Source organism: Siphateles boraxobius, unplaced genomic scaffold (assembly GCF_051911475.1).
Source record: "Siphateles boraxobius isolate OS27281-9 unplaced genomic scaffold, OSU_SipBor_1 5, whole genome shotgun sequence".
In the NCBI taxonomy this organism is placed as follows: domain Eukaryota; kingdom Metazoa; phylum Chordata; class Actinopteri; order Cypriniformes; family Leuciscidae; genus Siphateles; species Siphateles boraxobius.
The window spans coordinates 2,161,473-2,233,561 of record NW_027509141.1 but is presented as its reverse complement, the minus strand read 5'-3'; the positions used below and the strand labels follow the sequence as shown (position 1 = coordinate 2,233,561).

At 40.6% G+C, this 72,089-nt stretch overlaps 1 protein-coding gene across 4 annotated transcripts; it reads left to right on the top strand.

Annotated features, from left to right (window-relative positions):
• The first annotated feature begins 13,563 nt into the window (after positions 1 to 13,563).
• lima1b (LIM domain and actin binding 1b) lies at positions 13,564 to 57,977 on the top strand. 4 transcript variants are annotated; one of them, XM_077204422.1, is made up of 12 exons: positions 19,627 to 19,930; positions 20,029 to 20,060; positions 21,111 to 21,234; positions 21,948 to 21,993; positions 30,760 to 31,131; positions 49,945 to 50,002; positions 50,080 to 50,177; positions 51,188 to 51,271; positions 52,166 to 52,202; positions 53,066 to 53,142; positions 54,799 to 54,932; positions 56,156 to 57,977. In XM_077204422.1, exons 3-12 carry the CDS (start codon positions 21,113 to 21,115, stop codon positions 57,354 to 57,356), a joined length of 2,229 nt encoding a protein of 742 aa, XP_077060537.1. In that variant the 5' UTR covers positions 19,627 to 19,930; positions 20,029 to 20,060; positions 21,111 to 21,112; the 3' UTR covers positions 57,357 to 57,977. The 4 variants fall into 4 exon arrangements, with proteins under 4 accessions (XP_077060535.1, XP_077060537.1, XP_077060536.1 ...); XM_077204420.1 differs by lacking the exons at positions 19,627 to 19,930; positions 20,029 to 20,060 and adding an exon at positions 13,564 to 13,749; XM_077204421.1 differs by lacking the exons at positions 19,627 to 19,930; positions 20,029 to 20,060 and adding an exon at positions 20,259 to 20,396.
• Positions 57,978 to 72,089: the final 14,112 nt, after the last annotated feature.

Here is a 72,089-nt window from a genome sequence, read left to right as displayed (position 1 = left end):
CTATGGCTGAACCTGGTCGGCACCCCTATGTCCCAGGCCGCCTATTCGCCGGTGCGGTTGAGGATTTCGCCCAACAGTTCTCGACCGCCCAGAAACAGACTAAGCATATTCTGCCCCGACGGCCCGCTGCTGCCCCCACCCAGCCAACTGGGCAGAGTACTCAGTCTGTTCGCCGCCGAGAGCGCCCTCCTACGGCCCCCGCCCCTCCCGCCCGGCCCAAGCAGCAGCCTCCAACCAGGCCCGGTCGCGGAGGAAGCCGTAAGAAGGCGCCCCAGCCCCGCTAAACGCCAGGCCAAGCGGTGCTCCTGAGACGGGCTGCTCAGGGATGTTGAGTGTTACTCAGAAGGTGGTAGCAGGACCACTCCTTGCCCCGGTGGAGGGCCGGGGGAGAATCTTTTGTTCTCCTCGCTGCTCACCCCCGGATGGGCAGCACCCTAATGTGGTTAAAGAAAGAAGTAACACATCCATCCCTGAGCACAGAGTTCTCGGACGACACGGTGCCCGTTCTCTGACGACACGGTCATGCACTCCTCGTCCTCCTCTGTCCCAGAGCCGGATGATAGTGCACGTCCACGGGCCGTGCCGCTCTCATCCTCCTCTGTCGCCTCTGTCGTCCTTCCCTAGTCTCCTCTGTCAGGGCGCGGTCAATGACTGTGACCCCACAACGGGCCGCTATGCCGTCCATGTCTGGGCCAGTCATTCTGCCTCGCTGCACCACCGATGGGAAGTCTGTGGTTCGTATGACCCCGTTGGTACAGTCGTTGGGAGCCTGGCTAGAGCTTCCCAACCTGTCCCGCTGGGTCGCTCGGACGATCGAGGCTCGGCTACGCGATTCAGATCGCGCGGTCTCCTCCCTGCTTCAGGGAAGTCCGCTCCACTTTGGTCGGTGGCAATGCCCCTATCATGAGAGCAGAGGTTGCTACCCTACTGACGAAGGGTGCGATCGAGACTGTCCCTCCAGCCGAAATGAGGTCCCGCTGCTGCCTCCCAGCCAACTGGGCAGAGTACTCAGTCTGTTCGCCGCCGAGAGCGCCCTCCTACGGCCCCCGCCCCTCCCGCCCGGCCCAAGCAGCAGCCTCCAACCAGGCCCGGTCGCGGAGGAAGCCGTAAGAAGGCGCCCCAGCCCCGCTAAACGCCAGGCCAAGCGGTGCTCCTGAGACGGGCTGCTCAGGGATGTTGAGTGTTACTCAGAAGGTGGTAGCAGGACCACTCCTTGCCCCGGTGGAGGGCCGGGGGAGAATCTTTTGTTCTCCTCGCTGCTCACCCCCGGATGGGCAGCACCCTAATGTGGTTAAAGAAAGAAGTAACACATCCATCCCTGAGCACAGAGTTCTCGGACGACACGGTGCCCGTTCTCGGACGACACGGTCATGCACTCCTCGTCCTCCTCTGTCCCAGAGCCGGATGATAGTGCACGTCCACGGGCCGTGCCGCTCTCATCCTCCTCTGTCGCCTCTGTCGTCCTTCCCTAGTCTCCTCTGTCAGGGCGCGGTCAATGACTGTGACCCCACAACGGGCCGCTATGCCGTCCATGTCTGGGCCAGTCATTCTGCCTCGCTGCACCACCGATGGGAAGTCTGTGGTTCGTATGACCCCGTTGGTACAGTCGTTGGGAGCCTGGCTAGAGCTTCCCAACCTGTCCCGCTGGGTCGCTCGGACGATCGAGGCTCGGCTACGCGATTCAGATCGCGCGGTCTCCTCCCCGCTTCAGGGAAGTCCGCTCCACTTTGGTCGGTGGCAATGCCCCTATCATGAGAGCAGAGGTTGCTACCCTACTGACGAAGGGTGCGATCGAGACTGTCCCTCCAGCCGAAATGAGGTCCGGCTTCTACAGCCCGTACTTCATTGTCCCGAAGAAAGGCGGTGGGTTACGGCGAATCCTGGACCTGCGCGTTCTGAACCGCTCCCTTCACAGGCTGCCGTTCAAGATGCTCACCGCCGAACGCATTTTCGAATGTGTGCGGCCCCAGGATTGGTTTGCAGCGAACGACCTGAAGGACGCCTACTTCCATGTCTCCATTCTCCCTCGACACAGACCGTTCCTACGGTTTGCTTTCGAGGGGCAGGCATATCAGTACACGGTTCTCCCATTCGGGCTAGCCCTGTCTCCTCGCGTCTTCACGAAGGTCGTTGAGGCAGCCCTTGTTCCCCTACGGGAATACGGGGTTCGCATCCTGAATCATCTCGACGACTGGCTGATCCTAGCTCACTCTCGAGACCAGGTTTGCGAACACAGGGACCTAGTGCTCCGGCACCTAGCTCGTCTGGGCCTTCGGGTCAACTGGGAAAAGAGCAAACTTTGCCCCGTGCAGAGGATCTCTTTCCTTGGTATATCGACTCGGTCGCCATGTCCGCGCAGCTTACAAGCAAGCGCGCGCAGTCACTGCTGACTTGCCTGAGACAGTTCGCGGGCAAGAGTGCGGTTCCACTGAAACTCTTTCAGAGGCTCCTGGGGCATATGGTATATGCAGCCGCGGCGACGCGGCTCGGATTGCTTCATATGAGACCGCTTCATATGCTTTGGCTCCGCGACCGAATCCCGAGGTGGGCATGGCAACACGGCACCCTCCGAGTACCAGTTACTCCTACCTGCCATCAGACCTTCACCCCGTGGTTGAACCTCAGTTTTCTACGGGCCGGAGTGCCCCTGGAACGAGCTTCCCAGCATGTTGTTGTAACGACAGATGCCTCTACCACGGGCTGGGGCACCATGTGCAATGGACGTGCTGCTGCAGGCTCCTGAACAGGACCCCAGCGCCTATGGCATGTCAATTGCCACTAGTCCGACCAGACAGTACCGCCACTGTAGCGCGCATAAACCGTCAAGGTGGTCTACGCTCCCGCCGTATGTCGCAACTCGCCCGCCACCTCATATGGAGTCAGAAGTATCTAAGGTCGCTTCATGCCATTTATATCACCGGAGCCCTTAACGGTGCAGCCGACAAGCTTTCACGGCTTCAGCCCCTCCCAGGAGATTGGCGACTCCATCCCCAGTCCGTTCAGCTGATTTGGGACCAGTTCGGGGGCGCACAGATAGATCTGTTTGCCGCTCACGACTCGACCCATTACGCCCTGTATTATTCCCTGACCAAGGGCACGCTCGGCACGGATGCACTGGCGCACAGCTGGCCGCAGGGCCGCAAATATGTGTTTCCCCCAGTGAGCCTTCTTGCGCAGACCCTGCGCAAGGTCAGGGAGGACGAGGAGCAGGTCATTCTGGTTGCGCCGTACTGGCCCACCCGGACCTGGTTCTCCGAATTTGTACTCCTCGCGACCGCACCTCCTTGGCCGATTCCCCTGAGGAAGGACCTCCTTTATCAGGGACGGGGCACCCTATGGCACCCTCGTCCCGATCTTTGAAACCTCCACGTGTGGCTCCTGGACGGGACGAGGCAGGTTTGAGTACCCTACCACCAGCGGTGGTGGCTACCATCACTTCCGCTAGAGCGTCGTCCACGAGGCACGTCTATGCGTTGAAGTGGAACCTCTTCATCAACTGTTGCTCTTCTCACCGAGAAGAAGAGTTAGAGCGAAGGCTGTCTCCCTCCACCCTGAAAGTCTATGTTGCCGATATTGCCGCACACCATGATCCCATCGAAGGTAAGTCTGTTGGGAAGCACGACCTGATCGTCAGGTTCCTGGGAGGAGCGAGGAGACGAAGTCCTCCTCGCCCTCCTCTCCTTCCCTCTTCTCGTTCCCTCTTGGGACCTCTCAGTGGTTTTAACTGCCTTGCAGAGTGCTCCCTTTGAGCCTTTGCAATCAGTGGAGATTAAGTTCCTGTCAATGAAGACAGCGCTCCTGGTTGCATTTGCCTCCATCAAGAGGGTAGGGGACCTGTACGCATTCTCTGTTGACTAAGCGTGCCTGGAATTCGGGCCGACCTACTCTCACGTGATCCTGAGGCCCCGGCCTGGAGGCCCAAGGTTCCTACCACTCCCTTCCGGGACCAGGTGGTGAACCTGAAAGCGCTGCCCCTGGAGGAGGCAGACCCAGCCTTGGCACTGCTCTGTCCAGTACACGCTCATGTAGACAGAACGCAGTGTTTCAGGACCTCGGACCAGCTCTTTGTCTGTTATGGTGGGAAGCTGAAGGGAAAGGCTCTCTCCAAGCAAAGGTTGTCTCACTGGATAGTGGACGCCATTGCTTTGTCATACCAGCAGCAAGGTCGACCGTGCCCCCTTGGTGTGACTGCCCACTCCACCCGGAGTGTGGCGTCCTCTTGGGCTCTAGCGCATGGTGCCTCGCTAACAGACGTCGCCCCAGTGTTCTCCATATGCATCCCTCCGGGTCATATGTGTACTCTCTAAGCCCCCCCCCCCTCTGGGTTGGCAATAATTGCATATTCCTCTGAGCTATGGGATGTTCCCCAGTGTACCTTGGTATTCCTGTGCTAAATAGGAGTCCTTCGTCTGTGCTAGTCTAACGACAGGGATCTCAGATTTACGCAGGGCACTGGAAGACAGCTGTGAAGGTGGCTTTGATTAGACTGGTAACCCCATTCGTCGTCATCCGATGTAACTCGGAGTGACAACGAAAGGGAACGTCTCGGTTACGTATGTAACCCTCGTTCCCTGAGTAGGGAACGGAGAGTTTACGTCTGCCTGCCACTTTCCCTTGTACCACGGGGATCGCCTGAGCTCAGTCTTGGCTCCTCAGCGAAGAAACATATCTGCATGTTGCCAGCGTCCTCCTTTTATACCCACGAGCTAGGGCTGTGTTACGCTATGCAAATTCCGCAGACCCATGGCATTTCTTTGCCATTGGCTCGTTTTGTAATACTCAAAGTTGATAGGCTTTCTAAGCAAAACCCCATTCGTTGTCATCCGACGTAACGTAACCGAGACGTTTTCGCTGTACTTTTACTTAAAGACCCCCTGTGGTGAAAATCTAATTTTTAATGTTATTTAAATGTTGTGTTTTAAGACAAACCATCTGCAAATTCATTAGTCAACACCTTTGCCGAGTATTTCTCCATAAAACTCCAGTGAACCAAAGACAGTAGCGGGTGAATTATGTATATGATGTATATTACGATGTTATGATGAACTATATGCTTTTCTCCACTGACGCTCTGAGTTTTTTAAAGCGTTTCTAAGGATGCTGACTGTTAGAAAGCAGCTGTCTGACTCTGAGATAGCGAACGGAAACATGGTTTGTGTAACATTAGCAACACATTATTAGCTGTTTGATAACCTAGTCAAGCAAAAGGCTAATCAAAAGCAAGGGTGTGAAGTTACAGCCAAGCTATTTTAAGGCAAGTCATTTTCGTCACAGGCAAAAAAACGTCTAAATGAGTCATTAAGACAAAAGAAAACATGGGTGGCGGGCCTTATTGCACTGATCATGAGTCAGTCATCATTAGTCATCATGAAGCCTCCTTTAGTTTACATATTTCTTCCTGAAGCTCCCCACATTCATATAATATTCATGTCACGGCTTGAAGTTGTCGAAGTTAGGACCCTCTGATGTCACTAAATAAAGCACTTCTCCCGTAGAAAATTACTTATAATTAAAATCTATACTCACACATGATTAAATTGTCACAAATAAACTATTTTGAAAGAATACAACTCTTGTGAAAGTAACAAAAGGATTTAATCAGGATAGGATTAAAGAGTCAAAATAGCTCAAATTGAGTGTTTGTTCATGTGAGAAATTCACAATCACATTGCTTTTAAATCACAAATTTACACATTATCACACCGATAATGCAGTAGCGTGATAAAATTACCGAATTTGTCTCTGTTACAAATACAATTGAACTGAATGGACAAAATAACTCACTTAGAATATCAATGTCACTGAAAAGTCTTTTTACATTTTATACATCAATATATGTAGCTGTATACTCCATTCACATTTTAGCTCTGGGCTAGAGCTTGTGTATTCTACAAGTCAATGGTTCTTTAAATACACAAAGGTGAATGAGAAAAGAGATGAAGGCAATGGCACTGATTTACAAACGAGTACAATGAGGACCTCTAGAGGTGTGTGTGAAAATATTATCTTTGAAAAAAATAATTGAAACTCTCTAATCCAGCCGCTGTTGGAAAGGATTCAAATATGCAGAAAATACCCAAAGAAAAAGGGGAAAAAAGGAATAGAAGTGGACTACTCAGAAACAAACAAGGTCATGGATCATGCAGTTAATGACAAACACTGATTTGTATTTAGTTATTATTTAGGTATCATGAGAACAATATGATTTTAAGATAGTTTCTATCAAATGTACTTAATATGATAGGTGACATTTAAATATAATGAAAACTTTCACAGCAGTACAAAAGCAACATAAGCATGTCGGAAGTGAAGTAATGAAGGGACCCGGGTGAAGGGGGGTTACATTGGTGCCGAAACCCGGGATGGGAGTGAGGTTTAGGGGGGTGAGTGTAACGGAGGCCAACTAGTAGTTGCTGTTGCTGTGCGAGTAAACCTCACTCCTCTGATCTCAATAGACGCTCTGGCAACAGATGCTTGAGGCTGCAGTCTTTAGCCTCCTTGTTAGAGCGCCTGACTCTCATGCCGGAGACCCGGGTTCGAGGCCCGCTCGGAGCGGGTTGAGTGGGACCCGGGTGAAGGGGGGTTACACAGGCCTAATCCAGATTAATGACAGCTAGCCGTGAGCCGTGGCTAACAGCTGGCAAGCTAACAGCTGAGCCACTTAGCTAGCTAACAACTCGCTACCTAGTGTTGTTAACTTTTTCTTCTAAAGTGTTTGAAAACTCAGAAGAGAAGACAAGGAGACTCGGGTTTGTATCTTAAGATGGCTTCTTTATTGAGAGCACGAGCTGTACGTCGCTGTAGTCTTCCAAGCTCGTCTCGAGTCCAACCTCAGGGAAACGTTCCCTTGCAATTATACATTTAGGGGCAGGGCTTAACATTGTGTGAACAAAGCATGTAAATGATGTATACAGGTTTAGGAACCTGCCCTATACTGAGAGTGTTACCAATTCCAATCCAATCAATATAACTATTCAAACAGTGAAACGACCAACGTTTCAGTAATCTGCTTACAATAGAGATAAACAGGAATAGCAGGCTTGATAGAGAGCAGTAATCTGCCAGATACAGAAAACAGGATTTGCCGGACTCTCTTGCTGGAAAACTGTTTCACAGGAAATATCATCACCATCATAACCTTAAATGCTTAATTCAGTATACGAAACTGTCTCCGTTTATATACTATTGTATTGGAACATTTAATAAATTTATAACACAACACTAATCAGAGCAAACTACCACCAAAATCATTCATTTAAAAAAAAAATTATAATACCAACATTTACCATGATTAAATATAAATCCTTGGTGGCCAGGTGCCGCACTTTTATGTCTTTTACCCATCCATCCACAGCATATTGATACGCATCTGTACTCTTGAAAGCCTTCAAGCGATCCCCACTGTATGGGGAAGGGTTATATATATATATATATATATATATATATATATATATATATATATATATATATATATATATATATATATATATATATATATCTCATGGAAGGCAAATTGGGGCAAGTCTGGGGCAGATAATAATGGACAAAAGAAAACTGGGGATAACAAATGAGGATCGGAGCCTAAAATTAAAATTTTCTCCAGGTACCTCTGTCTCTCTCTCTCTTATTCAAATGGGCAGTTTGGGCGGCCATACCGGGCGAGATCGGTCATAAATATGGCGCTGTTCTATTTGGTAGTGACGTAGGTGGCATCTATGAATAAGGGGTGAGCTAAACAAGGTAATGACAGGTGAATGTGATCAGTGATGATGAGTCATGCAGGGAGGATGGGAAATGTAGTGTTGTGAGGGAAAAACAAAAAACTGAAGTGGAGTGCCCTCTGGTGGCTCTAAAGGGCACTCCAGCTGATGACCGTTACTAATGCTTTCCATGTCCAACCTGAATTTAGCCTACATGTTGTCATCAGTTTTTTTAACTAATTTTTTTAACTAAAAGTAAAACATACTAGACTAGCACAGAGTAGTCGAGAGCTCACTAGTCGGCGCTGTTGGAAACAATCGACTACTCGAGCGTCCATTAACCTCTATGCCATAAATGAATTCAAAATGGCGAACGTCACCAAAAGACACCACACATCAGATGTATGGAAGTATTTCATCAAGGATGACAAAAATATCGTAATTTGCCAACCCTGTATTGGGCCGTTCAAATATTGCACCTAAAAACGCTCTCCTTCTTTCCACAAGCCCTCGCGCTCCCATGACGTCTGTCGTTGCTATGCAACCACTAACTGCGCCAGAGGCCTCACTTGATCTAACATAAAATGTAGTTTATGACCACAATCAAATGTCACAGCTACAAAATAAAAAATATATTATATATATATATACTGCGCTCTCCATAATGATGAGGAAGTATCAGCAAAGGATTAATGATTTCTAGCCCTTGCATTAGCTTTACTACTAGATATATTTATGGAGATGAGAAATAAAAACCTGCAGTGAACAGCTATGTTCAGCTGTTCGGCCGAGCTTTCGATGTTGTTACGGAAATGCAAGTTTATGGGTTGTTTTTTGTCTCATGACCTGCGGCACTCTTGTGGCATTCTGAAAAGTTGAGATGTTTTCATCTCGCCGAGGCATAGGCGCGCCTGGAAAAACCTGGGAAAAACGAGCACGCCGCACCACTTGCGAGTCGCGACCGCGTCGCTTCCATTGTGAGCTTCATTTGAAATAACAAACTTGAGCGCGCAAAACCGGTATGTGAAAAAAGCGGACAATGCGTCTGAAAGGCAAGAACGGCTATTTATTTGGCTTTAGCTACTCTGTTACATGGAAATTAAAACATGTAATGTCATAATTATAATGTTTTGACTGTTTACTTATGTAATTGTTGCATTATGAATTAATAAACATTTATTGATCAGAACAACCGCACATCCGCCATATTTTGAGGATCCGTGCACACTCTAATGGCGATTATTGCCCAAAACCCATTGCGAGTTGAATGAGGATTCAATTAGAACTACAAACGCAAATAAAAAGTGTTAAAAAAAAACAAGAATGACAGATGTGCGAGTCCAACGGTTGCGTATTGAGATTTAGATAAAGGGGTAATGAGTAACTAACCTGATGAAAATATATTAATACAATGTTATCCACATTAAAGGTACATTGTGTAGAAATTTCTCCCATCTAGCGGTGAAATTGTATTTTGCATTAAAACGAATTGTGCTCTCCAGCGCCTCGCTTTTTCAAATACGTGTCGCATCTACGGTAGCTGTTATGTTCCGAAAAGTTATGGCAGGATGTCTTCTAATAGCGCTTCGTCGAGTTTTCCTTCGGGTGAACAGGTTTGTCATTTCAAACAAACTGCAACTTGACACAACGAACAAACGAATGTTAAAGTAGGAATTACTGACTGACTTGCCGGGGCCGTGAAGTGCCTCTCACTGCTCTGCTCCTCCGTTTCTGCTGCTTTCAGTCACGTGACGCCGGCTCTGAACGAAAACGCATTGTGGAAACGCGTTGGCCTAGTACTTTTTGACCCTCTCTGCTATTATAGTTTTTCAAGATGGCAGAACGACATGGAAGCCTCCTTGGACCTACCCGTCACATGTATATAAAGATAATAAATTCTTCGTTTACGAGGATAAGTCAGATAATTGGCAGAGGTATTTGTACACCATTGAGGACATATTTATGAATAAAAATATTGATTTTAGATAATAAAATACCTAAAAAACTACACATTGTCCCTTTAATATTTCATCTGCAACAGCTTTCCGAACTTTTGAGAAGATGCGTTTCCTCATTAAAGTCCCCCTGTATTCAATAATTTTATCCCATATGCTGCGTTCACACCAGACGCGAATAGAGCGTCAAATTCGCGCCTGCCGTGTCTAGTTATATGCTTGAACACTTTGAATCCATTGTGACGCGCGTCAAGAGTGAAATTCGTTGGTGGCCATCTTTTAACAAGACGGCTAATGTTGATCGAGCATTCATCGAGAGAGCTAATGTTGATCGAGCATTCATCGAGAGAGCTAATGTTGATCGAGCATTCATCGAGAGAGCTAATGTTGATAGATCATTCATCGAGAGAGCTAATGTTGATCGAGCATTCATCGAGAGAGCTAATGTTGATCGAGCATTCATCGAGAGAGCTAATGTTGATCGAGCATTCATCGAGAGAGCTAATGTTGATCGAGCATTCATCGAGAGAGCTAATGTTGATCGAGCATTCATCGAGAGAGCTAATGTTGATCGAGCATTCATCGAGAGAGCTAATGTTGATTGATCATTCATCGAGAGAGCTAATGTTGATCGAGCATTCATCGAGAGAGCTAATGTTGATTGATCATTCATCGAGAGAGCTAATGTTGATCGAGCATTCATCGAGAGAGCTAATGTTGATCGAGCATTCATCGAGAGAGCTAATGTTGATCGAGCATTCATCGAGAGAGCTAATGTTGATCGAGCATTCATCGAGAGAGCTAATGTTGATCGAGCATTCATCGAGAGAGCTAATGTTGATCGAGCATTCATCGAGAGAGCTAATGTTGATCGAGCATTCATCGAGAGAGCTAATGTTGATCGAGCATTCATCGAGAGAGCTAATGTTGATCGAGCATTCATCGAGAGAGCTAATGTTGATCGAGCATTCATCGAGAGAGCTAATGTTGATCGAGCATTCATCGAGAGAGCTAATGTTGATCGAGCATTCATCGAGAGAGCTAATGTTGATCGAGCATTCATCGAGAGAGCTAATGTTGATTGATCATTCATCGAGAGAGCTAATGTTGATTGATCATTCATCGAGAGAGCTAATGTTGATCGAGCATTCATCGAGAGAGCTAATGTTGATCGAGCATTCATCGAGAGAGCTAATGTTGATCGATCATTCATCGAGAGAGCTAATGTTGATCGAGCATTCATCGAGAGAGCTAATGTTGATCGAGCATTCATCGAGAGAGCTAATGTTGATCGAGCATTCATCGAGAGAGCTAATGTTGATCGAGCATTCATCGAGAGAGCTACTGTTGATCGAGCATTCATCGAGAGAGCTAATGTTGATCGAGCATTCATCGAGAGAGCTAATGTTGATCGAGCATTCATCGAGAGAGCTAATGTTGATTGATCATTCATCGAGAGAGCTAATGTTGATTGATCATTCATCGATAGAGCTAATGTTGATCGAGCATTCATCGAGAGAGCTAATGTTGATCGAGCATTCATCGAGAGAGCTAATGTTGATCGAGCATTCATCGAGAGAGCTTTTACTGTCTATGCAAGAGAGTCACTGCTCTGTATTTGCTCTGGAGAGCAGAACAGTGGCGTAGGGATCATCGTCGCCATATTTGGGTCCACCAGACCCTTTGGAGGCGAACCTAGTTTGTCGAGTTTCACCAGTTGCTGCAGGAGCTGCGCCTGAATGACGGCCGCTTTCAGCGGTACTTCCGCCTGTCCCGCGCCCAATTTGATGACCTGTGGTCCCGCATCGGAGCGAGGATCCGATCACACACCTAATCTGTAATTTATTTTTGTTTTGATTGATAAATGGAGCCAGCCTAGGTTACTACAGAAGAGATTAAACTGTCCTGTGATTTTTTTTTGTTCCTCACACAACACTGTCCAGACACAAACTATGTTCTTGCACTAAAGTATGTTGGTTGTCTTTACATTAGAATAATAATAATGTTTCATATAATCTAGATTAGATATGGAATAAATAGCATTCAATACAAAATTAATGTCTCGTATATTAAAATCAAGTTTTTATGTGATAAAATATTTACTTCACCATGTGACAGCAGCAAGCAGGCTCCTGATTGGTTAACGTGGCGCAAACTGCAGAAGTTCAGATGTTTCGACTAAACGCGTGAACTTGATGCCGCAGGGATTTTTTACGCGCGTAACGCATCTTTGCATTGACTTAACATTGAAATCACTCGTGCCAGACGCTCTATTCGCGTCTGGTGTGAACGCACCATTAAAACTCATCTATGATCACCGAAATTACATATTTAAACGTTTTTTTCTTAAAAAAGATTTTCTTTATGCCTTAAAATAGCTTGAATGTAACTCTACACCCTTGTCTCATTTAGTATATGCGGTTCTATTAACATGTAAATGAGCCCCGCCTCCACTCACTCACTCAGCTCAGAGATCCACTCGTTGACGATCACAAGTTGATCTGATTGGTTACAAGGTAGTTTGTGACGTCAGAAACACCAGCGATTTCAAACCGTGTTTTTGAGACTGTCTTTGGTTCACTGCAGTTTTAAGGAGAAAATACTCAGCAATGCTGTCGACTTATGAATTTACACATGGTTTGTCTAAAAGCATATTAAAAACACCACATAGACATATAAACAATATTAAAAACTTGATTTTCACCACAGTGGGACTTTAAGTTTTAAATGCATCATATTCAAACACATGAGGAGAGTCCACTGGCAGATCAATGTGCTACAACATTTCTCTGTGATATGGTAGGAAATTAAATTAAATTGAATGTAGAGGAATTTAACTGCGATAAGATGATTGACAGGGCAGTTTACACGGTGAGAATGATGAACGAGAGAGGTCCGTTAAAGAAACAATTGTGACAATGTAGTTTGTCCAAAAGCTTGTCTACTCTTCTGCTACAAACTCAAAAGTATGTTCTTTTCTTCACAAAAACAGTACATACTTTTTATGGAATAGTATAAGTAGGTGAATTGGGACGCAGCAATACTCTACAGCAGCAGTATTGGACACCCCTGACTGACATTACCGTGGTATAGCCTTGGCGGCACATCCTGATAGATAACATTACTGTTTATCTTGATCTGATCCATCCAAGACATTTCTGAGCACTGAACTGAATCCATGAAGTCTGAACTTTTGTTGACAGGCGACTGTGTGACGGCTGCAGGGCAGGGTTTGTCCTTAACCAGTTTGGGGGGGACGGGTCATGATGTAACCTGATGTATATTAGACTGAAGAAGTGTTCCTTCCTCAATGTAAGTGTCTGCCAAAACATTAAAAAAAGCAGAGTCAATAATTTAAAGTGTTATTCATGCCCGTAACACAAATGGTACATGACAATTTGCACACTATCGTTACATTGTTTGAATTATGGATTTGAGCAAAACCCGCACTATAGAAGCAATATTAATGGTGATGCCTTATCAAACATCACTTATAATGGGGAGGTGTATTCTTTCATAATCTAAGTAAAGGTTTCTGAGCAATGGATGGTATATTAAAATATGGATCGGTAAATTGCTTTTGGTTTTTGTTTCTTGGTGAGCTTAATACATTGATTTGAAAGCAACAAAAGTCCACTGTGCATTTCAGCCCTTTACTCCCATTGTATAAAATTTTACACTTTATACACAGAAAGAGCTATACTGTTTGACTTGACTTGATCAGTTAACTCATTTGCTAAGAACAACAGGAAAGTAGATACTCAGGAATAGCACAAGTGCACACACACACACACACACACACCTGCCAGGTGACATACAATGCCTGGGTTCACTGGTGCGTATTGTCACATGATGACAGTTCCACCAGTCCTGGTGGACGTTTCTCCAGACTCCACCCTTTGTAAAGTCACATGGGACAAACTCCTGCACAAGCACAAGGAGTGTCAGATATCACAGAGTTCTCTTCAGAATCAGGTGACACATTGAAATTCTGTTGTGATTATTCATAATCGAAACTTGCTGGCTGGATTAAGAAAAAGACCCTGAAGTCCGAAACTCTTGAAGATAGGAGGAGCTCCTTTTGAATTACAGAGGTGGGTCTCTCCTTATTGACCTGTGATGAATGTAGGTGAGCTTCAAAAATGTGTGTATTTCATTTACAAAAGAGGTGGCAACTGCTAAATTTACAAATTTGTCAGATTGTACCTTTGGTTCAAGCATTTAGCATTTAACAAGCAGATGAGGTGTTTGAAGAGGGAGTTTAGCAGCTGTTTTGTCAGCCGGCGCTCACCTAGTCAGGTGAAGATCCAGTTTGGCCACCAGACCTTCTAGGAAGAAGGAAGTCTTTGTGTTCAGAGTGGCATGTCTAGTGTCTAAAAATGTCATAAAACTGAACAGACAATCCTGTACACGTTTTGACAAGACAAAAATGCTATTGGTTTCCAAATATTATCTAGATTTGACTTAATTTTTTTTTAATGAAGCACACTACACAATATAAAGGGGTCATATCAATAATCTTACAAAGGTTATTTCACTTTCACATTCACGTCAAATTCTTTCACTTGCCAAAACACTTGTTTTTTGTTTTATCTCCATCAAATGGTCTAATAAATAATGTAGATTGAGTAACACCTTTCCATTTTTTCCATTTAATTATATTATTATTGGTTTGTAAACCAAAAGTCATAAAGAAATGGTTTAGAATTATGTTTGAAATCACAAAATGGTTTTTGTGTATAGAATATTCTATATTCCCATATAAACGTAAAAGTAATTGACAGTTGTTGCATGTCTGTCTATTTTACCAGCTTTACTATCATCTTTAGAAAAAAAAAGTTAATTAATTAGATATCTTTTACTACTATGGAGGCTACTTGCATTTAATAATCATGTCGTTAAGACAGAAGACTTCTGTGCATCTCCGGAACATAAATTAAGATATTTTCAATATTCTCTCAGAATTTTTGTTCATCCATTGAAAGTCCATTCAACCACAAAGTACAAAAAGACATCTAAACAAATATAAACCAGCGGTTTAATCCAAGTCTTCTGAAGAGACACGATCACTTTATTTGATGAGCAGATTTAAAATAGGATTTTATACACATATAAATAATTTATCAACACACGTTCATACATCAAATATGGACGATCAACGGAGGTCTTGGCTGCTCATTTCGGTTGCGAGAACTTTAATCTGTTGAGGGACAGAAATCTCTTAAAGTCCCCCTGTGGTGATGTTGTTTATATGTCTATGTGGAGTTTTTAATACGCTTTAAAACAAACCATGTGTAAATTCATAAGTCGACAGCATTGCTGAGTAATTTCTCCTTAAAACTGCAGTGAACCAAAGACAGTCTCAAAAACACGGTTTGAAATTGCTGGTGTTTCTGACGTCACAAACTACCTTGTAACCAATCAGATCAACGTGTGAGTGAGTGGAGGCGGGGGTCATTTGCATATTCATAGAATGAGCCAAGGGTGTAGTTACATTTAAGTTAGTTTAAGGAATTAATAATTGTTTTCAAGAAAAAAATGTCTAAATATGTCATTTTGTGATCAAAGATGAGTTTTAAGGGATAAAATGATTGACTACAGGGGGATTTTAAGATTCATTCAAAATATCTTCATTTGTGTTTCGAAGATGCACAGAAGTCTTATGGGTTTGGAACAGCTGTAACACTTTATTTTACAGTGCCCTTGTTACACGTTACATGTGACTATAGTAATAACTTTATGCATAATTACATGCAACTAGCCCTAAACCAAACCCTAATCCTAACCCTAGAGTAAGGACATGTAGTTCATTATTATTACGCATTATTATTGCATGATTACAATGTAACACTGACATCTTAAAATAAAGTGTAACCGGAACAGCATGGCTACACAAGTAGTGTCTGAGAAGTGAATTGAATGTTTTGTTTGTTCCATCCTGGTTACCATTCGATGCACATGACATCATATTGACATCATGTGTGTTCAGGTTGTTGTGTTTTTGATGATTCAGTGTTTAGGTCTTTGCTTTGGTTATGTCAATCATTACTGAAGGTGTTTATCAAAGTGAACGTTCAAAGGTCATCATTTGCAGGAAACTTGACTATCTGATATGCAGTTTGTTTGATCCTACAAGTATCATTTTACTTTTCATTTCAAAAAGTTGTGTATTGGCATTGGTTGTGATGGTTCTCAATCTAATTCTGTTTATAATTATTCATTCGGATTAGTAAATAAAAAAAATATCTTGTTATATACATATCTAAGCATATACATATCTCTGGTATATTGGTGTATTGATAAAATGACTTTGGGTTTTTATATTCACCCTGTTAATGTTTTGCTGGATTGTAGACTTTTATTTAATGCTTTTCTTGGCCATTGTTTGAGACTGAGCAAGTGAGTGAGACTGGAAAGTATTTTCTCTGCTGTGAAGCCAGGAAAGTCAGACATAGAATCACAAAGAAAAAAAGAAATCACACAGAAAAGGTTCAGACTTCAGAAAATCAGGATACTGCAGATATTAACAGCAGGACACAACGCTGCAAGGTAAATTTAGATTAATCACTTTCATGTTGGTAAAAGAAAATCGCATGCACATATTCAGATGCATTTTCTATGCGTTTATCCTGTTCTCTCATAGCTGTTGTTCTGAAACTATATTAATCAACAATTAGCTTATATCTATTTATTATATAATATATATGCATTTTAAATCTGTGCTGAAAGATAAGGTTAGGGTTAGTCTGTCAGTCGCACCTCTCGGCTCAGAGTCTCTGGTAATATCCGCTGCCCATGTTGGTGTGGCTGTGATTATGTAACACTATTCACTTGATGAATGAATCAGTCCATAAGTAGAAACAATACATTGATAACAATAGAGATTGCTTTGCAATTATTCATACAATTTTTAAAGTACACTATGTACCTTTTTTTTTTTTAATGAACAACATTTAAATATTGAATGAGTACATCATAAATCCATCTTCTGAACTTGTGTTCTCGCCTACGTAATTAATTAATATTTAGTAAACTGCGCACTTCGTCCGTGTGTGATTGCATCCTATCAGTAAATAGGAAAGAAGTTCAGTCTGGCTACATGTTAAAGGTATATAGTTTGAAGCCACAACGAATGAACCTCAACCAAATAGAGAAAAGAGAAAGCAACAGTGTTCAGCTCATAATAAAACAAATCAGCATCGGCTTGGTTTTTCATAGTGTCACTAAAAACATTGTTTCTATTTGTAATGGTACCAATGTTAGTCTCTAATCCAGTTACTACTTTGATCCATTATCCTACAAATACAAACTCATTTGCAATGGTTTAGTTTCCACCTGTTATGAATAGCAGTATTTGCACCTTTTGTAAAGATATTTTACAGCAATTGTTTTCAACAAGTTGACAACATAACCTAGGCATCTTTTCAGATATCTGTCGTCTTTTGGAGTGAGGAGTTTTTTTTAAGTTAGATTTTGAGTATATTTTATTTCGAGAGGACAGTAGGAGGACAGACATGAAATCATGGGAGAGGAGAGAAAGAAATCAAGCCAGGAATCCGACTCCCGTCACCTAAAGTGCAAGCGCACCACATGCAACCGGAGCACTTTCACACACAGCTGTGGCTCCGACAGGATTATTGATGTCATTAGTGACATTCGCCCTGATAAGGCGATCACTTGTAACCCGGACACACCGGTGTGCCTCAAGAACACACCGAATAGCGAATCCGAACCCACAAAATTACCAAAACAATGTCCCTCGGCAAGTAATTTGGTAGTTTTATGCTTCAACTGCCATAAGTTACTTATAAAAGCCACTTTAATAATATCAAATGATAAATGACCATGTGACTTTAACTCCTCCTAGAGTTTTCAGCCTAATCTTCCAAATGTTTTTGTTTGTCTGTCTAAGCAATGTAAGCATCATGGATCAAGCATCATTGGAAGAAAACCCTCGCAATAGTAGAGTACACTGGTTTCCTCCAAGAAAACACACTCAAAACTCATTTAACACAGGCTTCTTCATGTTGCCACTTGCCAGTGGCTTTAGTAATTTCAAAAAGTCTCAAACAATAAACATCATAAGTAAATAAAACACCTTGTGCACACAGATGGCTTTGTGGAAATTCATTCAGCAAGATCCTCACAATGCATTATGGGTAGTTTAGTCATTGAGTATGCAGTGTTTTTTACACTTGTTATTACAGTACATTTTGGGATTGAATAAGGGTGCTTTTTGGTGGGCACCACGGGCTCAATTGATGTCAGAGTTCGGTTTGTTTGGATGATGTGAACGTTGTTTTACGAACTCGGGTGCGCACCCATGAACCGTACCTGAGTGCATAAAAAAGGTGGTGAGGTGTACGGTTCATGTGAACTCTAGTACGCTTCACTGCTAAAGTGAACGCGCTCTTTAAATATTTGCAGTACCCACATTCGCAGATGATAGACACAAGTGCAGTTATGTGTTGGCATTTTGGACTCCAAAGGTTAAAAAAAACCAAAAAAACAAAAGTGATGTAAGCTACGATCCATTTTGGGAAAAAATCCATCCGTTAGCAAAATGGGTTTGCGGCTCCAGGTTGATGACGCAAGGATACCACGGTTCGAACACAAATAATATAATGTGAACAGAGACCAACAGAGGATGGGGGAAGAAATCAAACTCTGGTTCAGATCAAGCAAATGAACCAAGTGTGAAAACACCCTCAGTTTACCTGAAATGTCCACTTTAGTTTCGGACACCATGAAGTAATTAAATAGGCTAAGCGTATGTGGACAATTTTTGACAGAGCCAGCATCTGATGCAACCGTAAAAAATGTAATGCTAAACTTTTTTCTTCCTTGTAATCCTTTCGAAGTAGATGCATAAAATGCATAAAATTTGTATTAGTGAAACTTAGGCCTACTCTGTTGGCCTACTTCCTGGAAAAACCAGCTTGACCAGCTCATCCTGGTTTGACTACCCAAAACCTGATGTGACAAAAACAGGAAAGAGATGTGAATGAGGATTTAGTCTGTTGTCTTTTTTCATATTTATATTTCCTGGACTGGAAATAGCTTAACAGATGGACATCGTAATATCAAGCATTACATTATTTTCCTGACAGATAAAGATAGAGAATGATGGGAAATGTAGCCTACTACAACTAATTCACACTCAAAAAAATAATCTGTTGAACCAACTTAATTAAATTAAGGAAAGGTTTTCCACGAAATTGAATTATATTGATCCAACACAATCGAATTTGTTCGAAATGATTTGTTGTAATCTTGTTGTATGAACTTAAATTAATTTGGTCAAGACTACTAAAATAATTGTGTCATTCCTACTAGATAGAATTTTGTCAAGTTACCCAGATTTAATTTTTGTCCTGTCTAAAGTCATCAACATAATTTTAGTTAGTTTGGCTCTATAGTTACTTCCAATGATATTAGGGACCAGCATTCGATTTAATTAGACCAACTTTTCACATAATATTATTAGATATGACTTATGCAGGGATGCAAGTGAGTATTAATGCATATGGAGAGTTTACTGAGTTCCCACAGTCTAAACACAGTCGTCACTCTTCTGCATAATGGTAACCACAAAATTCAAAAACATTACATAAAGTCCTCTAATTTTCTAACATAACTGAACATTAAATACTAACATCAACTAGCAACATCTTTCCATTTACTGAAAAACACATAAAATAACATTTTAATCCCTGAATTTACCCTCCTAATGCAGTCCCTTGCAAAGCATGCTGGGAGCTACAGATCCACTGCCAAGTTAGTTGTCAACAAAAATAATTCATGTAGTTTTCACACAAATTAATTAAGTAAACTTCAGTTTTAAATATATTAGATTGATTGAACACAATTAAATTAAGTTGTGACAAAATATTAAACAATCGTGTTACTTTTGCTTATTTTAATTAATTAAATTTAACAAGAGGCAAAATTTATTTTTTTGAGTGCAGGCAAATTGACAGGATTATTTGTAGCAAAACCACATGACATCACTCAAAATTAAGGGTATGCTTGATTCTGATTGGTCAGTCGCTACATTCGGAGGCGTGTTATTCCCCCGATGACAGCGCTGAATAAAACACCGCCCATCCGGGAACTTTTATCTCGCAAATGCAATCATCATCACACCGCGGATTCGCTCGCTTGTTTCATATACACAACTGCTGCCATCTTGCGTCCTGACTCCTGTTAACGTTATGTTTATCGATTGCACTGAAAATTAAATAGGAGAACTTCTGTTCTGTAGCTACTATTAAGAAAGTTTAGTACAGTACTTAGTAAGTATTAAGTACTAAGTACAGTAATATTGTTGCCGTGTTCATAATTTTTCTAAGAGGATTGTTTTGTACTGTAGGCTAACGTTAATTGATTATGAGACAATAAACAGGTAAGATTTTAAAGCAGCTTTAATCTCAAATCAATATCAATATAGTTGTCCCCATAATTCTGTATGTGGTGAAAAGCCGTTAAATAAGTGATATGCCTGTATTTTATCCTTTAAATGTTCATCTAGTTTGATGAGTAATTTACCAATTTTAGATTAAAAATTTAGCGTAATTGGTAATTTACCAATGATCGAGCGCGCACACTCGACAAAAGGGATTTTTTTCCTTCCTGAAAATCTGAAAGCCAAGGGGAAAAATGATGTGCGTGGATCCAGCAGTGTGGGAGACCCCATTCACATCTAAATGTCGACAGGATTAACAAAAACACCCATTGCTTGGTTAGTTAATTGGAAATAATGACAGTTCTTTGTTCATAATGCATATATTTTGACGTAAAATAAGACGATTAAAGACAAAACGGAGGCTCACTGACATACTTTAAAATATATTTTAGCATTTTGTTAATCGACGGCCTACTACCCCTGACTGAGTAACTTTAACCCAATCCGATCGCGGCTCTCCCGGTGTTAGTGTTATTCCACAAGATTTATGGATAAACTGTTTGATTTATAATTATTAGATTATTTCCACATTTCACTTACCCTGCTGTGCACGAACATAGCTGTTCCTCAATTTGTGTGTTTCCCATTTGAATGGTCAGCGTATGAGGCGCTGCTGCTTGCGCTGGGACTAAATTATAGGCTTTAGCTTCAATTTTTATGAAATGATTCGCTAATCGGCTGCATATTATGTCGTGGATATATCCCTCGAATGCACACTGCAGTCCCTTTTGTCTTGCTCTCTCAGATATTTCACATGTTCGCCAAAAATTACTAATTATCTCATTGGGAATGTCTGACACCGGTGCATGTGCACTGTAATAGACGTGCCAGGCGCGAAAGCTTGTCAGGCGTAGCAACAGTAACTAGGGAGGGCGGGGCTTAGCTAAGGGTCAAATTAACATCACTTTTATTCATATCTTTCACATCTACAAGCTTTTGTTGCATGTTTACTGTCCTATTAATTGTTTTGGGTTTTATACTGTTTTCCAGAGATGGATGCGGGGCCATTTAGCAGGAGACAGTGGGCGACACAGTCTTTACGGATCACAGCCAAAGAGCTCTCATTGGTTGGGAGTCGTGGCAAGAACAATGCCATTACTGAACGCTTTACCAAGTGAGTATTATTCAGCTCAGCTGCTTATGGCCCCCAGGTGAAAGCAAGGAGAACATTAAGGTGATGAATGTTTGCAGATAGTGACTGCCAGTAGGGGGCAACAATTTGCCAACTCTATTTGGATCAACAATCATAATCTTTCCATCTTTCACCTGAGAGCCATAAGCTTTGAACACAACTAAGCAGTGTTGTTGATTAACTGTTTTTCCAGTAATTAACCATATTGGTTTTGATTTGTGTTTTGATTCACACTAAGTTTGTGATATCGATATCACTAAATATTTTGTGAGTTGTAACTAACTACACCAACTAGGCAGTTCCTCGTCTTCCTCTAAAGTGTGTATTTCTTTGCCTTTAATGGCAACAAACACAGTCTGATGAGTCTGAACCACAGAGAAAATAATGGTTTTCAAACAGGTTTCTTGAACACAATCTGCTATTGATAAGACAAATATAGTGCCACACCAAACTCATGTTGTGTTGAATGGGACGGGATGCTCAAAAAAAAAAAATCAGAGCAATGTTTTGAATGAGCCAGTGTTTATACTTTTCAGAGAAATCAAACCACAAAACACTTACATGTTGTCTCTGCTTTTTAAACTGAAAGAGGAAATTGTATTCCAATATTGGAAAATATTTAGTTGGTTATGTGATAATGATACATACCATTTTTAACATTTACTCATACTTTTCTTCCCTCTCGTTCTTTTCAGATATCAGAAAGCCGCTGAGGAGGCGAGCGCAGACAAGAAAAAATTGGTAACTATTATTAATGTAATGTGTTGTGGAAACTTTTATGTATTTTTTCAATTCACTCTTGGACGTCTCCTAAATGAACAATGTTAAATGTAACCTCACTCCTAACCTGTTCGACATTCTTCCATGGAACATTGAATGACAAATGTACTAGGGCGACCAGACGTCCCGTTTTTCCCGGGACAGCCCCGTATTTCCACTCTAATTTTAGTGTCCCGACTTATTCTGAAAAAATCATGTTTTGTCCCTTATTTCATCGTTAGTATATATATATATATATATTTTATATATAATAGGTTTCGTTTCCGAAAGGCTAAGTGAATATATATGTTACGTTCAAACCGTGTAGCGCGCGCATTATATCACTATATCACTATCAGAGAGGGAGAGCCCTTGTGTGTGTGTGCTAGTGTGCCTAATGAAGCGCATGTAAGACGCATTAATAGAGGGAATGCATGAACGTCACTTTCCCGCCGGAACACGCCCCCTCAGCCGGACTGAGTGGCAGAAGAGCAGCTGCGTGACTGGATTTAATAGGGGAAACTGCGAAAACGCAAGTAAAACAAACGATTATCAGTTTAAACTAAAGATTGGACTCAATATAGTGTTCCTTACAACTTACTAAAGATCCAGTGATCCATGGATATTAACATGCAGCCAGGAATCGTGTTTCCTGACATTTATATGTGCCTGATTTCGACACCAGGGAAATACATACAGCAAATTTGCCTGTGAATGATTTATATAAATACAAAATAGGCAGGTCTAAATCCAGGTGATCACTTATCAATGTTATATATATCATCATATCGTCTAGAGACTTAAAACTTGTATAGTTTTTTGTCAGTGTTTATTTAAAAATGTCAAATTATACAGAATATACAGTGGTAAATATTTGATTGATGAGTTGTCACTGCAATATATAACAATACAATATATAGAGAATTATTTTACCACTAAATTCAGCATATTGACACAAAAAGGATAACTGCAAATCCACCTTTCGCTGCCTGGAGTCCAGTTGTTTTTATGAATTGTAGCGATCTATTTGCTTCTCTGTTCTGTAGCTTTAGGTAGTCTGTAAAAATATTCCTCATATTTCTTGTCAAATCTAGTTGTACAGTCAGTCTCAAAGCTCTTTCCCGTTTTAGACGCGTTTTGTGTGTTTTTCCTCAGCATTCACACTGAAAACCAATGCTGCCGCTCAGTCTTTTTGCCACTTGTGGGCGTAACTGCAGTCACTCCGGCCAACGGTGACGTCACGTGCATTCCCTCTATACGCATGCGTTCTGTATCTGTCCCGTATTCCACTCCGAGAAATCTGGTCACCCTAAAATGTACTGATATGTCATTATATGAAAAAATATTCTTTGACATTTTTCCGGCTCCCGAACTCTCTCAATTCAGATAATTTTCCACATTGGCCTATAAAAAAAGTTAGTCATTCACTAGGCCTATATCATAGCTTCTCGTTCTATTGTCTGACAAAACATATATAGGAAATGAGAACAGCTTTATTTTACATTCGGCTATATTATATTATAATATATTAAATACAGTATGTGAGCTGAGCATTAATTTATAGAGAAAACACATTAGACAAGCAGAACGCAAGTACACCGCGATGACGTCACGGATATGCTAATTGACGTAAGACGTCATCTAGCGACATTTAGCGACTTTTAGGTAAGGCGTTTGCTACTTTACTTTGAAAATAGTTGGCAACACTGCTTAGTTGAACACGGACACTCCAATGTTTGGGTAAGATGATGACACACATACAAATCGATGGGTAGCTGGCTGAGCAAGTTCAGTATCACTGAAGATTAAACATAAAAAAATAGCACTCATCCAAGTTTACCTAGCATGATTGCTAATTAATAATTAGCTTTACTAGCGATTAGCAAGCTAATAATATAATACACATTCATTCATGAATATGAGTGCTATTTTTAATGTTTAATCTTCAGTGATGCTGAACTTGCTCAGCCAGCTAACATCCAGTTGTGTTTGTCATCATCTTACCCAAACATTGGAGTGTCCGTGCTCAACTTAGAGCTTAGATCGGGCCCAAAAAATCAAGCCCAACCCTACCCTAGCCCGTGCACGTTGTGTCCGAGCCCGGACCGACACATTAACTATAATTATGAGCCCGAGCCCCATTTAAACCCGACCATTTTAATACGTGGGTCGTTACAACTGACGTTCTCAACTACTTTCTATGTTACTTTCTCCTCCTCCTCTTTTCTGGTTTGGCATGATTGAAAGTGCGCTCCCTTAAAGCTACACTGTGTGATTTTTACCCCCATCTAGCGGTGAAAAGGTATATGACCATCCAGTGAATATTAGTTTCTGTTCCTCTCAATTCCGATTTCGTTTTAACTCCTACGGTGGCCAATGTAGTCCAAGATTGGAATGCAGCATTACAACTGCATTATCACATTAGGCTACGTTAATTGTGTATAAAGTAAAATAAATGAAAAATAACTAAAATTTAAAGTGCCTACATATAACTTATAGCCTACAAATTATAGCGCCATTAAAATATTAATCACATGTTATCCGTCATAGAACACGGATTTATGTTACAAGGTAAACAATACTTTTCATCATTGACGCGAGGAAACCTATCCTAGATGTCGTTCTAGCGTTATGCACAGCACACCATGATATAATTAGCCAAGCAACTTCCAATATACACAAACAGGCTTAATTAACGTTACCTGTCGAGAAGAAAGCAGGCAACGTCGGCATCCTTTTTAAAATCGTTGCTCGTCATGAGCTCTTTCCATCTTGGAAAGGCCACTCCAATATTTACTTTTGTCTTGTTGATTTGCCTGTTGCGTTGCCGTCTTAATTCTCTTTTTCGCTTCCTTGGCGACTCTGATACGTATCCTCGAGAATAAGAGTGATCCTCCATCAGCAACAGACTTTCAAAAAGGCTTTCAGGTTTTTATATATCAGTCTCAAGCAATCCCCCTCTTGAGATTCGACACGGTGCCATCGAGTGTTAAAACGCGAAAGGCGAAGCTTGAATTAACGGGTATGTCCCTCTTTGGCTAATGTACTTTCAAGATGGAGGGGCAACATGGCGACCGACATTAGAACCCCCCACCCGTATGTATTTTCAATGGCATATTATACACTCACGAGAATACTTTATTACTTGAACGAAGTAAATATACATTAATGAGCACATATATTTTTGAAAGAACTAAGTGTTTTTAGCTAAGAATAAACTAAAAAAGTTACACAGTGTAGCTTTAAAAATTCCTAAAGCTGACAGTTCATCGCGATCTCACACATCTCTGTTATTATCAATGAAGCTGACTGCACAATAAATCTTTCATAATATATACACTTTGTTTGTTATAATTAGAGGATTTGCCAGCATACAGAATTCAGCTCTGAACAAAAAGTCAGTTTTGAGCGGTGAGGGATGTCTATCTTAAATGCTTCTGATTGGCCATTGCGTTCAAGAAATCAGCACATATGTCTGTGATTGGCTATATCGCTCATCGCTGCAAACATGTTATAAAACGAAACTCTGGCCTGTAAATCATTTCTATTTTGTTTTAGTTGTTCTTGTTGCTTTTATGCAACGGATGAATGAAAATGTATTCGTTTTTATGTTTTATTCATAGATATTTCTAGTTTGCGGGAGTCCCACGAATCGTTTTATTTTCCCGGACCCCACACATACAGAGTGAGTGCATTACAGCCCGCGCTCTGCCATCAAATCTAGTCCCGCGCCGCACTCTCGCCGCGTTGGGAGTGCACATCTCTAGATCAAAGGCCGGGCCTGGCCCGAGGATAGTGACGGGAAATATCCCCCCGACCTCGGGCAGAGAATCTAAACTCTTATGGCAGAGGCAGAGGAGGCATCTATCTAGGTGAACCGAACGCGAACAATGGTGAAATGATTCAGTTCGACTCCCAAGACAAGACGATGCTCATCCGACTGGCCAATAGGAACTTTCTAATAGGAAAAAAAGAACGTGGCCCCGCCCATGACACAATTTTCACAACTAAAGCAAAATCCTGACACGAGAGCAAAAAATTGCAACGAGAGCAAAGAAAAGCTTTTTTAGAGAAACACTTTTTTTTTAGAGAAAATGTTTTCACACTGATAGCAAAAAATATATATTTGAGATTTTTTTTCAAAGTATTTTGAGAGAGATTTTTTTTCTCAGAAATAATTTTACAAATTTCAAATTTATATTTTTTTTATGTTCTATGAGAAAATACTTTCTATCAAAACTTTTTTTAGTCTCAAATATTATTTTTTGCTATTTGTATGAAAACCCTTTCTCTCAAATATTCTTTTTTCTCTCATGAAATGCTTTTTTGCTATCAGTGTGATAACTTTTTCTCTCAAACTTTTTTCTTCTCTCAGATCATTTATTTTCTCGCATGTAATAAAGACACTTTTCTAGCTCCATAGAGCTGTACGCTTAATCGTTAAAAGATTGCGATCTTGATTCAAACACCTAGGCCATCTTATTCCTAAATGACAATTATTCACTTATTCACTTGTATATTAAACCTTTGACAAGTACGATCTCAGCGAACATTTAGATCTGTGTTTGCACCGCTGCTGATCCAGAGAGAACAGTTGTCATGTTTAGGTATGAAACAGCTTCACAAACAGTCTTTTCAACCACACAGTATCGTTATTTCTGTTCCAATAATGCAAAATATTACAAGTGCTGGGATAAGTTCATAGGTCAGATATAAACACTGATGTCTGCAGTAGCCATCAAAAAGTAAATCACCTTTTGCACGTAACTTGGTGCTTCTAATAAAGACTTTATCAATTACATCATTACACCAGTAGGTGGCGACAAGTGACTGTTAAAAATGGGTTTGTTGTTGAATCATTCAAGAGATTCATTACAAAATGCTGATTCATCTAGTAATGAAACAACTGAAGTCTTTATGAGTGAGTCACTGAATCATTCACTTAAACCCTTTTTTTCAATAATCAATTCAAATCAATTAAATGTTTTAAATTGAGTGCAGCAATTAACATTATGTAAGAATATTTGGTAACACTTTATTTCGATAGTCCACTATAGACATTCTACTAACTATAAGTAACTTTGCAACTACATGCAGAGTTGCCAACTTTTGAGTTTTGATTGGAGTGAGATTTGTTGACGGGGGGGGGGGGTGGGGATAAGGCTACTGTATCATGTGCCGTTTGAACTGACGCGCTACAGCGATCTGTCACATTTTAAAGCGCCAAAACGTTGGAAATATTGACAAAATCTGACAGAATTTGTTACATATCAAAAGTAACCTTCTCTGTCTAGTCTGTCGGTGTCAGTGTCCTCTTTGTCCACGATTTTTCACTGCGTGACAAAATGCAGTGGTCCAATCAGTAGTTAAGAGCCTGAACTTGCTTAGTAATTCGGAAATTAGTGCACATGAGTGGAAAAAAAATACAGCACAGAAGAATGTCTAATTTAGCGTGAGATTTGTTTGTTGAGCGTGAGACCGTGAGATTGAGGCTGAATGCGTGAGTGTCACGCCAGATGCGTGAGAGTTGGCAACCCTGTACATGTCAACTCACTGTCATTAGAGTATTAGTTGACATGTAGTTGAAAAGTTACTTATAGTTAGTAGAATGTCTGAAGTGACTATCGAAATAAAGTGTAACCGAATCTTTAGTAAATTACGTTACATATTTTGTGTAGTTGTCTTCAGGATCGTAGGAGAATCGTGATCTCTATTTTAAACCAAAAAATCATGATTCTTAATTTATCCAGAATCGTGCAGCTCTAGCATGAGGATTGAGTAAACGATGACAGAATTTTCGTTTTTGATTTAACTTTTTCTTTAAACTTTAGAATCAATCCAAGCAGAACTTTGGCCTCGTTCACATCGCAGGGGCTTAATGCTCAATTCTGATTTTTTGAAAAAATCCGATTTTTTTGCAAGGCCGTTCACATTTCGAATTAAATGCGACCTTTTGTGATCTCCTGTGTGAATGTGAACGTGAAATGACCCAGAAGTGACCCGCATGCGCATAAGAGTACTCAACGGTCAACGACGTCACTTGTTGTTTGCGGAAGTAGCTAAACATGGCCTGAATAGAGCTGTCCCCCCAAATATTCATTAAATCAGAAACCTCGCTTCCGTTCCATTGACTGGTCTCAGCATCGTCCGCCATAGTTGTTGTTTATCTTCTCATTCCCGCCTACTTCAACGCAGAATTGTGACGTTTGTCGCATATCAATGACGTGCGGGTCGGATACATGTGACCTGGCCGTTCAGATTGACGTCGCTTTTCAAAAGATCGGATACATATCGGATTTGGACCACATACCCAAGTGGCCTGGTTCGCATTTGAAAAGATCGGATCTGTGTCGTTCAGACTGTCATGAAAAGATCAGATACAGGTCGCATAGGGGCAAAAAAATCGGAATTGGGTCGTTTCAGCCTGCAGTGTGAACGTAGCCTTAGTCTGTTTCATTTCCTTCACTGTTGAAAACTGAAAGGCTGCATAAGTAGACATTGTGGTGAAAAGTGGTTTACTGTTAACTCTCAGTAGCTACCCAGCTAAGAAAAATATATTCTAAGAACACTTTGCTAATGTTCTTAAGTCATGAAAATATTATTTCTGAATGTTCAAAACGTCTTTAAAAATTTTCAAAAGCGTTTTTTCTTGGTTATACGAACATTAAGGGAACACTCCATTTTATCATTTTGGAAATATTATGGGAACGTTGATTTTGAATGTTCTCTGCAGCAATATATATATATAAGTTATTATTAAGTATAGTTTTTGTATAAGTATTGTCTTTTCGCAAATTCTTTTTGTCTGTGGCAAATACAGACAAATAGACAAATACAAACAAACATCAGAAATACAAAAGTACCTTACAAAATACACAGGCATCAACAACATCCCTCTCACAACAGCATGTTGTGTGTGTGTGTGTGTGTGTGTGTGTGTGTGTGTGTGTGTGTGTGTGTGTGTGTGCGTGCGTGCGTGCGTGCGTGCGTGCGTGCGTGCGTGCGTGTGTGTGTTTCAATTTTATGTATGAGGAACAAGGACAACAGACGAGAAAGAGTTAAATTTCATCACATGCATCATTTCCTGTATGCAGGTTTCACTGCAGGCGCCTTTTAATCATCTCCGACCCCTCCATCTCACACACATTCATTCCCTCTTCCCCCCTTTTCCTTTCACTTCTCTCTTTCCTTCCTTCATGGGGCTGGACTAGTTCTTACAAGTTTCCTGCCTGCTTCACATCTGGTGGAGCTTTATCACTGATGTCCAGCGCACAAGGAACTCGAAGAAAGCAGAGCAGAGGAAAGACGTAAAGAGCGCCCTGTCCATCCAGGTCTTTCCTCTCATCTCCTACAACTTCTCTTTCTGGTGTCTCGTTTCAGCATGCTTTCAATGAGACTGTTGCATGAACGCAGTCCTCTATCTACTGAGCTCGTCTTGGTTTGGAGTAGAGACACAGGGTGCAATAGAAAACAGCTGTTCTTTGTTTGAATTGTCTATTGGGCTGTTTTAACTCGTGTGAGAAGAGTTCGTGTTGACAGTCTGCTCGGTATGTTGATAGCGGTGACACTTAAAAAAAAAAAAAAATTCTGATGTAAGCAATGTTTGTTGGCTTGATGAAAGCATAGTGTTTTAGGGGAAGTCTGTTATTTGGTGAGTGTTCTAGTAGCGATTAAACCCTGACTGTGTTTAGGAGATGTTGTGAACAGCTGTATCCCAGATTATTGCATTATCCTCGTGTGGAGATATTCTCTCATGTCTCGTCATGTCTGTTTCCTTTTTAACTTGACACTTCTATTTCAGACAAAATATCCTAAATTAAACTTTCAAATGTTATTTTAGTTTAGTGGTAACAACTCTTTTGTTTACACTAACTGTTAAATGTTTGGAACAGACAATGTTCTGATCTAAAGGATTCAGTGTTATTTTACTATTTTATATACTTTTATATACTATTAGCATTACTATTAGCTTTAATTTTTTATCATTTTCATTTTAACTATAGTTTAATTTATTTTTTATCGTTTTGTCATTTTTATTATCTTTATTTTATATTACTATTCAGGTTTATTTTTATTGCAGTTTTAGTTCAAATTCAGTTTTTATTTAATTCCATTTAGTCATTCTAGTGATTTAACTTTACCTTATTTCAGTTTGTCGTCAATGTATCATTTAACATTTATAATTAGTTTAGCTTAGTTTTTCATCTAATGTTTATTTTTTATAAATTTATGTTTTATTTATTTCAACTAACAATTTTGTAAAAATAATTTTAGTTTTTGTTAACGATAATAACCCTGAAAGGTTTATGCTTAAATTCTTGAAATTAGTTTTATAGATGTAAAGTACAAACTTCTTTACAAAGCATACATTTAAATTATAGAATGGATTATTTGGACTGGATAAATTTGAAGTTTATAAATATAAATATAAAGTCATTTTGATTTAGGAATTTACAGAAATTAATGATATACATAATGCAGCTTGTTGAGGAGAGGTGTAATATTACTTTTTTTTAAGCGATCAGACTTAGTTTTTATTCTGCAGGCAAAACAAATCTCATAGATTTACATTAAAGGAGGGACCCAAAGCATATCTAGAGAACAGAATCTTGAGAATCTCTTTTGCCTTGTAAGTAATAGTTAATAAAAACAAGGAAAAGTAGTTGGAATACAACACGGGTGTTGTGTTTTTGATCATTTGTCTGAAATGAATGTCTACATGAATGAACCTCTCTCACTCTTTCTCAGTCTGTTGACAGTGTGTCCGTGCGAACGGGAAACCTGAGTGTGCTGAGGAAGCGCTGGGAACGAACGCCTCAGGAGAAATCTGGTCTTCAGCTGAGCGTGGCTCCTTCTCTGTCCCGCAAACCCAGCACTCCCCCAGAACCACCTGCTTCCTCCAGCAAACCCGTGCGACAGGCCAGCCTGACCCAGGAGCCAACGTCCCACGAGAGACCTGCCAAAACAAAGGCAGACATGGAGACTAAACAAAAGAAGTGGGTAGAAGAGAAGGAAGAAAACGAATCTGCATCCGATCCATTTTCTCCATCTTCCCCTTTGGAGAAACCAGTCTTGCCTCTCAATAACCTCAAAATGATGTTTGAAAAGGGCAGAAGCAAGGTGAGAATGTCTCAGATCAAATACATTACTGTATATATCTCTGTATATTTCCTGGTATGTTGTGAAACAACACAACATAATCCATAATCATAATTATATCAGTTGCATTTTTCTCACGTACATGCCAAATCTTACTAAGAAATACCCAGGTCCTTTTTTACCTCAAAATCAAAAGAAAGACATCCGAAATTAAGCCTTATTTAGGACAATTTATTTAAATTCTCTTTAATGACAGTTAAACACATTTTCCCTGAAAATTACATTACTGTAAAGTGAAAAAATCCCATTCTCATTAACGTAATGTGAGGGGGAAATCTCACTCCCAGTACTGTAGTACAGTAAGTAAACCTAAATTAATGACGGTAAATCTAATTCTGAAGGCTGCTTTTTACACTTAGCATATTAAAACTGACACCCTTTACTAGTCCTTTTCAACCCTTTGTGATTCCGGTTCAATCTAATCTGTTGTGAAATCGAGAAATTGGCCTCTGGGATGGACTAAATCTTCCCCAACTTAAAGTATATGTTCAATTTTGAAGGTGTCCTACACAGTAATGTTCAAAATATGTATTTGTCTCCAAAATATCTGGATTTTAAAGTATTTTGGCAAAACCTCATATTAAAGGATTAGTTCTTCTCAGAATGAAAACTTCCTAATACTTTACTCAATGCCATCCAAGATATCCATGTCTTTATATCCTCAGTGGAAAAGAAAATACGTTTTTTGAGGAAAACATTTCTGGATTTTTCTTCGAATAATGGACTTCAATGACAACCAACGTTTTGAAGTCCAAATCAATTAAATTAAATTAAATTAAATTAAAATTTATTTGTATAGCACTTTTCACAATACATATTGTTTCAAAGCAGCTTTACAGAAATTGCATTTCAGAAATGTACATAGAAAAAATACAGTTAGTTAATCATGTAGTAATTTAGGGCATAACATATCGCCGGCGTTGAGTCGTCTCTTCACAGGCGTCGAGTCGTCTCTTCACAGGTGTTGGGTCATCTCATCGCAGGTGTTGGGTCATCTCATCGCAGGTGTTGGGGGATCTGAAGTCTCCGTGAGAGGCTGGATACAAACTGGAGCTGACGAACGCCATTTACCTCGGGACTAGCGTCCCGAGATAACAGCAGAAAGGCAGATGGGAGATAATTAGCATAGCTGCTATTCATAAAATTAATGCATTCGATCTGATTCAACATTAGTATAAAAGGTAAGCATTATGTGAATGCTTGGCTAAAGAGTTGCATCTTTAATCTAGTTTTAAAGTGGGACAGCGAGTCTGAGCCTCGAACAATATCAGGAAGGCTATTCCAGAGTTTAGGAGCTAAATGTGAGAACGCCCTCCCTCCTTTAGTGGACTTAGATATCCTAGGAATGACCAGAAGCCTCGAATTTAGTGATCATAAAGAACGCAATGGATTGTAGGGCGATAGAAGGTCCATTAAATACACAGGAGCTAAACCATTTATGGCTTTATAGATCAGTAGTAATACTTTGTAATTGATACGGAACTTAATAGGTAACCAGTTTAGAGATGATAAAATAGGTGTTATATGATCATATTTTCTTGACCTAGTAAGAACTCTAGCAGCTGCATTTTGCACTAACTGTAGCTTGTTTATTGAGGATGCAGGACAGCCAGCTAATAAAGCATTACAGTAATCTAGTCTCGAGGTCATGAATGCATGAACTAACTTTTCTGCATCAGAAACATATCGCATGTTACGTAGCTTAGCAATGTTTCTAAGGTGGAAAAAGGCTGTTCTTGTGCAGTTCAATGCAGTTTCAAAGATCTTTGAAGTGCTTCAACGGACTGTGCACGATCGCAGCTGAGGGGGGGGGGGGGGGTCTTATCTAGCGAAACGATAGGTCATTTAAAAAAAAATATATATATATATATATATATATATATATATACTTTTTAACTACAATTGTTCGGATTGAGTTGATCTGCAACGGAAGTACCGCCTCACTGTTTTCAAAGTGACCAATACAATTTGAACTATCCTCCTTCAGTGGGGCGGTACTGTCATTGAAGTCCATTATTCGAAGATAAATCCAGAAATGTTTTCCTCAAAGAACTTATTTTCTCATCCACTGAGGAAAGAAAGACATGGATATCTTGGATGGCATTGGGGTAAATTGAGTAAATTATTAGGAAATTTTCATTTTGAGGTGAACTAATCCTTTAAGTACACGGAAACTATCATTACCAGAGGAATAATTACTCAAACTCCAATTTAAATGTATTGCTGCATTGCTTATTAATGTAGAACCGATGCAGGATAAGTTGGTATAACTTCTTTCTAAATGTGGGATCTTTGATAATTTTGTTGAAGCTCTTGTCCCTTCTTTGGCAAACATGTTAAACCACCTGACCTCACTGATATGAATAGACATATTAGCGGCTTTTTACTTCTGTTTTAAATGGTAGATGAGGTTGTGTTCACACTTGGCAGGTTTGGTTCAATTAAACCGAACTCTGGTGCGATTGCTCTGTTAGTTGAGTTCATTTTATTAAGTGTGAACGCTACCATCTGAACCCTGGTGCGCACCAAACAAGCGAACCGAGACACATACAAAACAGGACGTGATGTCAACATGATGACACCCTAAAAAGGACAGAATGCTCGAGAATACCTGTTTTTCTCGTCATAGTCGCGATGTTGCCCATTACAGTTCTGTACAGTCGTCAGAAACTCCGCCTCCTTGCAGCAGATCTTCATTTGTGTGAGTGACGGAGGGGTTTTGACTCCTTTACACATTTTCTAAACACTTCACAAGCTCTCGGCTGGTAAAAATTCCTATGCACATTTAGGTTCTACCCCTTCTTCTATCCTTCTACCCTTAGGTTCTATCCAATTCTACCCCTTACCCCTTCACTTTCCCCTTCCCCTGTGTTGTGCACGTGAAGGGGTAGGGCTGTCCCGATTCTCTTTTGGTTGGAGGGGGAGGCCTAAGGGGACGGGCCAGATAGCCCTTCAAACGAAGATTTTTTGGGACCACACTTCAAACGAAGGGGTATGAGAAGTGTCACTGCATACACCGGCTACAGACGCAAAATGGCTGCCCAAGCAAAAAACAAGACCCATAAATGAACGAATTTTGGGCTTTAATAAGTATTTTAACAACAAATAATGATTTGCTTTGTTACATTCAATCTTGTGTTCATATTTACGGTCAGTTTCTTCAAAGAAACGTTTGTTAGAAAAATCGCCAAAATCGCTATAGTTTGCTAACGATAGTCCCGCAACATATTTACATGTCTGATAACTGGTGAATGTAATCGCGGGAGGGAATTGGCTTATATTTTACCGTACATCTGCTATGAACGCATTGTTTTCTTATGGTTATTGTAGCGAAGAACTACCTGAAGCTGCTAGGGCTAGTTGGATCGCAGTGAACCAGGTGTGTCGGTCAGAACACCACAGAGTGAAGTATCAGTTTGAACTGGATTTATTCTCACTGGTATGCAGAATTAGCATGAGAGGAGGAGACAGCCTTTACATAAACTTTAACAAGCTATGAAAACTTGAGATCAATAGTGCAGTAGACTGATGAGAGCAGCCTCCAGAGGGAATGGAGTTCCTTAACTGTGTTTGAGCATGAAGACGATTGCTGTTGCACATGCAAGGCTTGGTGGACAATGACACGAGGTGAGCATGTTAAGCACACCTAGCTGAGACCTGGAGTAGTCACTAGGCCCTGCTTCAACTGACGTGGGTTTGGCTCATAAATGGGCTGAATAACCATTAGCTGGCATAGACATGTTTGGCGTGCTCGTAGTAAAGGATGTAGAGGCTTGAATGTGTGTGTGTGTGGTTTCTCTGCAACACACAAAAGCAATACTCAATAACAGCAACATCATTACAAATCATCATTCACATACTGACTATAGGCTGCTCCCCTCATAACAATGATACATAAACACTGGATATAACATCTTCCATCATATTTACTTTCACTATTTATCTACATTATTTACTATAACAGTCTAAACATTATAACTCTAAACTTGGAAGATCGACAGATAAGATATAAGAGCTGTTACGGATTAATCAACATCGTCAGAACTGTTAACTGCGTCATTACTGATAACGAGCATCAATCAGTGAACATTACGGAATAACACTCACTCTTTATAGGACGCACACCTAGACACAAGATACATCCACCTGAAAGGCAATAATGCTTCTGTAACGTGTCTTCAGCTGTTCGTGATTGCGGTGAACCTGATTACTAGCAGCGGCTGATGCAATCTGCCATTCGCACTGAGCGGAAGAGAAAGCTGCTCTTCCGGTCACTCCCTACAGAGTTCATAATAAGAGTCCCAACTAAATAGTGCTACATTGCTCTAGCATCATCTTATTATTAAGGGGCCTTTTGCACAGCCGCCCCCAAATTGCGTGCAATTTGCTCACGTAAAAGGCCCATCTTAAGTTTGGACCGTAGAGGGGCATTCCTCATCCTCCTCAGTATCTGGAATGACTGGAAGAGCAATAAGCCGGGCAACTGGCCGAGTATACACTTTGTCTTTGACTTGCACGTCCACGGATCGCACATGACCATCTGCACTCGGATGTACTTTAACTACTCTGCCAATTGGCCAAAGTGCCCTGGGGAACTGGGGGTCCATCAACAGGACCACTGAATCCACTGTCAGATCAGCTGGGACACCATGCCACTTCTGCCTGCATTGGAGGGTTGGCAGGTAGCACCTGATGAACCTTGACCAGAAGTGATCTGCTATAACTTGGCAGTGTCGCCATCTCCGCCGGCTTAGTCCCTCGCTCTTAGGGTAGACAACTGAAGGTAGTGCTCCATCAAGCCGCCCCATCAAGAGGACATTAGGAGTCACGGCATCCAAGTCAGCAACACTGGATGAGGTATAGCCCAAAGGTTTGGTATTCAGTATTGCCTCAACCTCCAGTAAGGTAGTATGTAGTACCTCCTCAAAGATAGGCTGAACTCCTAAGACCGTATACAGTGCAGCCTTAACTGACTTGATCTCCCTCTCCCAGGTTCCCCCGAAGTGAGGAGCTGCAGGTGGATTGAAGTGGAAGTCAATCTTCTGTTCGGAAAGGAGCCGTTGGAGGTCGGAAGACATGTTGTTAAAAGACTCACGGAGCTCCTTCTCTCCTGCCTTAAAGTTCGTACCCTGGTCGGAATAGAGTTCAGCTGGAGTGCCTCTACGAGCAATGAACCGCCTGAGACTCATCAGGAACGAGTCAGCGTCCATACTGTGTAGGATGTCTAGATGCACCGCCCTGGTGGTAAGACACTTATAGATAATGCCCCATCTCTTCTCTGAGCGTCGTCCTATTTTGACCTGGAAAGGTCCGAAGCAGTCGACGCCAGTGGAGTAGAACGGCGGTTTGTATAAGCGTAGACGTGCCACTGGTAGGTCGGCCATCCTCGGGACCAACGGCTTAGCCTTCCATCTTCGACACTCCTTGCACTGGTGTTGCACCCTCCGAACTGCTTCCCTACCACGGAGAATCCAGAAGACCCGGCGCATCTCGGTGAATACTCGCTCAGGACCCGGATGACAAAGACGAGCATCGTAGTCCTGGATAAGGAGTTTTGTCGCTGGATGCAAGGGGTCCAGGACAACAGGATGTTTGAATGCAGGGTCTAACCATTCGGCACGTCGGAGTCTTCCTCCGACTCGTATGATTCCCTCGTCGGGGTCCAGCTCCGGGGACAGGGTTAGGAGACGACTACTTCGAAGTACCGCTTTCCCTGCCTTTAGGTGACGTAACTCCTCCGGAAAGCACTCAGCCTGAACTCTACGGAAGATAGTCATCTCTGCCTGCCGGTAGTTAGCCGCTATCAAGGGCTTATCTCGGTCTGCCGCCCCATGTACCTCCTGCGCCACGGACTCAACCATATCCTTCCAGGACTCGTATGACTGGCCCAGGTGGGTCTTCTGTCTGTCTGCTCTAGATATCACCCCACATGAAGCAGACTTCTTGTACTCCGTGATGTCCTCTTCTGGTGCCTTTCCAGGTGAGGGTGGCCATTCAGCAGGTCCCTTGTGAAGGAAGGATGGCCCTTGGCTCCAGCGGTTCGGCATAGCCAATTCTGCCAGGGTTTTCCCACGGGTCACATCATCTGCTGGGTTCTGCGCAGAATCAACATAGCGCCAGGTACTCCCTCCTGTCAACTCCTGGATCTCGGAGACTCGAGTACCCACGAACACCTTGAAGCGGCATGATTCTGACTGCAACCAGGTTAACACTGTTGTTGAATCACTCCAAAGGATTGTCTGATCCGTCTTCAAGGTCAGTTCTCTCTCGAGTGTCTTCGCCAATTGGGCAGCGGTCAAGGCACCACAGAGCTCTAGGCGCGGAATGGAATGCTGTCGCCGGGGTGCTACCCTGGATCTAGCCGCCAGGAATGCCAGGTAAACCTGTCCTTCAGTATCTTCTGTCCTCAGATAAGAGACTGCTCCGTAGGCCCTTTCAGAGGCGTCACTAAACACGTGGATCTGTCTGGAAGCAACCATCTGATCGGTTTGAGTCGAAGCATAGTGCCGGGATAATGAGACACGTGGCAGCAGGTGTAACTCTGATTCCCACTCCTTCCTTGCTTTCTGCAGATCTTGAGGGATCAGTGGGTCATCCCAGTCACGTGGTTTGTCCCACATGTTCTGGACGATCATCTTTGCACGGGTCGTGTAAGGTGCAATAAATCCCAAGGGATCATATTGCCGGGCGAGCACCTTGTAAACATTCCTCATGGTAAGTGGTCCATACTCCAGAGGTCGGCTCTTGTAGCCTAAGGTGTCGGTCTCCCAATGCCAGCTGAGTCCGAGGGCTGGTTCTGAAAGTCCGAGTTCATCGTGCGAAAGCCATCTCTCCATGCTGTCGGACCTCGCCTCTGCAGGTAGGTGTCGGAGGACATCAGGTATGTTGCAGGCCCACTGTCTGATCTCAAACCCTCCAGATGCTAGCACTTCCCTGAGCCGGTCCACCAGTTCCTTAGCTTCTTCTGCTGTGTGCACACTCTGAAGACAGTTGTCCACGTAGAAACAGTGCTCCACTGAATGCCTGACTCCTTCTCCTGGACCCCCATGATCTCTCGCATGCATTTGGAGAGCGAAGGTGGCGCAGCACGGTGAACACGCAGTGCCAAATGGTAAGACCTGCCACTCGAAGACATCAGGGGGGGTTTCACTCTTCATGTCCCTCCAGATAAACCTGAGGAGCGACCGATCTTCTGGTAAGAGCTGAACCTGGTGGAACATGCCTTTGATGTCACCACTGACTGCTACTGCACGTTCCCTGAAGCGCAGTAAAACGCCCAGGAGAGAGGCTCCCAATGTCGGTCCAGAAAGGAGGGTATCATTGAGGCTACGACCTCGGAATTGGAAGGAGCAGTTAAACACCAAACGACTCTTTCCGTTATGGCTCACCAAATGGTGGGGTATATACCATGACTCATCTTTGGTTGAGGCTTCCCTTTGGTCAATCTTCTTGACTGCTCCTGTCTCCACCAACTTGTGGATCGCAGCACAATACTCAACGGCTCGTAGGGGGTCCCTGGCCAAGCGTCTCTCCAAACTTCTGAGGCTGGGTAGCACGGCTTCCTTGGGAGCTTGAAGAGGGGGAATGTCTCGTTTCCGTAGCAGAGGCGTGGCATATCTGTGGACGCCTGCGACCTGTACTCGCCTTGTCTTGACCTCTAGGAGCTTAACTGCTTCTTTATCCTGCTTCGACCTCATTGCCAGTTTAACGCTCTGGTATGGCTGTGTGTCCATCTTCCAAAGCTTCTCCACGTTCTGCATCAACTCCGTCATCTGGGGTGAGACACTAGTGAAGAGACACTGCTGGGTGCTCGGTGCCCATTGTGTAAGGTGTGCGGGTCCTTGAAGAGTCCATCCCAGTCTCGTGCGAATGGCGGCCGGACCTCCAGGAGGCCCCATCTTCACTGGCTCGATAGGGTTGAGTAGATGGGGGTAGTCAGCGCCAATTAACACGAGCGGCTTAATGTGATTGAATGCCTCAAGGGGAAGATCCGCCAGGTGCTTGTACTTCCTCTTCAAACTTGCGATGGGGTATGAGTGGTCTGCTAGACCCAAGCGTTGAGAGGTGAAGGCCTCCACTATCCGGAATGTTCGCTTAGGATTGGTAGAGGATGAAATTTTAAATGAGACAGCAGCTCCCTTCAGGGTTTGAACTTCCTGCCTAATCGTGCGGAGAGCAAGGTCCTCAGGCTTCTTCTCCAAACCCAACTTATCAACAGCCTCGGGGAGGAGCATTGTGCGCTCAGAACCATCGTCCAGAACTGCATAAGTGTCTAATGTCCTGTCCCTGTTGCGCAGGAGAACTCTGACGACTTTCAGCAGAACACGAGAGTGGGCCGATGGTCTGTCCAGGTAGAGAACTTCTGTACTAGTGCTCACCAGACAGCTTTCAGCCTTCGGCGGCTCAGCTTTGGGGCGTGCGTTGGCATCATGCAAGACTCTCAGATGCTTCCCTTGACACACCTCGCAGAGTTTCTTGAGGTCACATTGCGCTGCCTGATGTGCTCTCCCGCATCTCCAACATCTCTTATTAACCCTGATCCACTCAACAACCTCCTCTTTGGTGAGTCTCTGAATGACTGGACAACTATTCAAGAAGTGCTCTGTGCCCTCACAGTATGGACAGTAGGGTTTGGATTTGCTCTTCCATTTCGGCGCAGATGAGTTCTGACTCTCTTGTCTCAATCTTCGGTTGGACGTATAGCTCTCTGCTCCGTGCAGCACCGTAGCCACTGGCTTGCTCCGTCGCTTCTCGGTTCGAGGTCCTGACAGCCCTTGGATACGGATGTCTGAAGGGTTGTCGTAACCTTGGCACCACGACTCGTATCGGAGCCACTCCGCCAGGTCGAGCAGCGTATGAGTATGTCCGGGACGATGGAACATCTGACGTCTGAAGTTCGCTCTCATCTCTGTCGGAAGCTTGGTGAAGAGTCGTGCCACATGTGAGCCACATTTCAGCTCGACTTCTCCATCTGGGCCCAGTGTCTGTAACATACCCACAAGTGACTGTACATGCAGGGAGAACCTCTCAAAGGCAGCTACATCTCCTCTTCTGATCTCAGATGAATCCATCACTGCAGCGATCCTCTGCAATGCTACATGGTGCGGCTGGCCGAACTTCTCGGTCATGGCTGCCATGGTGTCAGTGTATGGCCTAGGCGAGTTAATAAAGGAGTCGGCAATGAGACAGGCCTCCTCAAGTTTCACATGATCCACCAGAATCTGATACTTAAAAAGCTCTGAAGCGTCAATGGGTAACAGATTGGCTAGGGCTAGTTTCAGCCGAGAGAACTCCATCGGATCCTTATGGACGAAAAGAGGAATTTTCGGCGCGGGGCCCCTGTAGTCTCCTCCTCCCAGAGTCACCGATGCTGGGGAGAACTGTCTGCCTCGAGCAGGGTGTGATTGACTTGTATCAGGCCTGGCTGGGTACTGAGTTGAAGATCCCGCATCTGTGCGATACATTCTGGGCTGCGGACTGGAGATGGGCATGTAGGGTTCTAGCCCCCGGGTGTAGGACCGGACGTTGTGATGTTCAGGACCTCGTGTAGGTTGAGGGCTGTTCAAGCTACGAGGGGTAGAATGTAGCCGAGTATGGGCTGTGACATTGGAAGTCACACTGTCCCTCATCAATTGTAACTCGCTCATCATTCTGTCTATAGCGGTGACCACACGCTGATCCTCCGCAACCGCAGATGATGGAGGGTAATCTGACGAAGGCCATGGTGGAGGGGGAAGTCCCTCAGCATACTCCTCTTCCTCTAATGCTAATGAGTCACCTGGTAATGGAAGGGGTGGCACTGGCCATCGCTCTGAAGACGGATCCCGCTGCGCTGCTCCTAGCACTCTGGCCGAGGTTGTTAACTCACCCGACTCCCTTCTAGTACCATGAGGTGAGGCTAAACTGTACTCCAGGCTCTCTCTGTGTAACCCGCTCGGTTCATCCTCCGTGTAGGGCATAGGGGCATGTAGCCATCCTAGGCTCGTGTTGTTAATGCTCTCCCCAGAGCTCATGGAATAATCATCCCGTGCATTGGGGAGTCTACTCCACTTTACATGAGGCTGTGAACTCCACTCTTCCCTGGTTGGCGCATGTGGTAGCGGGCTGACATGCGAGTCATGTATCTTCGGTCGTGCTACACTGACCTCATAGTCTCTCAAATATGATGGCTGCCTTAACTGCCGCCTGGGCCGAGTGGATGGGGCCCACGATGCTTCATCACTCCGTTGCATGCTCCCAGCACAGCTGCGATCCGGCTCGAAGGACCACAAAATGTAGCGAAGAACTACCTGAAGCTGCTAGGGCTAGTTGGATCGCAGTGAACCAGGTGTGTCGGTCAGAACACCACAGAGTGAAGTATCAGTTTGAACTGGATTTATTCTCACTGGTATGCAGAATTAGCATGAGAGGAGGAGACAGCCTTTACATAAACTTTAACAAGCTATGAAAACTTGAGATCAATAGTGCAGTAGACTGATGAGAGCAGCCTCCAGAGGGAATGGAGTTCCTTAACTGTGTTTGAGCATGAAGACGATTGCTGTTGCACATGCAAGGCTTGGTGGACAATGACACGAGGTGAGCATGTTAAGCACACCTAGCTGAGACCTGGAGTAGTCACTAGGCCCTGCTTCAACTGACGTGGGTTTGGCTCATAAATGGGCTGAATAACCATTAGCTGGCATAGACATGTTTGGCGTGCTCGTAGTAAAGGATGTAGAGGCTTGAATGTGTGTGTGTGTGGTTTCTCTGCAACACACAAAAGCAATACTCAATAACAGCAACATCATTACAAATCATCATTCACATACTGACTATAGGCTGCTCCCCTCATAACAATGATACATAAACACTGGATATAACATCTTCCATCATATTTACTTTCACTATTTATCTACATTATTTACTATAACAGTCTAAACATTATAACTCTAAACTTGGAAGATCGACAGATAAGATATAAGAGCTGTTACGGATTAATCAACATCGTCAGAACTGTTAACTGCGTCATTACTGATAACGAGCATCAATCAGTGAACATTACGGAATAACACTCACTCTTTATAGGACGCACACCTAGACACAAGATACATCCACCTGAAAGGCAATAATGCTTCTGTAACGTGTCTTCAGCTGTTCGTGATTGCGGTGAACCTGATTACTAGCAGCGGCTGATGCAATCTGCCATTCGCACTGAGCGGAAGAGAAAGCTGCTCTTCCGGTCACTCCCTACAGAGTTCATAATAAGAGTCCCAACTAAATAGTGCTACATTGCTCTAGCATCATCTTATTATTAAGGGGCCTTTTGCACAGTTATATGTGAACATGATATAAACGAACAGTGCTTACAGTTTTGTGCTTTTTGCAACAAGATCAGATCAACCAGTCTGCCAGCGAGCAACGTTTCTTTAAGTCCAAATAAGTCCATTTTGCAGCCATCATATATAACATTACCATAAACTGATCCACCAGCAAACTTGCGTCATAAGACAAATGCAAAAAAATAGCTGTAACCCACGCAACTGAGATGACTGCAGCTGTCGACGGCATATTGGCAGTTTGTGATAAGCATCGGTGCATCTCCTGTGACGTAGGCGCTATGACGTATAATGACGTGTAACGGTGTAGTAGTGGTGTCCCATTTCTTATGGGAATATTTTCACCCCTACGCCTTGCCACTCTGTTTCAAGGGTCAAGGGGAAGGCGAAGGGTTAGGGGTAGAATTGGGATTGGGCCTTAGGCTCAATCCCAATTTACCCCTTGGCCCTTCCCCTCCGTTTTGCACGTTCACTTCTAGGGGTAGGGTGTCCCGATTATTTTTGTGATACAGGGGTAGGGCTACATAGCCCTCGAAATGGAGATTTTTCAGAGGCACACTCCGAACGGAGGGCGACGAGAAAGTTCCCAGAATACATCGCAAATCACCGGCAAGGTGGCTTCGCAAACGGTTAAACATTTAAATTTAGCCCCAGATGACACCACAATGCACTTTATTTACTCTTATAATAATAATATAGTCATTTAAAGTAAGAAATTGTATAATAAATTACCTTTCCGAAACAGAAAAGACATACATTTCGAGGAAGGAACGTTTTAATCATCATGTTTCCTCAGAGGTAAGAGCAGCGGCGCTCATTGTCAGTCGTTGTCATGGAGAAATCCTGTAAAAACTCGTCGCTTCCGTAACGTCAGAGCGATCATCGACGACTGATGACGTATCTGGTTCATGAAGGGTTATTCCATTTCGTAGGGGAATATATCAACCCCTTGGCCCTTGTAACTCCGTTTTAAGGGCCAAGGGGTACACATTCGAAAACAAGGGGTAGACATTCGAAAACATGGGGTAGGGACAAGGGGTGAAATGGGAATGAGCCTTAGTCCAACACACAGCATCGTTTTCAGTAAGTTCCGTCACAAAAAATACGTCATAAAAGCTGTTTTGTTTATTGACTAAACTGCAAGTGTGAACACAGTCAATTTAAGGGTCATTTCATCAGCTAACCTGTAGGCTACATAACTTGATATGGATCGATGGGTCAGTGCAGTGGATATATTTCTGGGCTTTACCTCGTTTGACTGAGTGCCCATCCCCCGTGGTCATATCCAGAGGCCAGGCATGTGCTCACATTCCTACTCGATTCCTTGGAATCTTTTGGAATGTCTCAGTTAGCGATCTCTGAAACAGTGACCAAATCTAACATTGTCTTCATAAATATCTGCAGTTATTAGATAATGGAAGCGCAGTAAAATACAAGTTAGCACTCTCACTTTTGATAAGCAAGACATTTTGATTAATCTTAAGGGAATTTTTGTATCTAGCCTTGATTACAGGGAAAATATTCTCATTTCAGTTCTCTCATTCAAATCTACTTTCTTTTGGTCTGCTTTTTATCATTCTTTCTCTATCCTGTGTTGTCAGTCATGTTCATCACACAAAGATTTACCAAAAGTCTCCTTTTTTTCCTATTCGCTGCTGACAGATTCACTCTGATGAAACCAATGGAGAGAGGACTTTTTTCAGAGCTTCCCTTTTGCTCATTCATGCATTTCTTTACAACTCCTGTACTTGTACAGCATCAGTGGCATGATGCATAAAGCTGAACAAGTGCTGAGTTTAGAGTTAACAAAACCATGCAAATCCAACCTGGTTTAGATCAGGTTCAGCGGGTTCACAACACTAGATATAAACGTTCTGTCAGGGTTTGATCTAGAGTTTGTGATTAACTCTGAAGCATGTGCTGTGAACTTCAGTTTGATTGACTTCTTGCAAGAAGAGATTGTTATAAAAAGGGCAGAAAAGTTTAAGAAGAAAATATCTGACTGTATCAATGCATGTGAATCAACTGAATTAATATTATAGTTTAGGTTCCCAAAGAGCTCAAAAGAAAATGTAAGCTATAGTTATTTAAAAGCTATATATTGTATTTATATGCAAAGATTAATATTAATTGTCTATTCATATAATAATTATATTGTGATGTATTCTAGGACCCCCTCGAAAACGAGATGGTGCATCTCAAGGGGTTTATCCTAATAAATACATTTTGAACATATATGAATTACAAATAATTATAATTAATATAATAAATAATAAACAGCATGCAGAACAAGACGGGTAATTTTGTCTCTAAAACTCTCTCACTGTGAACTGCTGTAATTTGAGCCAGAGATAGGGAGAGTGGCTTTATTGCGTCAGACTTATATGTCCTTTGCTCACCGCTGATTGGTCCAGTTTTGGTTTGCGATAACTAACCCTGTATAAAACCTGCTCTGGAGATACAATGGTAATGAACTCGCTAAAAACCAATCGACCTTCTTGAGCCTGAAAAACCAGAGTTTGCTGGAAATACTTTCCTGGGTAGCAACTGAAAGCAACAGGCCTCTGAGCTCAAGCTTAGTCTTGCAATAGCAAATACAATATAAACTGAAAGTGAATTACTAGTTCCACTTCTTTAGGAGGATAAATGGGGTGTGGTGTCTACAGGGACCGCTGAAGGAAGAGCCTCTCCATTCTGGCTCCTGTCTTAATCTGTTCATTTTTACAATATTAACAGGATAAAGAAACTGAAAAGGTAACAACTGAAAAGATCTAATTTAATATAAAATGTTAGGAAAAATGTACAGATATTATAAAGTTTTTTGCATTTTGCAAATGAAAATTGACCAGAAAAATGTTATATTTTCATTTAAAAAATGTCACAATGGAAAAAAATAGTAATAGTTTGCATTTCTCAAAGTTAATTTTGTTGTGAAAAATGACCCAATCATGTTCTTTGCCGGTTCGTGAGATTTCGCTGTTTATTTGTATTTTTAACGTGGTCTATAAGCAAGTATCTTACTTAGAGCCGTAGTCACAAACTCCACCTAGCTAGCTGTGTCATGTTCTTTCAAATTCCCCAATCCAAAGGGGTGTGAAGCAGAGACAAGTGTGTCTATTGTTGCATCACAGTGAGGCAGTTGTTTGAGTGGTTTCCTGCCTCCTGAACGCTGGCTGAAAACACAAAGGCAAGAGAATGCTGGAGATGCAGTAGATGAGTCCCTCTTGGACCATCACACATTAAAAACATTCTTCAATACAAGTTACAGTCTTAGAGCGGAATCTGTGTGACAAGCTGTCGATTAGCACAAACAATCATTTCACATAGTCTTTTAGTTTGTGAAAACATTAGAGGAAAAGACATGTTTATAGTAATCTACATTGCACCAGAATAAATGCTAAAATACACACAATTCTAGGAGTATAAGACACAAGACTTAACTATGTGTTAAAGGGACATTGTGTAGGAATTTCTCCCATCTAGCGGTGAAATTGTATTTTGCATTCAAACGAATTGTGCTCTCCTCGCTTTTTCAAATGCGTGTTGCATCTACGGTAGCTGTTATGTACCAAAAAGCTATGACAGGATGTCTTCTAATAACACTTAATTAAAGGGATAGTTCACCCAAAAATGAAAATTCTGTCAGTATTTACTCTCCCTCATGTTGTTACAACCGCGTAAGACCTTCGTTCATCTTCGGAACACAAATTAAGATATTTTTGATGAAATCTGAGAGCTGGATCACTCCTCCATAGGCTTCTTCAGGGATTGAAACTTGTTCCCCGAAAAGTTATTAAAGACATCGTTAAAATAGTCCAAGTGACTACAGTGACTCAATCTTAAGTTTATCAAGCGACGAGAATACTTTTTGTGCGCAAAACCCCCCAGAAATAACAACTTTATTTCAACTATTCATTTCCTTCTCTGTGGACCTTGTTAGATTTTGCTGTTTGGCCGAGCAGTGGTTTGGGTGGCTTGTCAATGTATTAGATTTCTCCAATACACTAAGTAAGCTTGACCAGAGTTCTTGTGGGGAGAAGAATTTATTGAAGGTAGTAGTGTAGCACAGTTCTTCAGCAGCGATGTAAGCATGTCACCGTCCAACAATCTTAACCCAAAGTTCTGTTTTTGAGACAGAACTTTATACATGAAGATAAATGGGCTACAAACAATAGAAACTGATTAGGACCTTCCACAGGAGATTGATCTACACTGCAATCTACTCTGAGCAATGCTGTTTCTTTGTCATTAAAACCAATCAGTTTCTGTGGGCCATACACCTATGGGACATTTAGTTTCTATAGCCCATACATCTGTATGGGACATTTGGTTCACACCTTTACAGACACAGATAGAGTTGATTACATCTGAGGCACAGTAACAATGTAAAGGCGTCTGACTAAAGTTAACTGAAAATACACATAATCTTACAGCCTCTAGTCAGTTCAGTGTAACAGCGCAGCGTTTCTGTTTTTGTACGTCACACACATCACACACATGACCAGCATCGGCCAATAGTGAGCCTCTACGCAATCACACTACGTTAATTGACTCGAGGCCCACAGAGAAGTAAATAAGTAGTTGAAATAAAGTCGTTATTTTCGTTTGTTTTTGCTTACAAAAAGTATTCTCGTCGTTTGATAAACTTAAGATTGAATCACTGTAGTCACTTGGACTATTTTAACGATGTCTTTGCTAACTTTTTGGGGAACAAGTTTCAATCCCTTAGAAGCCTATGGAGGAGTGATCCAGCTCTCAGATTTCATCATCAAAAATATCTTAATTCGTGTTTCGAAGATAAACGAAGGTCTTACGGGGTTGAACAACATGAGGGAGAGTAATTACTGACAGAATTTAAATTTTTGGGTGAACTAACCCTTTAATTAAGACTGTAACATTGACTTAACGTTACCTGTCGAGGAGAAAGCTGGCAACTTCAGCGTCTCTTTTGAAATCTTTATCCTGCATTAGTTCTTTCCACCTGGAAAAAGCTATCCCGACATTGACTCTTTTTTTTTTGTAATCTCCGGTCACGTTTCCTTTTACGTTCAATTTTGGACTTTTTGGGCGACAAGGAATTCTTCTCCTGTGGCTCGGCATATGTATGGTCCGCCATTAATAATAACAGTGCAAAGCACCCTTTTAAACTTGCCGGGGCCGTGAAGCGCCTCTCACTGCTCTGCTCCTCCGTTTCTACTGCTTTCAGTCACGTGACGCTGGCTCTGAACGAAAACGCATTGTGGAAACGCATTGGCCTAGTACTTTTTTTGACCCTCTCTGCTATTATAGATTTTCAAGATGGCGGAACTACATGGAAGCCTCCGTGGACCTACCCGTCACATGTATATAAAGATAATAAATTCTTCGTTTACGAGGATAAGTCAGATAATTGGCAGAGGTATTTGTACTCCATTGAGGACATATTTATGAATAAAAATATTGATTTAAGATATTAAAATACCTAAAAAACTACACATTATCCCTTTAAGACTAGTGTAATAAAAATGCTTGCTTACCTGTGCAAACCTAATAAAATACCAAGTAACACTTTATTTTAATGTGCCATTGTTACAAATGCTACATGGATTTACTATAATAAACATTTAATAATGCATAAAATAACACTAAGGCAAACCCTAAACCTACAGTACTGTTAGTACATGTTGTTAATTAAGATTACTCATTCATTATGTGAAATTACATTTTAACAATGTTACATTAAAATAAAACGTAACCAAAAAAAAATTTCAAACAAAACACCTTCTACCCAAACATGTGAATGGAAAATGCAGACTCAATTTCATGGCCTTCTGAAATGTTTGCTAAAAAAAATAATTTTTCTTACACAAATATCAATGCTTCTGGTTGAGTGGCACATCTCACCTAAATCATCAAACTAGCGCAAGAGCGCATCGCTAGCGCTTGTGTCTGCGCTTTCGTACTTGTTTCTGGCCCTAGACCTCCATTGTTCAGACTTATGCACTTACTAGGTTTTTTCTTTTGTTTTAATAAACAGGGATGAGTATAAATTCAATCTTACTACATGGAGGGCCTCTGGAGGAAAAAACCTTTTACAGGAGAGTTTTTGTTGTATGCATACTGTCTTTTTCACCTTATTACACACACAAATGTTCTGCCACACTCAGCTATGGCAGTCCCATCTGCTTGCTTCATCTGTGTTGTATGCTGTGGTGATGATGTCATGAGACTGGTATGCACACACACTCTTTAAACCCTCTCTGGAGGACTATAAAACCTTCCACCGTTTGTTTCTCCATCCGTACCCTTGCGTTTCTCCTCTCTGGTTTATCAAAACATCTATGTTCATGTTCTAAATGCAGCCACTGCAAATTTCACATTTCAGGCATAATGTGAGTTTTCTTTAAGGCAGGCAGTGTCCTTGTGCTCAGAGATCAAATCAGTCTTCATTTTGCAGAGCTTGTCTTTATTTTTAAAAGTGTTGTACATCTGAGGTAGTCTTCATAACCATCTTGTTGCATTTATGGTAGTGGTAAACTTTGCACTTTTCTTTTTAATGAGGTTGTCTTGTATGAAGGAGAAATGGGATTATAGCTTAGAAGGACGACTTCTCAAAAATAAATAAATACATAGAGAAATGGGTAAGGGTAAGCTGTGTTACTCGACGGTATGTAAGTTGAGAATTCTGAGAAATATATTAATAATTTTCATTTCAAATACAAATATAAGCATAAATTAGTTGTTCAATATAAAAACTCATAAATAATTCACACTTTATTTAAAACTATTTGCCACACATAATTTGTATTTACTTACAAATATTACTTCGAAATATTAAATAAGCTACACTTTATTTCGATAGTTCAATAGTAGACATTCTAATAACTACGTAACTTTGCAAATAACTTAACTCATTAATTTACAACTATATATCAACTCACTCTCATTAGAGTATTAGTAGACTGTTACTTTATGACTTATGAGTTAATAAAATAATTTGACATGTAGAATGTCCGAGGAGCATCAAAATAAAGTGTTATTTTATTTCGTATTTCAGATATTAAGTAGACAGTCTACTAATACTCTAATGACTGCTAGCTGACATGTAGTTGCAAAGTAACATCTCTAAAGTGGGCTATCGAAAAGAAATGCCACCATTTTGTATTGGACTGAACACAATAATATATATTGTTGCAAGTGAACCAAAGCCACGCTTCCCACTCCAATTCAAATTGATGGAGTATTGCCATACTCATTTAGTGCTGCCAGTGGTGGCTTTATTTTTGGTTTTGTGTTCACTTGGAAGTGAATTATCTTAAAGAGTAGGGTTAACAGTGGATATTTCCTGGGAAAAGGAAGGGAGCAGCGGACAAGCACAGTTAGTGCCGTTTCCTTCTGTCTACATATGTCTACATTTCTGTATCAGATGCTTACAGTCTGTCACTGGTTTACATACTGTACTTTGTACTTGATTCTTCAGGAGCAAACAGAAGTGAACAGCACCTCAGAGGACATGGACACACAAATGGCTAACAAAGGTAAATACCAAGGAACACACACAGTCAAACAAAGGTTGTTTTGAAAAGAAAAGTTAAAAAGATATATTCTCTCATAGATACGCCCAGTCTGAAGCGCAGCGCCTCTGTCAGGGACCGGATGGCAAAATATCAGTTAGCGGTCCACAGACAGGCTCCTGTGACTGTGCCACGCTCTGTGAGTATGATTACTGTATGTAAAGTACACAGTATGTACACAAACAACGAACCTTTTAGCTGATGGTTTGCTGAAACATATGAAGATGATATACGCTTTACATTGGAGTTAGTGCAGTCAGATCTCTCTGTAACTCACGCAATCAGTGTAAATTAAAAGCATGTTTTTGTTTTTGACCGCCTTGAATTGAATGGGTATCTGTAGGCTTACTAAAGTCTGTAACTGTCGTTTCAATTAGAGAAATGAAAAATTTATACCATTCCTGAAATACTTTTGCATATGCACAGCTAAACATCATGCTCTCTTAACTGTGAACAATATCAGTGTCCAAGAAAATTAGTAGTTGTATTATTTAGATATAAAATGTAAAATCTATTATTTTTTTTATGTACATCTGTGCAGACTGACAGGTCCTTTTATCACTACAAGCTGATGTCTCTGTTGCATCTGCAGCTAATGAACTTACTAATCAATATTTATAGTTATATAGTTTGTTTCAGTCAGTGTGAGCAGATCTTGCAGTGCGCTTTCAGAAACACAAGCTCCACCTGCGTACATCTGCTACGGCTCTTTAATGCATGCGTTTGTATGTCTTACAGTAAGTCTATTGGCAGTAGCAAGTCTAAGTACTTGCTCTGCAGCTGCAGCGTAGCATATAGTCCATACATTATCATTATCATATCCATTACCAATGCTAACATATTTTGAGAGTTGTCATGATAAATAACGGTATCTTGAAAATAAACTGCATGATGGGAATGATTCAACCACAGAGATTAACAATGCTTCTTTCATAGAATCATCCTTCCCCTGGATAACTAATGCCACAGCATATAATAATAATAATAATAATAATAATAACTTATATACCACGTTTCCAATGATCAAGGGCACTTGACAATGAAGAATCAGAAGAGAGTAGGTGTACTGTAAATACTGAGAAAATGTGTTGTAAAAAACACATGATTTTTAATGTGTGCTGATGTGGAGTGATTGTCACTTTGATTCAGGCAAGGCAGTCCGAAAGCGAGGACAGTGTTGCCAGCGTTGATCATAAGGAGATTTCTCCTCCTGCTGGTGATGGACAGACACTGGTACGATACGTGCTCTCATTTCCTTCGAAAACTAGCATTTATTTATACCAATAAAGACAAACTTCTTTCAGACTGAATTTACTGTTATTTAAAAATATTATTACAATTTAAAATAACTGTTTTCTATATGAATACATATATATTGTATATATATTACAATATATTATAAATGTAATTTATTCCTGTGATCAAAGCTGAATTTTCAGCATCATTACTCCAGTCTTCAGTGTCACATGATCCTTCAGAAATCAGTCTAATATGCTGATTTGATGCTTAAGAAATATTTCTGATTATTATCAATGTTCAAAATGTGCTGTTTTATATTTTTGTGGAAACTGTGATACACAATAATTCAAAAATTTGGGCTAAGTAAGATTTAAAATAATAATAATAATCCCTTTATTCCACAAGCATGTTACATTGATCAAAAGAGACAGTAGCAACATTTATAATGTGTTTCAAAGAATAGCTATTAATTTAACTTTCTAATCATAAAAGAATCCTGGAAAAATTTATAACGTATGTATCAAAAACTGTTTTCAACTTCGATAATAATAAGAATTATTAATATTTGATCACCAATAATATAATTATTAAGTAATGATGCTGAAAATTCAGCTTTGATCATAGGAATAAATTACATTTTACAATGTATTAAAATAGAAAAGATTTCTTTTAAATTGCAAAATTATTTCACAAAATGATTGATTTTTTATCAAATAATTGCAGCCTTGGTGAGCAGAAGAGACTTCTTTCAAAAACTTTTAAAAAACTTAATTATTCCACGCTTTTGACCAGTAATAAATAAGTTTGTCACAACATTAAATTGTTTACCTTAAGATTTAACAAGACTCCTGTTTGTCATTGTCATCATTGTTTGTTCTCTCTCTACAGAAAACAGTCCCTCCATCAAACTGTGCGAAGATAAATGGTGAGTCTATTCTTTTACCATTATAATTCAGGAGCTGATTTTATAAATAGTGAGTTATAGTTATATGAGGGTGGTTATCAACAAAAATGGGTTGCTGGTCTGCTTTGACAGGTAACCATGTAATCGTACGAAATGAAGACAGAAATAAATAAGTAGGCTTCTGAAAAATGAGCAGAAATAATATTTCGTAATGTGTTATTGACATCAAAGGCGTCTTTTCTTTCAACGTCTGTAATATTAAAATGTCTGAAAAATACGAACGTGGTGTTTCTTCATTAAAGCCAAAGTTATAGACTCTATCTAAAGAGCTGCCTTAACATTTGTGGAAGGATCAGACTTGGTAGGACGTTTTTGAGGAAATACAGGAACACGTTATAAAAGTTTTCAGAGATTTACTAAAGGCCACAGAAGCAGCTGCAGAACACGGAGTTAAAAAAGCAAAGATGCACTTGATACTTTTGCATGCAATTCGGAGTAAAGGCATGGAAAAATGACACGAGTATCATTTCCACAGCTGCTGAAACACTTGTGTGCAAGGACTTTCCCCTTTGCATTAATTCACTTCAGGAGAATTTAATATTCCGCTTCATACCTGTCTGAGCCTTCACTCCTCTGGAAATCCTCCGTGATTTTAAACCTCACTAAAATATAACGCTTGAATGAAATGACTTGAATAAAGATTAATTGGTTCCTTTTGCTTTTAATTTAAGTGCTTATTTTATTGTTAATTTGTTTTTTTCTTCGTCATGGGTGGAGATTACCGGTTCGATTTAAACTGCCGTGAACAAGTCGCTATCAAAAAATCAGCAAAGTATATAGTGTGCACTATGTAGTGATCTGTCATGTATTTGTGTTTCCTTTAGGAGAGCATGTACACACAGCGAGTCCCAGCACTAGAAACCCTGCGTCAGAGAGCAAGGACCCTCCGAAAGTGCCCAGGGTCTGTGGACTACAAACTCATTTCTGTTTATAGATTTTTAAATGCTTATTGATTTTATGTGCATGCAAATATTTAATTCTACCTGGGGAAATCAATTTCATATTTAGCAACTGATAACTAATCGTCAAATAAAGTTGGTCTGTGGTAACCAGAGATGGGCATAAATATAAAAATACAAAATATTGTGTCTAAAAATGTATTTAAATACAAATACAAAATACTGTGTGAAAAAAATTATTTAAATACAAACACAGTATTTTGTATTTTGAAAATACACAAAATACATGTGAAATTGGCCATCCAGTGCATACGATCACAGTGAATGAAGAAACTACATATGCCTACTGACTTCTAATTCCTTTCTTTCTTTCTTTCTTTCTTTCTTTCTTTCTTTCTTTCTTTCTTTCTTTCTGGCTGGCAATTACAAATAAACTTATGCAAAATAGCAGCCATTTATATACTTATTTCTAACACCATTAAACACTATTAAAACATGAATACTGTATGTACAACTGTGGGAACCTTTTCTGCTATCTAGCAAAGAATATGGATGGCCGATATTTACTTCACAGTAGCAAAATATATCATGGTTTCACAATTCTCAATATCAGTTTTGATACCACAGCAAAAACTGAATTTCAAACTCTTTTGAGGCTTTTCTCTTTTTCTTTTTGCAGGAAGTCCAATGCTTTTAAAGTATAGTGATTTTATATTTATTTTATGTAAAGTTTATTTGTTTATCTAAAATTTAAAATTAGTGTTCATTTAGATTCATTTGACACTATTTACCCCCCCCCCCCCCCAAAAAAAAATGTGTTTTATGAACAATAAAACTAAAAGCTGAAGATTTTTGTGGTGTATCTTTCATCAGTGCTCTCTTTCCACTCCAACGTTCCAATAATTCCTGCCCACTAAAAGCTGCATGGATAAATTGGCTTTCCCCACAAATAGGCCTATCTATGTAAATGATTTAGAAAAAGTTCCATCGATTCACACTTTATGTCATCGCTATGAAATGTAGCGTCATATCACCCAGCCGTAACATGCAGTAATGCTTTAAACACATTTGATAAGCTAGTTGATAAAAATCAACAACCGATCAAAACTGAGTGGCTAACGCTATTTTCCCACTTGTCTGTGCTCTTTTATTCTTTCATGTTAACTGAAGGCAAATCTGAATAATGCACTATTTTTACTTTACTCAACTAGTAGAATTGATCATGACATCCTCACCTTATTCCAGAAAAATGGCTGATCCAATGTTGAGTTGTACTGCAGCTCGCATGCAAGAATGTTAGTGGGTCTGAACTAGTTGATGCACGAAACCAGTACCCTGATCAAGAGGTTTACTGGCAAAAAGTATTTTGAAAATACTTAAATGTATTTAAATACTAATTACATTGGAGTTTTTCCAAAGGCTTTAAAATACAAAATAGTCTTTTGTATTTTACATACGTATTTTAAATACATGTATCTGAAATACTGCCCATCCCTGGTGGTAGCGTGTAGAATATGAACATTAAATTAATGTAAAGATTTTGGGACAGTCTGCTAACTGCCTGTATGAAATATGAGATTTTATGCCATAGAAATCTGATATTCTTACTGATTGCATTGCAAAAGAGATGTTTATAACTCTTGTGTTTCTCTGGACAGAAATTTAATCCGCCTGTCCAGGAAAGATGTGTGTGCTGCCAAAAGACTGTTTATCCGGTGGAAAAACTTATTGCCAACCAGCAGATTTACCACAAGACTTGCTTCCGCTGTGCCTTCTGTAATACCAAACTCAGGTATCTTTTGTCCTTATTTATTTATTTATTTATTTTAAAGTCCCCCTGTAGTCCCCAAAATGACATATTTAACTTTTTTTCCCCTTGAAAGCAAATTCTTTATGCCTTAAAATAGCTTGAATGTCACTCTACACCCTTGCCTCATTTAGTATACGTGGTTCTATGAATATGCAATAGAACAAAGTCAAATAGAAACTGTAAATGGTGGCAAAAAAACATATTATCATTTATATTCAGTTTGGTTTTATTTGATAGGGACAAAGCATGTTAATGTACATTTGTACAAAATACACAATGTAAACAAGCCGGATTATAGCAACATTGCTAATTTACGTCCGTATATTACATTCATTTTGACAGCCTTAAGCCCTATTCGGACTGGATTAGTTTTTAGCAATGTAATTTTACCACAGGACGTCTTTAATAATAATGGCCAATTCGCATGGGATAAAAAATGTCCGTAAAACTAGCAGAACTGGGAGGGGTAACTCGATTTCCACACCGCCGTCTCCTCCCCGTCATCATGTGTGTATTACGTTGTTTCCTGATATCATGTGCGCAAACGCATATAACCTAGATATATATATATATATATATATATATTTATATATATATATATATAAAACGTTAGGTCCGGTCGAATGATGTATTAATTAAATTCAGATTGAATTATGTTGGTAATAGGCACTTACCTAACACTAAACGAAGTTTCGTGCCTCTAACAAGTGCTTTCGATCTTCTTTCTGATCTGAATGGTGTGTGGAAAACACTTGAGTTTTGCCACAGACTTGACATCCCACCATCTAGAACACTTCTGAATGCTTTTCAAGTGCAAGCTTACTTGAAAAACCACAGAAAACTACTTTTATAAACGTATAATATTTATAAACGAATATTTACGTACATATTTACTGCGGGTCTGTTTGCACGAGATTAGTATTACCTGAGGTCATTTTTCATGACCTTCTTACAGAAGGTAAAAGTCGCCGTAATCTTTACTGATATTGTCCGTAATAACTGAGATTGCACTTTCGGAGGGGACTATAATCACTGAGAAGCTCTGGTAATAATTACTTTACCCCACCTCTCCATGTTAAACTAATCCCGTCCAAATAGGGCTTTAGTCTATATATAAAAACAGTTAGTCGATATTAGTTCAAATCCTGAGGAGGTCAGATTTTAGATATCCTGCATGTAAAAATAAAATGTCCTTGTCGTTTCAGCTTGGTGTCTTATGCTTCCCTGCATGGCAGCATCTACTGCAAACCTCACTTCAGTCAGCTTTTCAAGTCTAAGGGCAACTATGATGAGGGCTTTGGCCACCGACCGCATAAGGAAATGTGGACACCACGAACAAACGACGAGGAACCCGAGGGGACCGAGAACTCAAAGCCCATCGTGGCAGAGCCTGTGAAGCCTACAAAACAACCAAAGCCCAAAGCGGAGGAGTCACGACCAGCCAAATACACTGACATGACTGCAGCTCAAGAGACCAGGAGTCATGTGACCAGCTCCACGGAAAAACCACAAACCACTTCTGTGGAAACCAGAAAACTGAGAGTCGCATGGCCACCTCCTGCAGACAGTGATGGAAGCGCCAAAGTCTCCAGTCCAGTCGCTGAGGGTGGGAAGAGTCCATCCAAGCTTTTCCGAGCAAAGTGGCCTCCTGAGGAAGAAGCTCCACCTGCTCCGAAGAGCTCAGAAAGAGCAGAACTGAGAAGCCTGAGACGAAGCTCGTCGCTCAGAGAGCGCAGCCGGCCCTTTTCTGTGGCACCAAGCCTGACATCAACCAATAATCCACAGCAAGAGGTTCCTTCAGTCAGACGAGCCTCGCTGGAGGACCATCGGTCGCTGTCAAAGGCGAAAACAGACAAAACTGAAGTCAAAATCCCAGATAAAGAGACGAAAATCCCAGATAAAAAGACAAAGAACACTGACAGCCAATTCAAAGAGGATGCGGAGAGTCCTGTCAAGATGGAGAGTAAGGAGAAGATGCCCTCTTCCATTCTCAAAGTGACACAACAAACCAAAAAAGAGGCTGGTCCCAAACAAACAAATGAGGAGTCTCAGCCAAAACAAACCAAAAAAGAGCCAGAGGAAATTCAGCCAAAACAAACAAGAAATGAAGCTGATCTACAACAAAGAAATGAGGAGTCTCAGCCAAAACTAACAAAAAAAGAGCCCGAGCTCCAACAGCAGAGGGGTTCGACAGCTCGTGTGGAAGATGAGGAGAAACTGACTTTTCCGGAGCTCCAGGACACATCCTCTCCACCTGTGGAAGAAAAAGCCCATCGGAAATCCCAGGACGTGGGCTTCTGGGACGGGGAGGAGGCCGAGGAGTCCCTGACCGTGGAGGAGATGATCAAGAGGAATCGCTACTATGAAGATGAAGATGACGATGAGGAGGAAGTGGCAATAGTTTGACAATATATGTCATTAATCCATTCCAACTTTTATTTTGTCTGAAAATATAAATGGTGGAGATCTGAAAAACCAACACAATAAAACAACAAGTACTTTATTATAACCAAGTATGTGTGTGTATATATATATATATATATATATATATACACACACACTCTGTGTGTGTGTGTGTGTGTGTGTGTGTGTGTGTGTGTGTGTGTGTGTGTGTGTGTGTGTGTGTGTGTGTGTGTGTGTGTGTGTGTGTGTGTGTGTGTGTGTGTGTGTGTGTGTGTGTGTGTGTGTGTGTGTGTGGTACTGTACATCTTTTTCTCTGGACCTCTTTCTTATAAGAGCTTGAAAGTATTTTTTCCCTTGACATTTATGTTTTATTTTGATTGCTGTATAACAATGACTTGTTTACGAAACGTTTTTAAAAATCACTGTTATTGTTTCTTAATCGAAGAATGAGTTGTGTTGATCCCAGTTAATTAACAAATCATACTATTCTCAGCCTTTGACAGTTAATCAGTAGTAAGCCAAACACATTGTGATTAGTCTTCTAGCTCATATTTTAAAGCATTTTCCACTGTTTTAAAGATTATTGGACAATTGCTCAATAAACATTACCAAAACATTACCAAACTAGAGATATAATGTGCATAATTTCAGTTTTATGTTGAATGATGAATGTTTAAGTCATAATATGTGTATTTATAAAGAGTACATAAATGAAGATACATAATGCCACCAAGCATTTTCTTGTCACCCAATTTGCCAGTTTTCGTGTCACACAGTTTTATAAAGCTTATATGCAACCTTTATAATACTGCCATCTAGTGTTAAACTCGAAACCACCTCAGGTCTGAGTCGAGACCCTGTCCAAAACAGGGTGAGGTAAACATTTCAGAAACTAGAAGGTCAAAAACAATATTTTTCTGATTGTTGATTAAGTGACCATGCAATGCAATTCTGTCATATTTTTATTGTCTTGCCATTTTTATTTTAGGCAAAATAGAAGAAAGTCATACAGTTACAGGAGTGAGCAGAGAAGATGTTTTTTGATAAGTGATCAGTGTTTCTCAATCATGATTCTGGAGTCTATGAACAAGGATAAGCGGCACTTTTTACAGGATTGCTCAGCTATCTAGAATACATTGACACACTTCCTGTCAGCATATAATTATAAGATTGTATTTGCTATCATTAACAAACTGTTAATGAGCAATAGATAAAATTATTAAATGCTCCTTGAATAAAATGCATGCAACTGTCTTCACTGTGTAAATGAAACTCTAAATCCCAACATAATATAACGGTAACATGTTTGCATTAAAATAATTTGGATTATAGACAGTAATAACTGCATTATTTTAAAATGGTGACTTTTACACATGAACCTTTTTAACTCGCATGTTATAAATGCTTAATAAATCATTCATACTTATTTGACACAAAATCCGATTCATTATTAAATCATGATGCAGCAGAAATATTCTATTCTAGTGAGATTGAAGGGTCTTGTGTTTAGGTTCATTAGGTTCACTGTTTCATGACTCATGTCACTTTTCTTACGTAAAATTCTGTTTAAAGACAGGTTGTGATGCAAAAGGTCACGACTTGTTTATTCATGAGAAATTATTAATCTTTTCATTCCAATATTAGTTACATGTGAACCTTAAACTTGGGTGAACACCTGTGAACCATTTATTCATGGGTTATAAACCATACCTGTGAAAGTGGACGGAGTTAACAGGGCTGCCATGGACTCCCATAATGATAATAATAAGACAAGTAACAATTAAAATAGTGTAACGACTGAAGCAAATCAGACACAATTAAAACTCACTCTGGGATATATGGTCACATCCCCCCAACAAGGGCAAGAAGGGTCTTGGTTACCATGACTACAATCAGATAAGTTTGCTTTATTGCTGTGAAAAATGTGGTCAAGACTGAAGCCATCAAGACCTACAGACCTTCCTGCATTAATTTACAGACGAACTGATCTATAAATGTACATGCATCTCAGGACATAGTTTGTGATAATTTACTGTCTTGTGTAGTGTCTTTCAACACACATATATATATATATATATATATATATATATATATATATATATATATATATATATATATATATACTGTGTATTTTATAATAGAACCAGTGGTCAATGTAACCTCACCTATACCATGTTTGGTCTTTATAATGTGGTACTTTGAAGACTGAAATGATCGTGTATATGTCAATAGCTACACAACATAGTAATTTTACAAGAATCTGTCATAGTTTCTTCAACAGCAACCGATCCAGCTGCACAGGCAAATGAGCACGCTCGAAACAAAAGATCCATAAATGAAATTCTCCCGCTTGGAAACTCCACCTTTCTTATTGGTCGAGCCAACCCTGAGAGGTGGGACCTTTCTCAGGCTTTAAATGGCCTCTATCCCTTCCCTCTCTTGGCCTTTTCGGTACGTTCGGGGTGCTGTGCTGTCATGCGGGGCCGCACCAGGCCTTGACTCACAACCAGCCATGAGCTCATGGAGAGAGAGAGAACTTTCAGTCAGAACAGAGTCGAACTAACCATGCAAGTTCATCATATCTTCTTCATCCAACGGAGAAGAAAATGATTGCAACTTCAACGTTTGACACTCACAGAACCATCAAGACCCTTTTTCTGGAACTTCAAGAAATGCTTTTACTGAAAAGGCCATGCAAGTATACATTTAATGAGGTGCTCCGAAAATAATAAGCTGATGGTTCTTTTCATGTTCAATGAATCGTTTCCGTAGTTTCATTCTGGCATTTACCATCTACCCATGTATGTGTAATTTAGACATGTGTTCGTGATTTTCTTAATAAAACTTGTGCACAATATGTATTTGGTTCTGATCCTCTGCTTGCAACGAAGTTTATTTTACGATATTGATATTGTTAAATGCTCTAAGCGCTGTACCTGCTAAGAAAGATTTTTTTTTTTCCTGTGGCCATGAAAGATACCCTTAGAATAAATGAATAATCAGTTCGTTGAGTTAATAAATGAGTTTGTTGGACGAACTGATTAATTGATTGTAAAATTAATTTAGCTACATCAAGTTAATCCAATTAACTGACCCAAATATTCATAATTTATCATAACAAGTTATGAGTTATTTTTAATATTTCCCCTTTGAGCTAACTTGTTACAATAGGGAACCTTTGTGCTTGGCCCATAACTATATAATTTTGTAAATATGAAAAATATAAAGAAAATGTGTACAGCCTCAATCAGAAGTTTCAGTAGCAAATTGTTTAACATTACTGATGTGACTACATATCTGTCTCTGTACATCTTATTTAAATTCCAATCTTTACCATTGTAAATGGTACAAAAAATAGTATGTTTCCTATAACCCTCCTTTCGCATTTGGGTCAGTTTTGACCCGGATGCGCTACATACACATTTCTTTAAAAATCCACACTAATTAAGATCTTCAGTATTACTAACTTCCAGGCAGGTGTGTTTGACATGAAATCTGCTGGAGGTCGGATTGGACAGCTCCATGACATCTCCCATATTTGCTCCATGAGCATTCTCTGCTATAGCCGCAAGACAATTGTGTCCTCACAATGCTCACAACATGAGAATGTGCGCGGTCCTTCCTTGAATACAAGCCCAAGCATATCCCTCCTTACTATCCTTATAGGAGAAGATGGCATTACAGTAGCCTATATACTGTATATGTATATATTGCTTTTTGTCCCAAAGATAAATTATATACATTATAATATATATTTTATATTACTAATGAAAGGGATGTTTTTAGGAGCCCACCAAAACAGTTTTAGACAGTTTTATTTATTTGTTCAGAAATTACTACAGTTATAACAGCTTCCCACATTGTAATTATCAATTAAAGTTCCACAAAAACTCCTCTGATGTCATGTGTAAGGAAGAAATAAGAAGTTTATTTTATATTATTCTTTAAAAAGCATTCATAATGATGCACCACAGTCCCCCAAATGCACATGCCAATGGTAATTATGCATTCATTAAGCCTCACATTTCTGAGTGTACAGAGAATTTAATCCACATCACTCAATATATTTTCCTGAGTTATGCATCCGGGGAAAGAATGGTGTGAATGTTGAATCCATGCCTGTCACGCATATGCCTCAGAATCACTGCAGGCCTCTTCCATTCATTTTTTAATTCCTGAAGTATGCTAATGTATTTTCCCCACATCCTGTGGTTAGCGTTAAAGTATAGGATCACGCAATCTGCTGCTCACCAGCTCTATGAAGCGAGACGGACACTGAAGCCCACGCATCCTACTTTTTCCGGGCACCGTTTGTCACGACGTGCCAGACCTTTAACTGCAGGCATAAGGTCTAGGCTGCAGCGATGATGTACGTATTTTTGTAGGTCAAAGCCTGGAAACCAACTTGCATTTTAGCACTCAGTTTTGTTTAAACGCCATAACCCAATCTTCTTGCAATCACATCATTCTCTATAGGGCACAGCTGAATGGTTTCTGCTGTATCAGTAGCGAATGAGATCGTTGCTCAACATTCAAATACTTGGTCAACATTTGCTGTAGAAGTTGCAGTGCGCTTTCAGAAACCCTCCACCTTCCCCAGCTCCACCTGTGTAGATCTGCTACGAGTAATTCATAACGAGAGCATGTCTTACTTGCTCACAGCAGTGTGTCGTGTGTGTATTATCAGTGACAAATCCCGTACCTGCTCTGCAGCAGCACAAGCTAAGACCAAACATATCAATATTGTCATATCCATTACCATGACAAAGAGAGAAAATCGTTGAGTCAAGTCAGCTTTATTTATATAGCACTTTTTCCAATGCAGATTGTTGCAGAGCAGCTTTACAATGATAACAAGAAAATAATGCAACAGAGTTTGTTTCTGCTGTACAATAGATCTATAAGAAAAAAGCAGAATAATTTTTTTTTCAAAACATATCATTTAAAACATATCTTTTTAAATAATTTATTCATTTATTTTATTTATCTTTGTTTATTTATTTGTTTGTTTGTTTGTGGTCAGCCACACTCACACCTGACACAATGCAGTAGTAAACTTGATGCCAGATCTAAGCCAGATTGTCAAACGTAAACAAAATGTGTCCAAATTGTGCCATAAAGGTAATCAGTAGCCCTTTAAAATGCTAAAAGTGCAAAATGTTAATTCCTTATTGAGCAACAAAATCATTCAGGCCTGCAATACTTCAAGTGTCATCCATCACTGCATTATTAATCCACTGGGGATAAAAATATTAACAGTATGTTTACAGCATGTTTATAACTGGATCAGTAACCTTATTCGGGAGCATTAATATGGTTGAAATCCGTTCTATCAAACTTTCCACATACCAATGTTTATATATCATTGCACACAGACTGACCTGCTGGGCAAAATTTGCTAAATGTCCATTGCCAAATGTTTTATGTCTGTTATTATTTCCAGTTCCTTCCTTCCTTTTTTCCCTTCAATCCTCGATTAACTCCTAAGGTGGCATAAGACTGAAGAGAGTGGCATTTATAGATGCAAGGACTCCATACTTTCAGGGAGGGAATAAATTGAGCATAAAACAGTGCATATAATAGAAGTTAATAAAAGTACTTTGTGTTTCAGTACAGCACTTTATTCAAATGCATGAAGACGCCAAGATACTATGTGTGCTTTTCCGATGTTTCCTTTCAAAGCTTCTGTTGTTTTTGTTTTCTGAAGGCTCTTCATTCAGTGTTGAAACATTGCAGGGATTTGCTCCCATCAGTGAGGATAGGCAGAGATCTTGGGCAAAACAGTTGGGGCTCCAGTTCATCCTGTTCAAATGTGTTTAGGTCTGTGTAGCAAGGTTAGATGTTGTGGGAAGAAGGAGGCGGGAACCGGCGAACGTTCAACAATTTTTGTAATAAATAATTAAACAAAGTACAAAAAACGAAAGTAAAGACGGCAGTCCCTCACGGTCGACTGCCGCCACACATAATAAAACAAAACATCAAATAAAATAGTCCAGGCCTGTTCCTCTCTCAATCTCCACTGCCGTCGCTCCTTTTTTATGCTTCTGCTCCTCCGTGAGAGATACGAGACCGGTGCGTCGCACAGGTGTCCCTCATTATCAATCACGCCACCGGCCTCGTGCCGCTCTCTCATGTCCCTCGGCCTCGTCCTGCTCGCCACAGTCTGCTACTGCAGAGAGATGTGTTTTATCCAGGACCTTACCAGTTCTTGTTGATAAAACCCTTAAATACACCAGACCAGCAGATCTTGTCTTGTTTAAAACAACGCAACGCAATCTATGCTACTGTTGTCTCCCATATTCTACTCCCAGCTAACAAAAATATGTTCTGAAAATGCTTTGCTAATCTTCCCATTAACTTATGAAAAATGAAATCTGTTTACCATATCAAGTGATCGAATCTCTTCAGAAAATTTGGACTAAACCGCTCAATTCATATGGATTAGTTTTACCTCGTTTACACTGTCAGTGAAATGTGACTAGGGTTGGGTACCGAAACGTGGTAAACGGTAGTAACAGAGAATGTCTAATATAGGGAGAAGTTTCACTGGCAGTAAACTTCCGGGTTCTGAACTGGTTGCAGTTCCACTTTGGCTCCATATGAGGGCGCTCACAGGATGAGTGCAGAATGAATGGAGGTCTATCCGGAGCTATACCCCTCAAAATCCACTTTTCTCAGGATATAATTTTTGTCTAGTAATTTGAATGTTGTTTTCGAAAGGAGATGCAAAGAAATTACAGATTACTGGGTGTTAGATTTTTTAGAGTCACTTATTTGCTTTATAAGTCTTTTAAAATGGCAATGACGTCATAACATCGTACGACCAGAGAACTGCCTTACGGCAATCCTTCAGTCACTTTTGTGCTTTCGCGATCTGCACTTTCTTTTCTCTCAAGGCATCGACAACACCGCTGACACCGGTAAATACACGTGCTAGAAGAGTTTTTGTTTTGTTGTTTTAAAAGACCACGCCGAAAATACTTCGGATGCCACGATGCCATCAAGCGGTATCTCTGGACATAATCAGTCCTTCACTGACCAATCAAAGTCCATTAGCAGAATGCTAGCGTGTTATGGGCAACCACAACTCAACCTGTAAGAAATTGAAAGGACATATACTTGTTCATTCAACTTTGGACCTATAATCCATGTTGAACTTGCAAAATCTACATTCAAATCTGAGATTTCTCAACGGCAATCGGGTGAAAGAGACCAATTTAGCCGTCTAGCTCCATAGACTCCCATTCATTTTGCACTCGGACGATCGCCCCCCAGTGGAACTCTGGTGGAACCACAACCAAAATTCTGTACAATAGGGCTTAATAGGGAGTGGCCAGGCTTTCCTTAAGCCTTGTTTATAGTTGACGCGTCCACAAGAGCGCGAAGGTGCGCGCGGCAAAAGTGACGTCAGTGCGGTGTGGGCGGTCGTGCGCGTTGGGTGCGCAAGACCCTATTTCGCCTGGCGGTGTGCACGGCACTTTTTGTAACTTCGCGCGCGACGCCGCATCCGAAGATGAACCTCCCCAAACGGACGAGGCGTTTATATTGGACGCCCTCGCCGTTGTGCTATTCTGTGAAACGGCAGGGGGCGACTCGGAGAATTCTCCTCTAAACCACCAGGAATCAGCAGTGAAGAAGTAGCTTTCCGTTTATTAGTAGTTTATTACTTGCTGATTCATATAAAAAGAGTAATAAATGCAGTAGCCTAGGTTTATTGTACTTTCACTGCATGTAAACTAGTTAAACAACTGAAGCCTTATTGAAGAGTGTTTAAACCTTAATTTCATCAGCAGGGCTTACTTCTGCTATTGTAGGCTTATTTTGTAAATGAAAGCAGTTACGTTAGACTAGTGCAAACTGGGTGCTTAATGCAAATGTGTTCCTATTCACAAAATGAGAGGCTTTCAATGCAAATGTCTCTGGGTATAGAAGGATCATAAACATGCTGGTACAGATGTACCAGTTCGGCCAGATTCGGCTCAAAGTCGTTCATCTTCGGATGCGGCGCCGCGCGCGAAGTTACAAAAAGTGCCGTGCACACCGCCAGGCGAAATGGGGTCTTGCGCACCCAACGCACACGACCGCCCACACCGCACTGACGTCACTTTTGCCGCGCGCACCTTCGCGCTCTTGCGGACGCGTCGACTATAAACAAGGCTTTACGTCGTCATATTATATTAGCGCGCGCGCCATGTGCTCCTCAGATTTCTCTGCCGAAAAAGGAAGCTTGTCGGCAGCGCGAGGAGTGTGGCAGCGAACGCAGCGTATCGTTCGCTATTCAGAGAACATAGGTTGCACCAGTCACTAGAGACGTTCTGTTTCATAGGTTCACTTAACGCTGCGTAGCGAAGACGCAGTGGGAACGAAACACCAAACTCGCCAAGCTAAGCGCTGCCGTAACTAGAAGCTGAGGAATTCAACTTGCCACAGGAGCTGCTGATTCAGTTCTACTCAGCCGTCATTGAGTCTGTCTTATGCACTTCCATCACTGTCTGGACTCTGGTTTGGTTCAGCTACCAAATCAGACATCATAGGAGACTACAACGGAAAGTCCGGACTGCGGAGAGGATTATTGGTGTCCCCCTGCCAAACCCCCAGGACCTGTCCTCTTCCAGAACGAGGAAGAGAGCAGGTAAAATCATCACAGACTCCACTCACCCTGGACACCACCTGTTTGAACTGTTACCGTCAAGACGGCGACTCAGATCACTGGCCACTAGAACATCTCGGCACAGGAACAGTTTCTTCCCACAGGCCATTTCCCTCCTGAACAGTTAAAGGTGTGATGAACTGAGAAATCAAATTTTCCTTGAGCTTTTGACATACAGGAGGTCTTCATACTATAAGAATATCCTGTAAGTTTCAGAACCGAAAACTTCCTTGTTAGTCCAATAAAAGTTTTTTATTGACACCAGGCTCAGCGAACGACAGGTTTTTCAAAGTGGGGATCTATGACGTCAAAGAGGATAAAACCCCTCCTCTGCAAAAGAAGATCAACGCCTACTTCAACACGGCCTGTTTAGCCCCGCCCACCGACTCGCTCATTACATAGGCCCAAGACGAGGTTCAATACTGTTTATGCCTCAGTGACTAAACGATCAACTTCACATCGTTTCTCTTAAGATGAAATAATATTAAAACTGTGATTAAGTTATACAGTAGAAAGAAAGCGACCAAAGAACGCTCCCTTTCCAATCGCCCAAGCTGTCAGTCAATCAATCACACAGCGCGCAAATCTCGTTATGAAATCAACAGAGGTGGGCTGTCAGGGCCACCAGGGCCTTCTCTGCTGGCCCTGTCAGAATCTAAAATATAATATAATATAATATAATATGTAAAATATGTATGTACGATTATATTTCCATAAAGAATATGGTTATTTTTTGTGAGGCTGAGCTGGATTTTCCATATGGTCATCTAAACGCATCACAGCTCCGTGGACCAGCACTAGAAGTATAGCTACCCTTCCGTTGAAGCTGCCATTTCCCATTTGATCATAACTTTGACTGACGTGTATCATTAGCCAATCAAATTTCGATGCGCAGTGACAGAACGCCCTCAGGGTCCAGCGATGTGTCGGCGCTAGCCCCCGCTGGTCATCAACCGTTTGAAATGTTGGCGGGTTGTGAGCAATGTCAGTGAACTGAGCTATGGCCGCTGCCTTCACACCCCTTACCGATCCAGTTGACGATCTCCTTCGTGTGCCTTCTTCAAGGCGTATGTTTGGAGAGAAGAAAGAGATAATTTAAAAAGGAAGATCTACACCTAAGCTGGATGGGCTGACCAAGGTCGGAAAAGGTTTTGTGCGGCACTTCACTGAGGGTAACTATGAACGCTATGACTGGCTAACAGCTAGCACTGAGCGGAACAGGTTATTTATCATTCACACAGGAAGTGAGGAACGGGATGAGGAACCAAAGAGCAGTGAGGAACCACGTTCACGTCTGTCTGTTTAATGCTGGAGCCAGCAGACTTGTTCAACATGTTGACGTTAAAGGCCCTGTTGGGACCAAGTTTTTGTAAATGTTTTGTAAAAGAGTAAAAGTAAGTTTTGTCGCTATGCAAGCATTTTCATCGACTAGCTTATTAATAAAAAACTTTCCGTTGTATGAATTATGTTTTATGTATATAAATATTGTAATCAGTTTTAAATACATTTTAATCATTGTAAATAAATGCACAAAAATATTTTCAACATTCATGGTTGTGTGTTTCATATTATTTTTAAATCCATGTTATATACAGTTTTAAACTATAAGTCCTTAGCTAAACTATGAGTTTAATGTAATTGGTGGCTAAGAGCCGTTTGTTAAACAGAGAAGAAGACTTATTATACATACAAGCTGTATACAATAATATTAGGCACAGTAGCTTCTTTTCTTTTCTTTTTTACCAAGAACTTTATTGAACAATGTGAAAAACCATAAATGGCCCGGTACAAAATAGGGATCTCACGATATTTGATCAGTTAGAAGACGCATAAAGCTTGCCACCAAGAACAGGCAAATGTAGCCTAATCATTATGAATGTGTCAAATATAACAAGGAGACATTTTAATTGTTTATTAATAAACTAGTGTTTTCTGTGACGATGCTGACTCGCCACCTTCGCAGTATTGTGAAGGCGCCTATAGAGAGAAATGCACACTTCATACGGATTATTAGAGTTGTCTGTTTCTTTTTGTTTTGAATTGTTTTGTTTAGAAGTAGACATTTCAAGCTTAGATATATTTCTGAGTTTCTGTTCATTTATGAGACAAGCTCCAGTTCACGTGCGATGCAAGTTATATCGCGTCGGCACCTCCACGTCCTGATTATAGGCTACTATATTTGCTTCTTATTTATTAAATCCAGGCAATTGGTTAAAACATTGATTAAAATTAAGATACAATTTATATAAAATGAAGTTCAGTTTAAAGAAGGGCTTTATACAAAACAAAACTTAATAAAGCGGTCAAAATGATGTCTCTCGATATTACGCATGATTAGGCTACTCATACTGGCTGATAGGCTGATCACTTTTCATATAATCAACATAGATGAAATGGAAAAATTAACATATTATCTAAACATAAATATGAAACTAACTTTAATGGCTACAACACGTAGGCCTACAGTACAGAGAAATGTAATGTAAGGAAATGAAATGAAATTTAAAGGGGGGGCGGGGTTTTGAATAATAATCAAATTATTGCCAGCGATCGTCGAATATTATTTTTGCTTGAAATGCCCATCCCTACAAAATACGAAATGTCTTAATCAGACAAAATACAAGCATCATAGCATAAGAAAGAAATGTAAATAAAGAAAAATAATGAATAAAAATACATTTAAGTAGGCCTAAATAATAAATAAAGAAATAAAAGAGGCTCAGTAGCTTCTGAAGCAGGAACACAAGCATGTAGTCGCAGTTGTTGTTGATGTTAGGCTACTGATTTAGCGTGTCGACACGTGGGGTGATGAAATCATCGTTACTTAAGGCCCTGACTGAAACCCCACAGTACGCTACTGGAAATCAATGACACTGTTACACTGCACAACGAAGCTCTTCCTGAATTTACGTTGTGCTTGCATTGTTATTTGGTGAAAAAGCATTCATGAGTGTGCAAAAACTGCGTTGCAATAATGAGATCTTTATTCAAGCGATCACCAGACTGTATGTCATCTGCTCAGCTCATCACTACAACCTTTCATGTGATGGAATAGATTTAAATATAATGCTTTAAACAATACATGTAAAGATTTGTTAATCTTCTCGATACCTGTAATAGTAAAAACGTAGTAGTTTCCGAGAGTTTCACATGTAATACTAGCTATTTTATATGCAAACATGTCAGCCAATCACAGCAGTGGGCGTTTACACTGACGTCTCACAGCAGACACGCCCCTTCAAACAGAGCGTTCAAACCAGAGGCTAAAATCAGGCTAGGACAAATGTCTTTAATTTCTTAATTATCACAATGTTTGATGTAAAAATCATACTAACATTATAAGGACACCCCAGGCAACATTATAAAATAATAAAATAATCCAGTTCATGACCCCTTTAACACTCCTCCCAAGGCATATGCCTTAAGTGCAATACTCCCAATCCTTATATAGATTTATTTATTTATAATATTCAAAACACTATAAATATGTTCATAATCTGTAAATCTGAAAATGTCTATTCTGACTAAACCCAACTGTGATACTTTTATTCTCATATATTTATATTTTTATTTTTTTTTTTTATAATTTGTAGTATTATGTTTCTTGTTGTATTTGTATTTGTATGTCTACTGGATGCCTCAGTAACTAAACAAATTCCTTGTGTGTGCAAGCACACTTGGCAATAAAGCTCTTTCTGATTCTGATTCTGATTCTGAACTAGTACAATGACCAGATAACTTACATGGCTGGTTCAAGCTGACAAAACATGGGAACCTGGAGCCATGTCGAGATTAGATTACCCTGGTAGTAATCTCTATTAATCTCCAGTATTATTACATTGTTTGATACAATATTGTTTTATTTGATATTATGTAAATGTGATTTTTTATTTTATATTGGTTTATTATTACCATATGTTACTTGTATTTATATTGTTTAAAGATTTAAGTTAATATTGTGTCCAGTTTGGCCCTGTACATAAAATGGTATTATTTTTTGACAAAGTGTGTGCGGTTTCGTTTTCTTAAGTACCGTTTCAAGAACCGTTTAAGCACCGGAACCGTTTAAAAAATACTGAGTAGGTACTGGTATCGGATAAACCCAACCAATACCCAACCCTAAATGTGACCCAATTCCGATGTTTTGCTCATATGTGACACAGATCGGATGTGTTCTATGACGCATGCATTTGGATATTTCGAAATCGGTTTGTGGAGTGCGTGCGTAATAAATGTGGAAATAAATCAGATATAAATCAAATATGTGCCAATGCGGCTGTCATGTAAACAGGCAGATTGGATTTTCGGAGGCATTAGGCAACGTCTCCGCGGTTCATTATGCCATAGGCCCACTGGTCCTCTTTAAAGCCCGCCACGATCTCATAAAAGTGCGTATCTATAGCACAAATTTTATTTCTCATGCCATTTACGCCAAAAATGCACATGATATGCAGTTTATGGTGTAATACGCACGCACTTCACAAACCCCTAATCCTACGCAAGAGGTTTACAGTGCGTATCATGCAAGCAAAAACTATTTCTGGCGCATAAATGGTACGAGAAATAAAATGGTATATATACGCACTTTCATGAGATCGAGTTGTATGTTCCCAGCAGTTCTGAGATCTCTCTCGGACACAATAACTAAAGCACATGCGCAGGCTGCAATGATGGCCCTTTTCATCCTTGTCCACTTCAAAATCATGCTGATGTTTGGCGAACTTCGCATATCGCAAAGCTAACACCAAACATATTTTGCGTTCGTCGATCTGTGCAAAAAAAACCCTTTAAGCATGCGCAATGTTTCAGATAGTATGTCAAGTGTAAACACAAGAATCGGAAATGGGTCACAATTGAAAGAACGTGTAAACAGACGGTCAATAGAATCGGATATAGGCAACAAATCAGAATTGGGCATCAAGACCTGCAGTGTAAACGAGGCCGAAGCGTCAAAGTGGTTGTTGTGTAGACTGTCAATGGAGGGTCAGAAGCTCTCATATTTCATCGAAAAATATTTTCATTTGTGTTCCAAAGATGAATGAAAGTCTTACGGGTTTGGAACGAAATGAGGGTGAGTAATTAATGACAGAGTTTTCATATTTGGGAGAATTAACCCTTTAAGCCAGAGAACATTCCATTTTATCATTGAAGGTTATTTTTGAATGTTCTCTGTAACAAGCAGTTGAAACAAGCATGCAATTTCAGAAAACATGTTCCATTAACAATGTATAAATAATGTATTTGTGCTAGCATTTTGAGAACATTATTACAGACCAGATTACTCTGAATGAACATTAACATTATTTGAAGAACGTTTGTTCATAACTTTGAGAAAACCTTGCCAGAGCGTTAGACAAAGTTCTGAGAACATTCCCTGTTAGCTGAATCTTATTCTATTTTTTTAACCTCCATTAGGCATGGCAAGTTTATTTATATAGCACATTTCATACACAATGGTAATTCAAAGTGCTTTACATAGAAGAAATTAAAATAATCAAAAGAAATCAGAATCATTAAAACAGTTTAGAATAAAAGATAAAATACAGAAATAATCAAAAGAAATCCGAATAATTAAAACATAAAATAAAATACAGTACAAACAGTGGGACGAACAGTGGTACAGTGCTCATTCAGTAAATGCACAGTTAAACAGATGTGTTTTGAGTATGGATTTGAATGTGACTACTGTAGGAGCACATCTGATCTCTTCTCGAAGCTGTTTCAGCTGCGCCTGGCATAGTAGCTAAAAGCGGATTCGCCATGCTTTGAATTGAACCCTTGGTATTTCTAGCTGATGTGATCCTAGTGATCTGAGTGATCTGTTGGGTTTATATTCAGTGAGCATATCTGCAATGTATTGAGGTCCTAGGCCATTGAATGATTTATATACCAGTAATAATACTTTAAAATCAATCCTAAATGTAACTGGCAGCCAGTGTAAAGACCTGAGGACTGGTGTGATGTGTTCATATTTTCTGGTTCTGCTCAGAATCCTAGCAGCAGCGTTCTGTATGAGCTGCAACTGTCTTATGGTCTTTTTGGGAAGGCCAGTGAGAAGTCCATTACAATAATCCACCCTGCTGGTG

Excerpts from the sequence above, each read along its gene's own strand:
- lima1b (XM_077204420.1), top strand. The coding sequence starts at position 21,113 with ATGGATGCGGGGCCATTTAGCAGGAGACAGTGGGCGACACAGTCTTTA. Across the intron at positions 21,994-30,759 it reads GCGCAGACAAGAAAAAATTG|TCTGTTGACAGTGTGTCCGT; the intron begins GTAACTATTATT and ends ACTCTTTCTCAG. Across the intron at positions 51,272-52,165 it reads CTGGTGATGGACAGACACTG|AAAACAGTCCCTCCATCAAA; the intron begins GTACGATACGTG and ends CTCTCTCTACAG.